Genomic DNA, 72,089 nt, shown 5'->3' with positions numbered 1-72,089 from the left:
GGAAACAAAGTACACTCGTCTAGACGGCTCTATTGTTTTTATTATAGTACTTAACCGTATTTGTGGGATGTCAATCTAGAAAGTGTCAGTCTGGGAAACTAGGTATGACCTTAAACCTTACTAGTATTAATGGTGATAATTCACATACCTATGATGGAGGTTAATGTTTACTTTAGAGTTTTGCTTGAGGGCAAGCAAAAGATAAGTGTGGGATCTCCTCGGCTTGGCCATTCCACAAATGGGGAATGGACATCGTTGGTCCATTCCCACCGGCCAAAGGTGGGGTAAAATTTTTGCTAGTAGCCGTCGACTACTTTACCAAGTGGCCTGAAGTCAAACCACTTGCAAAGATAATGGGCAAACAAGTCATTGACTTCGTGTGGGAAAGCATCATTTGTCGATATGGGCTGCCAGGAGTATTGGTCACGGATAATGAGAAGCAATTTGCAGAGAAGCCTTTTAGCACTTGGTGCAAAAAATTTAGAATCACCCAAGTGTTCAGCTCAGTTGCATACCCACAATCCAACGGTCAAGTTGAAAGAACAAACAGAACCATCGTGGAAGGAATCAAAACAAGGCTGGTGATCAAGCCGCAATACAAGAGGCTAAGTACAAGCAGAAAATGGAGGCTTACTACAATGCAAGAGCGAAACATGAACGTTTCAAGCCTGGAGACCTTGTACTCCGAAACAATGAGGCCAGTAAGAAAGAAAATCAAGGAAATCTTGGCCCAAATTGGGAAGGACCATACGCAATCCTTGAAGCTTACAAGGGTGGATCCTACAAGCTGGCCGACGCAGAAGGCAAAAAGCTTCCAAGACATTGGAATGGCAAAACCCTTAAAAGGTTCCATGCCTAGTAAAGATCTTAAAATGTATTTCAAGAGATGTATAGATCTCCTTTTTGTAAACAACAACCTCTTGAATGAATGATGAAGTCTTTATCATCACTTGTCTTAACTATCCTATAATCAGGTTGAGAACTTAGCAAGAAACTCCATGGCAAGGGCCATGTAATGGGATGATTTCCCAGGCCACATCTCTCAATAGGTTCAAGGGTTAAATGAACCTATATAAGGGGTGAGTTCCTATATCAATCCAACTCCATGAGACTTAGAAAATTTTTCAACTAAAACTTGTCTCATAGACAGGTCTGAACAGCCTATATCAATTCGTTCCTTAAGCTTTGAAAAAGTTTACGAAACAAATATACACCAAGTAATGGTACAAAGGATAGACAACATGTGCTTTTCACCTAATGAAGCCTTGAAGCTAAAGTGACTGCAGCACTAAAACTTCTTAAGGAAAGTTAGCTAAAAACACATCAAACTAACAAGACAAGCAACCGAAACATAATACTGGAAACATTACGTTTCATAAACAAGGCTTTAAAAGGCCATAATTAACATAATCCAGGACATGCCATTCAGGCTAAACAAAGGAAATCACAAGGATTCCCATGAAAATGTTCAAAGGGCCAAAAAGGCCAAACACAACCACAACAGCAGAAACCTTAAGGGTTTCATGCTGAACCTAAATTGTTTAAGATTACATAACATTGTTCAAAGATTGCTCAGAAAGCTACGAATCAAGTGTTTAAACATCAGAAACAGGCTTTGAAGTACTAGCCTTACCACCCTTAGCTTTCTTGGACTTCTTCACTTCCGGGCCAACACCAGCAACCGCCGAACCTTCGAGGCTTGCCACATGAGATCCATCGCTACCTCTAGATAAAGTTTCCTCGCTATCACTAGAACGGGAGCGCTTTTTAGACAAGGACTCAAGCACCTCTTTGGAAACTTTTTCATCAAGGCCGGCTGGTTTCAAGCCCTGCAAAACGGAAAGAGGCTTACCAAAGCATGACGAGACTTCACCCACATAAGGGAAAGTGAGCCTTTCCAATGCCCGAACTGAATCTGAGAAGAGCTTGTAAGCTTCACGGTTGAACAGGGGCAATTGCTCCATAGGTTGACCAGCTTCGTGATGTTTGAAGCCTGCAACAAAGCCCAAATGCTTCCCATGGCCCAGCAGCTTCGTGTAAACGTCTCCCAACACCGAGTTAAATTCATTGGAATGAAGCAAGTAAGTTACAACCTGATGAAACCCGTGCTCTATTAGCCACCTGTTGTCGTTAGAGGTCTGGGTGACCGAAGCCTTCAAGCCTTCTTTCTCTATCTCAAAGGCTTTCCTCTGCACCTCAAAGGCTTCCCAGTCAGCATCCAACTTAGCCCTATCAGCTTCCATAGCTTTCTTCAACCCCGCTACCTCAATCTCATGACCACGAGACAACTCATCAATCTTCTTAACATAACCCTCCTCTTTCTTCGAAAAGTCGTCAATCTCTTTCTTCATCTCCATCATGGAAGTTTTCATTTTCTCCTTCTTCTTGGAAAAATCCTCACTCATGCATCCCCTTTCGAAAACGAGTCACACCCTCTGCCAAAAGGGCAGAAAGGTAGCAAGAACTCAGGATCAACCTCGACAACATGGAATCACCTTCCATACCAGAGATAGGCTCACGAACACCAGGAGGAGCAAAATTGGCTAACACATCAGCACAAACTTCAGGATCTTTGAAGCTATCTCCAACCTTCACATTCCACTCCGGCACATATACTGCATTCCCATCCAACCCTTGAACCATCGGCATCACAACCTTCTTGCCAGTCGATTTCTTTTTTTTGGAAACAACTAAGCTCTGCTCCTTTTCACCCTCCACACCTGGACCCTGATCTTTGACAACTTGAACATCATCGCTAACTTCAATAGCTTCGTGAGAAGATGATGGGCCAGGGGACTTCAACAAACGTCGTGTAGAACGACGAGTAGAAGCCTTAGAAGCAGTAGCCTTGGTAAACCCTTTGACGTTTGGAACTCCCACATACCCTGAACCTTCGAACCTACCCTCCTTCCCTCAAACCGTAGCATCATCACCAATAGCCGCAGCATCCGTAAACCCAACATCCGAAGTGTCATCACTTTTCAAGAAATCCAAAGCCGACATAACTACAAACACAAGGAAGATCCATTAACAAACATATCATCAAAATAAAGCAAATACGGGATAAACAAAAGCATACCATTCTCATCCCTCATAAGCACGGGATCCCGATTAGGCTTATCCCATAACTTGCTAATTCCTAATAACACAAGAAGATGTTCGGGAAAAGGACGATGACGCGATGGACACTTCCTAATCGACTTCAAAAACGCTTCATTCAATTCTGACTCAGCCGGCTCTGGTTCGTTTAAAACAGCCTCGGGCTTCCTCCAAACGGATTTAAAAAGGAGAATAGAATCGGAAACAAAGAAAAAACAGTCCTTCTAAGAACCAAGGGCCGTAACCATAGAGGAAACCAAACAAGTATCAACCTGAGTATGTTCGAAGGTGTACCAATCACCGTTTTCCGCTAAGTGAAAGAAACGGCGAAAACTCAACAATGACGGATCATACCCTAAGGCTCTACATAATACCTCAGAGTGTAAAACCCTAGAAAGCCCTAAGGGATGAATCTGACCGAATGAAATGCGATAATACTCCAATACATTCAAAACAAAAATCGAAAACGGATGCCGGAGATTCAAAAATTCAAAATGACGACAATAAAGGGCAATAAAACCCGCCGGACAACGATCGATGGACGCGTCCTCCGGCAGAGCAATCGGTTTAAACTTTAACCCTATACCTCATTCTACACAAAACGATTCGACTTCTTCCTGGGTTAATCGGGAAAAACTGACCGACAAATCTTTCTTAGCAACCATAATTTCGAAAGGAAGAGGAAAGATCGAAACTAACCTGGTGAAAGGATTGAAAACTTGAATGTGTTTAGAGGGTATTGTGGAAGCTTTAAAGAAAAAACTAAAGGAAATGAATAGTTATCACTATTAATAACTATTAATAAAAAGCAGTTACTGGGAACCGCAACCTGCAGTTACCATCAAATCAACTTTCTTGTTAAAATTTCAAAAATAACCAAAACTGAACAAAGCCTCGAAGCCTACAAGCCTTGAAGCCTTTAAGAAATAAACAGAATGTGTGCAAAAGTCAGAAGCCCTTGAGCTTACCTCTCAAACACCTCTGACTTGGGGGGCTGATGACGGGGGTAGCCCAATGAATTAATAAAATGGCTTCCACACATTAACGCTAAAAAGGTTAAAAGGTTAAAAGCTTCGTTTCCTGCCCAAACTTATGTGAACAAGTACCCACGTGCTATAGTACAATGTCAACTCACTATTCACATCATTGTCCCTTCCGAGCAAGAGACATGCTCAGATAAAGTATTATTATTTTAATCATGGACCAACGGTCCAAAGCTTCCCGCCCATAAAGGTCAACTCTCTAAGCAAACTGGAGGGGAATTAGTTTGTACACTAGACAAAAGGCTTGGTCTCTCCTTCTATAAAAAGAAGACTTAGCCATAAACAACATCATCAGATCGGGAGATAACATACCCTCCCTGATATTCTCTTCTTCCTTGAGAAATTAGCACTTTCCTTATTTCTTTCTTACTTCAATAAACATCATAGCTTCACCAAGAACTTTATCCAAAAACCGACTCCAAACATCACGGTTTCGTATCTTCGGTGAACTATAACAACTAACAACAAACTAGTGAACCTCCTTCTACGTTTTGCAAACGTAGAGGGACACCACGACCTGCGTTAGGTTAACTTGAACCCTTGAAGCTTGTTAGCCTAACCAGTCCATTCACTATCATTGGTCTTATCTTTGTTATAGCAACAAATACTAAATTTGACTTAGCAAACTAAAATTATTACTTTAAATATATGTCTAAGAGCATTCATATTCACATCCATCTAATATAACCAAAATAAGCATATACCCATAAAATTTTTGTTTAGTTTTTCAAAATCTTTTCACTTCCAATTCCATATATATATATATATATATATATATATATATATTCATAATCAATTAGATAATACACATCTCCAATCACAACTATATTAGAATATAAAATTAGAGGTGTATAATGAACACCCAAATAACTTTAATTTCCCATATAACTTGAGGTATGTGGTAATGGGGACTCAATGTGGGAGTGAAAGTGAAAAAAATTACATAATTGTCTTATAATTTAAGTATGATGGTAGGGATGGACTATGAAGACTTCATTGTCAATGCTCTAATACATGAGGAAGTAACAATATAATTGTAAAACACACCTTTTTCCATATCCCAGTTTAGATAGAAACCATGATTGAAAAAGTGGTCAAAAGCAGGGGTGAGCAAGATAAGGGTCGGACCCTTGAAACCCGATTACATGACTCGCAAAACCTTACTTAGACCTCGGCATATAATATGGGCCGGAATGCCGGATTAAGGGTTTTAATTCTTACCTTAAATGGTAGAATGGTTTCAATGTCCGCCACTTATTCGAACCCTTGACCCGTTTACTAGTTTTTAGATATATATCAAATTTGTGATTCATATGAAATTTAAGATAGATTTTTACTTCATATATGATTCATCCGAAATTTTCTAATTACCGAGAAAATTAAAAATAAAGGGTCATAATACTTTACTACTGATTGGAAACATATGCACTGGCGAAGATTGCTTTGGGCCAGGGGAGTCCCCCCCTGTTTTTTTACGCAGTAGTGTAAATTTACCCGTTTTCGTCCGGAATTTTTTATACGTAGTGTAAATTTAGCCGTTTTCGGCCCAAATTTTTTATACGTGTTGTAAAATTTAGCCGTTTTCGACCAAACTTTCTTATATGTAGTGTAAAATTTAGCCGTTTTTGGCCAAAATTTCTTATACGTAGTGTAAAATTTAGCAGTTTTCGGCCCAAAATTTTTATATGTAGTGTAAAATTTAGCCGTTTTTGACCAAAATTTTTTATACATAGTGTAAAATTTAGCCGTTTTCTGCCGAAAATTTTTATACGTAGTGTAAAATTTAGCCGTTTTTGGGCGAAAATTTTTATACATAGTGTAAACTTAGCCCTTTTTGGCCGAAAATTTGAGCCCGGCCATATTCGTTTGTAAAATTTTGTATACATTATGAACCCCCCCCCCCCGGGTGTCTTAGTCCAAGCTTCGCCACTGAACATATGTATGGGAACACTGAATTTTTCAATACATATAATTTGTGAATGTGAATACTATTTGCATCGGTTCAAATAGTTGACAAACTTTCAAAGTTCAACTTTACTATGTTATTAAATGAATGTATAGTAATATGATTCATATATTAAAGTTATGTATAAGATATACAACTAGAAGATTTTGAAAATGAAGATGTGATTACTGTCCTTAAAGGGTAAAGGGTTAGACCATTGAAACTCTTATGTTTACTCAACCCTTTTATTGTTAAAAGCGTAGGGTCTCGGTCCATGTTTCTTTCTAGAATGGTAAAGAGTCCGGACCATGTTTTAGGTAAAAGGGTCCAGTTATACCATTTGAACAATCCTAGAGAGAAGTTTAAGGTCGGCTTTCCCATGGTATACTAAAGCACGAATCGAATCATTAGCTTAAGATGTTCTTCTATAAAAGCTTGAACTTGATTACAAGAAAGATTCAATGATTGCAAATCAAATAGATTGTTAATCCATAACTAAAGTCAGATTAAACTGAAAGCTTACACTAACATAAAAAACCTTTGTGAAGGCATGTTAAATGAAACATGGTTACTAAATTTATAACACGGTGGTAAGTTATATGATTAAATAAAACTATATTTTATGTACTACTATGGTATAGGCTCGCGTGACACGCGGGTGGAATAACTTGTCACTAAATATATTGAAATATAAAAACATTTTTTGGCCATCATTTTATACCTAACAAATTTTATACTCTTCTATAACAACCTGTTTTGAAATATTTTCAAAATAGTTACAAAATATAAAAAAATTGGAATTAGTCAACTATAAAAATTATGAAATTTTGTTTGATTTTTGACCAATCTTGCAACAAACTTTTAAATGATCACTGACACTATTATTTTGTTAAAATTGGAAAACTTGAAAACATTTTACAATAAATGAATTTTCAAATAACTTTGGAAAGATTAAAAAATTTATGTTGACTTTGAAAATAATTAAAGGTGAAAAAATATGATGCAAAATCAATGAAAACAAAATATAAACATATAGGAAATAAATTATCAAATATTTTTAATATTCTTTGAAAACATTATGAAGACTTAGACTATCAAATTGTTTGGATGTTATAATTAGAAAATTTATGTTATGTTTAAAAAACTTTTTAGTTAAAATGGATAAAAATATAATACGTGTTTATTATATATTATTGAGAAATTTAGTGGCATTAATATTTTGTGAACACAAATTCAAAAAAAAAAATATTGAACATACATAACCAAATTTAAAATGGTGAATATAAAAAAAACTTATGTTTCGGGTGTGGAATCTCATAATCAATTGAATCTACTATAAATAATAACAATAAGAAATTAATATGTGATTAATTTAATTTTTGAAATAGAAAGTGACATTAATATTTTGTGAAAAATTGTCATTTTTAATAATATTCACTAAATCATATGTGCCGAATAATATTTATAAATGATGATAAAACGGTTATTTAATTTATGATATATTAAGTATTAATTATTAGAAATTATGTCAATTTAAATATTGTGTTCTAAAATAACTAGGTTATTATTTTAGTATTAGTTAATAATAATAATTAATATTCACGTAAATTAAAGTAAGATTAAATTAAAATTATGGTAAGTATTTTTAGTTTGACAATCAGTTTTTTGAATATTAAAATGATAACTTATTCTAGTTAATGCCAAATCACAAAAATTAAAATCAAATCGGTTTTAATTTTACTAATATGACTAATTAATTTAGAAATAATTACAAAAATGAAAATTGAATCGGTTAATTTGAAAACTTCAAAAAGTTATGGAAAGATTTTGAAATGAGTTTAAAATTATGGATAGTATTAAGACCTTTAAAAATTTGTTGAAAGATTGGTCAATTTTCGAATTTAAAAAGAGATTAAATATGTTAATTAAAAAGGAGTTTTTATTTTGTAGTTTTAAGTTTGAATTTGGTCTTCTATGTAAAGATAGAAACAATTTGAAATATCTTGATTCATGGGAATAATAATATTAATAAATTATGAAAAGTTTTCATGTTTAATAATATTCACTAAATCATATGTGACGAATAATATTTATAAATGATGATAAAACGGTTATTTAAATTATGATATATTAAGTATTGATTATTAGAAATTATGTCAATTTGAATATTGTGTTCTAAAATAACATGGTTATCATTTTAGTATTAATTAATAATTAATATTCACGTAAATTAAAGTAAGATTACATTACAATTATGGCAAGTATTTTTAGTTTGACAATCAGTTTTTTAAATATTAAAATGATAACTTATTCTATTTAATGCCAAATCACAAATATTAAAATCAAATATGTTCTAATTTTACTAATATGACTAATTAATTTAGAAATAACTACAAATATGAAAATCAAATCGGTTACTTTGAAAACTTAAAAAAAATTATGGAAAGATTTTGAAATGAGTTTAAAATTATGGAAAGTATTAAATAAAACCTATAAAAATTTGTTGAAAGATTGGTCAATTTCCGAATTTAAAAGAAGTTTAAATATCTTGTAATTAAAATCATGAAAACTTTATAACTTATTTATTGGGTTTTCCATATATAACGTAATTGGTTATATATAGAAAATATAATGTATCTTACAATATAATAACATAATAATGTTTTAATTCAAATATATTGAAATATAAAATTGGTAAGGTGTAAATGTTATTATTTCTGTCAAAATAAGATGTAACAACTAATTAGAAAGGGTAATAAATTAATAATAACAAAATTACTAAAATTATAATAATTATTATAAATTATAGAGATTATCATTAATAAATAGATAAATATAAGATACAAAAATAAAATTTTCTTTAATACATTGGTTCTGATTAAAATATATTAAATGGACAAAACCAACAACTATATATGATTGATTATATAAAACTCAAATAAATTACATGAATTGTAAAAAATATATAAATACATGAATAATAACAAAAATATACATCAATATTAAACAAAAAATAAGATATCTTATCAACAAATCTTCAACCCATGAAATTAGCTATATCAAGTTGGGAACATAACCTGAAATGAGAAAATTAAATATTGATATTTGTTTTACAAATAATAAATTCGTAGTAATGTTACATGCTATGAAATATTTACCCAATAATTAATAAAATTCAACTTTAATTTAAATTTGAAAATTTATAAATTTTAAATTACATCGTTTTAGAAATAATAAATTTTAGTGATGGTAATTTTAGACATTATGAATGTTTGTTTAATCAGCCATTTAAAAAGTTCAACTAAAAGTTAAATTCAACTTTAATGTTTGACCAGACAATTTAAAAATGTTTGACCAACTTAAACGTTTGACCAACAATTAAATAAAAAAATCAACTTTAATTTAAATTTGAAAATTTAAACTTTTTAAATCAAATCGTTTAACTTACCAACTTAAACGTTTGACCAGCAATTAAATAAAAAAATCAACTTTAATTTAAATTTGAAAATTTAAACTTTTTAAATCAAATCGTTTGAAAATTTAAACTTTTTAAATCAAATCATTTAGCTTACCAACTTAAACATTTGACCAGCAATTAAATAAAAAAAATCAACTTTAATTTAAATTTGGAAATTTAAACTTTTTAAATCAAATCGTTTAACTTACCAACTTAAACGTTTGATCAACAATTAAATAAAAAAATCAACTTTAATTTAAATTTGGAAATTTAAAATTTTTAGATCAATTGGAAATTTAAACTTTTTAAATCAAATCGTTTAACTTACCAACTTAAACGTTTGACCATCAATTAAATAAAAAAATCAACTTTAATTTAAATTTGGAAATTTAAACTTTTTAAATCAAATCGTTTTAGAAAATAATAAATTGTAATGATGGTAAGTTTAGACTTTATGGAATATTGACTTACCATTTACAAATTTCAAATTTAACTTAAATTTGGAATTTAAAATTCGAAATTGTAATTGTTTTAGAAATAAAAAAAATTAATCGTGGTAATGCTACATGTTATGGAATGTTAAACCAGTGATTTACAATTTATTATTGGCCTTACCGGAAAAGACTAATGATAATGTCCATGGATGAAACTTTTTATTTAAAACCTAGAAGAACAACATGTGAAAGAAAAAAAACAGGAAAAATATAAAACTTCAAATAAATATAAAACAACCATTCTTATAGGTATAACACATGAACGGAAAAACTTACCGGAAAAACGTAAAAACGTAGAAATATTAGCTTCATCGCCGTTTTTGATTTAGAACCTAAACTGATTTTAAAAAAATCAGTTAACAATGAAAACAAAGATAAAAATGTTAGATCTACAATAAACGGAAGAAAATATGATGTTGCCGGAGAAAGATATAACCTTGCCGGAAAATCATATAACATTGTTGGCCATTAGAGTATAATATGTAACCTTACCAGAAAACGATTAATCTCGATCTACATTACCGGAATATAGAAAATGGTGGATGGTGGAGTTAGTAAGCCGAGAGAGATAGGGAGAGAGAGATAGAGATTAAATACAAACAAAAACGGAAAACAAAAGTCTTACCAGAAAATCTTAAAAACTTCAAAATATCAATTCATTCTTGGATTTTGATATAAAACCTAAGAGATTATTACAAAATCATATAACAATTAAAATAAATATAAACCATATCGGAAAACCTTACCGCAAAAAGATATTACCTTGCCGAAAAATCAAATAACATTGTTGGCCATTAGAGTATAATATATAACCTTACCGGAAAATGATTAATCCCGATCTACATTATCGGAATATAGAAGATGGTGGAGTTAGTGAGCCGAGAGAGAGAGAGAGAGAGAGAGAGAGAGAGAGAGATTAAAATGATTTTGATGGAAAATATTAAGGTTTAAATAAGTATTTTGGTGTTTGGTCAACATGACACATGACACAATATTAGAGCTTCTGAAAATGATAGTTTGATGACTGGATTGCACATGTGGACAGGGGCGTAGGTTAATTGGGGCCAGGGGTGACCCCGGCCCCCTCCGTTTTTTCGCTCGGTAGTGTAAATCTATTCTTTTACAGTCGAAAATTTTTATGCATAGTGTAAATTTACCTGTTTCAGACCGAAATTTTGAGTCCGACCCCCTCCGTTTTTTCGCTCGGTAGTGTAAATTTATCCTTTTCAGCTGAAAATTTGTATACATAGTGTAAATTTACCCGTTTCCGACCGAAATTTTGAGCTCGACCCCTCTGTTTTTTTCGATCGGTAGTGTAAATTTATTATTTTTCGGCCGAAAATTTTTATATATAGTGTAACTTTATCCATTTCTGACCGAAATTTGAGCCCACAACCCTCTAGTTTATGAATTTTTTTTATAAATATTAAGTCCGGCCCCCTCGACGTGTATGGCCAAGCTTGCCACTACATGTGGACAGCCTAGTCGAAGGTCATGTGTCACATTGTATTGCTTTAATAGTATTTAAAGATATTTAAAAAAGTTATGAAGTTTGTTGTGTAGTCGATTTCTTTCGGTTCATTTATTTTGGACTTTGTGTTGGTTGGAGTTTGACACTAAAGTACACGGTTTCCGCTCACAGGTGGATCACGTCGTTATTAGAAGATTCGATCTTCGTCGAGATTGACTCTAGACTAGTAGACGTGTTCTTTTATATCCATTTCTTTATGTACTTTAGGTAAGCATGCAACCCCACGTGTCCCCTTTGATTTTTTTAGTCCCATTAAAATAAAATCGTATTTATTTGAATCCTTAGAAGTTAAGACCTTAATTATCATTCTTATGATGATGCTTATTCTCATGAATGAAATGATTGATTGTTGAGATTCATAGTGTATTGTTGTTCTAGTTATCTTATCGTGTTAATGAGATTTAGGTATTTTTGTCTACATTGTTTAGGTTTGTAAATTGTTGTTCTTGTTCTTGTTCTTCATGTAGGTTGTAGAATTATACACATTTTGGTATTACAAGATCATAAAGAAATAGAACCCCTAAAGAGGCCTAAGACAAATAGTTTTTGTTTTTTGTTTTTTTATCTATATTTAGAGAAAGAATTTGCCCTCTTAGACTTTTAACTAGACAACATGATACAATAAATACAGATTTCCTTTATGGCGACTTTAATGCCTACCAACATCATACACACATGATTGTAAGACCTTTAGAGTGTTTGAATTTATATTAAATAAATCTACTTCCTTTAGATTATATTTATTTGAAACAACCAGCTCATTCTACGGATAGAGAAATGAAGCTAGGGCTTTAGACTTTCATCTTCTTAAGCCTCTAATTTCTAAAACAAAGTTAATAATTATATATCTGTAATTTGGGATTTAGATTAATATGTGTGATGTGAGCAGCATTTAAACTTTAAACTAAATAGGGTCTAGGAAGGCATGTGGAAATGAATTACTTGTGTAATTGCAAAAAAATGATAACATATTGATTTATTTGGAATGAAACCAAAAAGAAATTTATACAAGACCTTGTTTTTAGATATCGTTTTAGGCCATTAATGAGATTGAGACGACCTTAGAAACAACTTACATGTATTACGTATAAGTAGATAATCAGTTTAGACAGACAAGCATATATACGCTTTAAACTATTTATTATAACACTAGGTTATTAACCCGTGTACGACATGGGTGGAAATATTGAAATTTTCAAACTAACACGTGTCATTTGAAAGGACAACATAAGTTGTTATATGTTATTCAGGACGACAACATACTTTAAGTTGTAAATAATATTTGTACGAAAACAAATGATTGTGAAATACAAAGATAAACCAAAATAACATTCAAATTATAGTGAAAATATAATCAAAAATTAAAAATGTAAAATACATAAGCTATTAAAAAAGACTTCCTTATAAACTTTATTGATTCTTTATTTGTAACTTTGTCTTCCTTTTTTAATATAAGAATTTGGACATCACTCTTCGCTCTTGATAAAGATACATAGAGTTGTCCATGTGTAAACACCGGGTCTCTGAGATATATGTCAACTCTTGCTAGAGATTGACCTTGACTTTTATTAATGGTCATTGCAAAACATACTACAACTGGAAAAAAAAACTACATTCTCTTCAATTTAAACGAAAGTTTCTTATCTGAAGGTGTTACACCATAATGAATTATATAAGTGCGATAACCAGCATTAGTACATGAAATAACTTTTACTTCAACAAAACGCATACCCAAATTAATTACTCGCAGTCTAGTTCCATTACACAAACCGTTCTTCTAATCCATATTCTTTAGTAACATTATTGGCACATCGACTTTTAGAACCAATCTATGAGTCAAAATAATTTTGGTTTTTCTGATTTATTTTGCATAATGTGTTTTTTAAAATTTTAGTTCAAATTAAAATATAAAAATATAATTAGTATGATCTTAATTAAAAACCAAAAAAATGATTTTTTTTATATGGAGCACAACTAAATTTGTTAATTTTGTTGCTAAGTATGGAAACAATATAAATTAAGTAAACCGGATTTAAGTAAAAAATCATGGTGAAATGTCTTTGCGCCTCTAATTAACATAAATTTATTCGTATACACATCTTAATTAAAACATATATTTTAATTGGTTTTAAGAAAATAAAATAGTATGGATAACTGGAAATTATGTTTCCTATCAATTCTAAAACAGAAAATAGAAAAAAGAAATATGTAAACATACATTAAATGTTATTAAAAATTCGTTTATTAAAAAGGTATAATGTAGTTAATAATAAAAATATCAAAAATAGTTTATAAATTTCTATTACAAGTGCCAAATTTTTAGGTAATAACATATTAATTTTTATTTACTATATTTTAGTTAATAAAGAAATTATACTTTAGTGTATTAACGCGTTTAAAATAAAATGTTACCGTTCAAAATGTTAATAAGTAGTTCTCTTGGCGTTGAAGCTGCACGTTTACAAAAAATATGCACACTTAAAAAAATTTAAAGGGTAACTAAAAAATATTAAACCGACTAACCGTTTGAAATCTTCTTATTGGAAGGCGTTGATTGACCAAAAATTACGTTTTCTTTAATTTTGAATATATCTGTAATAGAATATAGTATGGTTAGCATATGAAAAAGATGAACATAAATATAAAAACAGAATTTTATAGAGCATGATGTTTCAATTTTGTTGACTTAATGAATGACTTTAATACACAAAACAGATAAATTAGAAAACCAGGAAACCAATTATGTTATTTATATTTGATGTTCATAAATATATTAAAGACATGATAATTAGAAATATTACACAGGAAACACATTAAAACAACTTACTCTACTGGATATGAATACTATCGGCTAACTTGAATCCACATAGATGATCAGAAATTCATTTATGTAAAAGTATCTAACCCATCAATATATTTCTAGAATAGTAGCCCATGTTACAAATGGGTTGAAAGCATATCAACAACCATATATATATATACAACCATAAAATTTCATAACTAACATATTAACCAACAAAAATATTTAACATAAATTTGTAACCAAAATATTAAACATTTAGATTGTATAAATAAAAAGGTAATACTTACACAAACTTACTATACACCTAAACTAAAAATCCAAATGAAGATATCAACATGTTATAATCATATTAGCCCACCATTAACTTCTTCGACATTTCACAAACAAAAAAAAGTAATTTTATTTCACAATCTAAAAAACAAAATAAACCATAGCAGCCAGATTAATATACAACTAAAGTTTTTAAGGTATAATGAGTTTCATTTCAACATTAATAAATAAATAAAGATATATTTTATTATAAATTATTTTGTAATTAAACTTTTGTTTTATTTCGATTCAAAGACCTTTTAGTTAAATGTATTAAATTAAATCGAAGTAATAAAGATTTATTATACTAATTTCACTAATTAAGTCTAACTAAACTAATATAGAGATAATTAAAATTAAACCGATTAATTTTAATTTTATTACATAGAAGTCATTCCCTAATTAAAGTTCTATTAAATGACTGCAATCTAAAGTAAATTATGTTTCAAACTCTCTAACATCATTAAATTATTTAAAATCAATTTCATTATATAACTATTCTGTCAATTGTATACATTAATCTGGACATTTATGCGTAATTAAAAATTGTTCAAATATAAAAGATGAAAACTTTGTTGAGATTGGAGACTATTAAAAAGTACAAAAGAGTTGTTAAATTCGGTTATTAAAAACAGAAATAAATAAATGTGTAAATGATTGGAATGTATCATTAAAATTAAAGATGATGATTATTTAGCATTAATAGGCAATTATAGTGAATATCTAAGATTTTTAAAAATAAATTTGAAATAAGTAATTTACACATATTAAATTGATCAAATAGATTAATGAGTATTTAATACAAAACATATTAACTTTTTAGTATAATCAAAAGTAAATTATTTAAATTTCAGTATACATTAAATTTGTCATTTATGTTAATTAAAATTTGGTTAAATATAAAAGATGGAAAGTTTTAATACATTAAATTTGTCATTTAATAGAAAACATATTAACTTTTTTAGTTTAATGACATTGAATACTATTAAAAACTACAAAAGATTGTTGCAAAGTTGTCAATTTCGGTTTTGTAAAAACATAAAAAAATAAATGTGAATATTATTATAAATTTATTTTATTTTTCTTGGAAATTCAGTAACTAAACAATATACTGTTAATTTTTTTAATTATCACGAAATTATTGTCAACACTTTAACATCATTACCTTATTTAACAATAAATTTCATTAGATAATTATTTTTTTCAATTTTATACATTAATATTGACATTTATGCCTAATTAAAAATTGGCCAACTATAAAAGATGGAAAGTTTTATTTTGTGTTTACTTTATTAGATTATTTTTTAATTTAGCTAGAATAATTTAGACAAATTGGTAATTCTTGCCATTTATGCCTAATTAAAAATTGTTCAAATATAAAATATGGAAAATTTATTGAGATTGGAGACTAATAAAAACTACAAAAGAGTGTTCAAAATTCGGTTCTTAAAAACATAAATAAATAAATGTATAAATGATCGGAATGTATCATTAAAATTAATGATTATGAATATTTATCATAAATAAGCAATCATAGTGAATATCTAAGATTTTTTAAATGTAAATTTGAAATAGTAATAAACAGCATATTATATTTGTCAAATAAATTAATGTGTATTTAATATAAAACTTATTAACTTTCGAGTATATTCAAAAGTAAAGTATTTAAATTTGTAATATACATTAAATTTGTCATTTATACTAATAAAAAATTTGGTCAAATATAAAAGATGACAAGTTTGTTGACATTGAAAACTATTAAAAACTTCAAAAGATTGTTGCAAGAGTGGTCAATTTCGGTTTTTAAAAACAAAAATAAATAAATGTAATATTATTATAAAAAACTTTCCTTTTTAGAAATTTACTAACTAAACAATATACTATTAATTTTTTTAATTATCACGAAATTATTGTCAAGACTTTAGCATCATTAACTTATTTAACAGTAAATTCATTAGATAATTCTTTTTTCAGTTTTATACATTAGTCTTGACATTTATGCCTGATGAAAATTGGTAAAATATGAAATATGGAAATTTTTATTTTCTATTTAGTTTATTAGTTTATTTTTAAATTTGAACGAAATAATTTAGACGAATCGATAATTCTTGGCATTTATGCCTAATCAAAAATTGGTCAAATATAAAAGATTTAAAGTTTATTGAGATTGGAGAATATTAAAACTAAAAAAGAGTGGTCAAATTCGGTTCTTAAAAATATAAATAAATAAATGTATAAATGATTATAATGTATCATAAAAATTAAAGATGAAGAATACTTTAAAATAAATTAGCAATTATAGTAAATATCTAAGATTTTTTAAATATAAATTTGAAATAAGTAATACACCACCATATATTAACTTGGTCAAATAAATTAATGCGTTTTTAATACAAAACTTATTAACTTTCAAGTATACTCAAAAGTAAATTATTTAAAATTTCCCATATATATTAAATATGTCATTTATGCTAATTAAAATTTGGTAAAGTATAAAAGATGAAAAGTTTGTTGAGATTGAATAATACTAAAAACTAAAAAAAGATTGTTGTAATAATGACCAATTTTGAATTTTAAAACAAAATAAATAATTGTAAATATTATTATAAAAAAACATTCCATTCTTTGAAAGTTCAATAAATAATTGTTAAAACTTTCAATATAAGATTCAAAAATTTTAACACAAAAAAAATAAAGATTGTTATTCATATAAAAATGAATTAATTTATATGAATTATCTAAGCTACATAAAATAAAAAATGATAGAAAATTAATAACTAAAATACATTAGTAATGACCAAAACAAACACAACCAACTTACTCTACATCAAATACTTTTTCCATGCAATTAGCCAATCTACCAATTTGGGCCGTCATAAACTAAAATTATTAAAAATAAAGTAATGTTAGATATACTGAACTATTAAAAAACAAATTAGTAAGAATTATCAATGATTGTAATCGGAATAATTAGCATGATAATTTCGATAAGGAAATAAATCAACAATATTTTCATATATCTCAAAACCTTCAACATGTCTATTGAATCTTGGAAGGAGTAGGTGGAACTTTGGTGACCCAGTCCTACCATGGCTAGAGCTAGTCTCCAAATCGTCCTTAAACTGTAAATACGAATAGAGGGAGCTCTCAACATATAAAAATAAAACTGTAAATATGAATTTCAAGAAATCTTACATCAGTAAGAACACGCATTTGGTGACCTGGTCCTACCGTGACTCGAGCTATACTCTGAATGGTCCTCAAACTTCATGTTACTTGTCGTATATCTCATAAAATTTTAGATCTAATAAAAAAAGACGGTCATAAAATATTTAAATCAATTGATGGTTTATAAAAAAGTTATTACCGTTGGATATGATAGCAATGGTTGTCTAGACGATGACACTGCACGTTTTGCAAACAAAATTATTATTATTATTATTATTATTATTATTATTATTATTATTATTATAACATAGTATTTAGAGAGTAACTTTAATTTATTAAACTCACTAACCATTTGTATTATTCCTCTTATTGGAAGATGATGATTGATAATTAGTGCGTCTTTTGGAACTTGAAGACATCTAAAATATGAAATAAAAAAAATACGATTAACATGTGAAAATTTAAGAAATCTTATATCATGCAGAGAACAATAAGTTACTTAGACTGACGTATAGTTATATCGATTATACAAAGTAGCATATTTTACAAACAAATCGTGCATACCTTCAAACTATAATATCATTCAACTTAAAATGTTATCAACACTTCCAAATTATTGAATCTCCGAGTTAATAACCCACAAAGTATTAGGAGTGACAATTTAAGAGTGACATATTTTGTAAGCTCAAGTATTCAATATATAGGCTTGAAGTTTAGGTGTGAAAGTTTATGGTAAAAGTATTTTAAGTAAAGACCAAGTTTCTATGGTTAGCATAAATTATGTTCTTTTTATATAAATAATAATTCAATAAGTTATGAAAAGTTTGTTTGGATTTTATTTTGCATAAATTAAGTTTCCTCTGTTGAAATAATCATTATGATTGTTTAATTTGTTGACCAAATAAATATATTGTAGTATATAGTGTATTTTATATAATATTGAGTTGGTTGAAAAATTAATTTTCAACTATATTTATTACGAATTAAAAATGAATGACGAGATTTTTGTTAATAATGACATATGTAAAACAAAATTATTGTTCATAATAAATAAATAAAATCTAATTACCATAAACTTTGATGATAATTTGAACGAAAAACTTAAATGAAATTACATTTATTGATGAATTTGGTCCAATTTTAACTAATTAGATGTGAACATTAAAAAAAGATAACAATCTACATTTATTGATGAATTTATTCTTATTTTAAGTGATTGTTAGTTATAAATTATATGTAACTCTCAAAATAAAAAGTAGTTAAAATCTAAAATTAGAAACGGTATATTGACTTAAATGAATACATTAAGTATTATAATTATTAGGAATATAATTTATTTTTGATTTATTTAATTGGTAAGAAAAACAGAGAAGTGAAAGATAATTTTGAAAGGAAAAACAATCATTCAATAGGCAAGGGGCATGTGATAACAAACTAATTTGTTTTAATAGTATAGTAGGATTTGGAAATATATATAAAATATATTCCACCACACTTAAAAATAGATGCAAACGTTATTTTACCATTCTAATATGAAATCAAATTCGAACCATTGCATGAATTAAGTAACTAACCAGTAACCACCAAAGTTGAAATACTTTCAAATTGGGTCGATAAACCGTACGGAGGATCCGATAAACGTGGTTTGATTTTGGAGGTTTGCTGCCAATATTTTTTTATTTGTTGAAATAGTCTTACATTTCTTTATTATTTTTTTTTCGTATTAAATGTTAAAATCTATATTCGAATCAAGTCAGCTCTTATGTAACTAAATAAATAATTGAAACTCCATATGAATTATAAGTTTATTTTTTAACCCCTTTAGTTATGTTTTTAACTTCCCACTGAAATCAACTAGGGTGTTTATAAAAATCCGAATATATATTCGAAATATCCGAAAATTATTCAAAAATTCGGATATTCGAATTTTCGGATTCTTATTTGAATAGTGATTTTGAAATTTTTTTGATAGTTTGGATATCCAAACTATCCGAAATATATTTTTTAAATTATTTAATAATAAATACTATTTATAAAATTTGGAAAATTTTTGGATATTTTGGATAATTTTTCGGATATTTTGGATAATTTTTTGATACTTCAGATAACTTTTCAGCTATTTCGGATATCCAAAATATTTTTAAAATTAGTTCTTTAATTATTTTATAATTATTATTTTTTTCCCAGATTTTTCAGATATCCGAAATTTCGTATTCAGATTCAGATAGTGAAATCCACTATTTGAAAGATCTGAATATCCGACTTTGAAGACCCTTAACATGAACACATTAGTTTACTCATTAACACGCAAGTTAACGTGTAAGTTATTTTATCTTGATTCTCATCTTCTCAATTTGCTCATATATGACTGTTTATATGAATATATTATATATTTTTTTTTCTCTTTTTTGTTTTACATAAATTGTAAGTTCATCTCAACTTATACACCTTATCATTATTCATTCACAAATGTATTGTAGGGTTGTAATAAGTTGAATCAACTCTCATACAGTACATTATTACAAGTCACGTGAGACAAATCAACTATCATATGAAAATTTTAATTATATTATTTAATTTATACTTTTCTAACCTACCACCCAACTTTTTAACTTTAAGCTTTGATTTCTTTAATACATGCCAAGTGTAAAACGAATCTTACCCGAACATTTAACTCAAAATGAAAGCGCAACCATTAACAAATCTAACCAAGTCTTTGCATATTCCAAATTTAACATGTTTTATAATCTGTTTGTATATTGTTCAAACCGGTAATCGGGCAATATCAAATATCGCGGTGTAAATAAGTTTAGCCGAGCCCAAACTTACACCAAGGGGAGCTCGAGATCATTTTGTTTTGAACTCTTTTTACTGAAATTCAAAATAGGCTTGTTGGTGGTTATCTGAAATCGAGTTCAAGTCATTTATTATTTATAATTATAACCTTTAAATATAAAATAATATATATTGGTTTATATATATATATATATATATATATATATATATATATATATATATATATATATATATATATAACATTTTAAATAAATAATAAGTTCATACGGGCTCGCGTGCCAGTTGACGCTCGATGAACATTTTATTATACATTATTTAAGGCTTGACCTTGAGTTTGTTAAAAGCTCAGTTCAGTTTGAGCTTTTAATGAGCCAAAGTCGAGATGCTCACGACCCGGCTTGGCCCATACATCGAGTTAGGGTTGTTAAAAAACTCATGCTCATGGCTCACTCAATAAACAATCGAATAAAACTAGCTAAAAAACTTGATTTGAATCGACGCTCGAATAATACTAGCCAAAAAAACTTGATTTGAATCAACCAGAGCCGGCTTGGGTCATGGCTAGGCTCATTGGCTGGATCATACTCTCATATTACTTCAACCTTTTATATATAAACCTTCATTGGATACTTTCATGTGTTATCCATTACTACGTACGAGTCGGTTCTAACTTTGTCAAGCTTTCGTACATTCTATAGCACGCAATGTGAGTCCATTCGTATGTTCTCTAGTATGTTTACAAGTTTTTTCTTTTCTAAAGGCTTCGTGGATTAAAAGAACAATTCTTTCACATAAGCAAGTAAGCAACTAGTAAGAATTGGAATTCGATACGACTCGTCTTAATATCTTCTTTTGGTACACATGGTCAGTCTTTTACACTTAGGAAGATACATCTTTTAACTTTATTATATCACAATCCACCTTTAAATACGCATAGGCCCTAATCGGATGCCTACTTTCTATCTCTTGGTACTATCAAATCTTTGCATTCGAAAATAACTAAAACGCCATAGGGTTTTCATATAACTCATTATTGTATTTTATCAAATAAGTTATTAGCTAAACAATAATGATTTCTAGACAATCTACTCTCAAATGTTCATTTTTATGTTAGTAGAGGCTCTTTCCAATTTTATATGTAGATGTGAGAGTTTTTTTTAGTTTTATGCGTAATGGTTAGAGCATCGTATAATGATATTAAAAATTCATTAATTAATAAAATAGATAAATAATTAATTAATTAATAAAGTAAAGAAAAGGATGACTTTGGTCTTTGGTGTTTATTATTGGTTGGTGAAGCAATAGGTGTAGTGGTGTTTAGACATTTTGGGTGAAAAAACGCGAAGATGAAGCTCCATGAGTCCATGATGCATCTCCTTCCCATCATATACTTTTTTTAATCATTTGTGATTTATGAATTATTAAATAAATATGTCAACACTAGTTCCTTTTTAAATTTTATAAATATTAACATCAAATATTTTTTTTAAATAGTCTCCTGTTGCTATAAATACATATATTCAATAATGCATAAACATCATATTTTCATGCTCTTCAATAAAATACATTCACTAATAAATAAACTATCACTTTATAGTATTAAAAGTTATTTAATATATAACCTCAGGGGTTAAATAAAAATCACGATATTTTAAAACACCTAATAAGTTAAGTTTTTTCTACTAAACCCTTTTATGGAATAAACTAATAGTATATAAAACGGTATTGGTATCAAATTTTAAAAAAAGGGGTGACTAGCACCGTACTGAATTTATAAATACAGACATACAGTACATACTTGTTACTAAATGTTCATCTTTATTTGGCATCGGTACTGAATTACAAGGAAAAATGGTAACAAATATTTTACCGAATTTATCGATATAGTATGGGGACCGGTACTCGGTACCAATGCTCATACCAACTTTAACCCATACTAATCCAACTAAGGTTCCAAACCCAACATCATCTAACAATAATTTATATTTAGTCTAAACAAGCTAGTTTTCCCTTATAATAGAGGTGGACAATAATCAAATCGTTAACCGAAACCTAACTGAAAACATATGGAACCGAACCGAAGTAACCGAAATAACCAAAAATAATCTAACCGCACCGAACTCTTCATTTTTATCATATTTTCCATCCTTTTTTCCTCTATGTCATGTATTATACATAATAATAGTTTATTACTATCATTTTCATAGATTTATATCTCCATTCCATGTACTAATATCTTAATTTCATATATTTATATCTTTATTTCATGTAGTTATACCCTCACTTCATGTATTTAAACAATCATTTCATGTATTTTAAGCAAAATTTTAGCCCATATTTGATATTGGTTACCAACCGAACCGAATCAATAACCGATCGGTTTGGTTCGGTTAATGCTAATAACCGAACTGAACCTCGCACACCCCTATCTTTGTAACAACTAATTAGTAAACTAGACATTATGAATACATGTACATGGTTTTCTTTTTCAAAATTCACAACTATTAATTTAAAAATCAGTGAGTCATAGTCAGTCCTATAAGCCTAGACTAGTCGCACTTTATAGACGTGTATAAATATCGGACGAAGAGCACCGAAGCATGGAAGCCCACAGTTCCAAGTGCAAGAAATATTCCATACCCGAAGCAAGCCACGTAACCGAAAAAACAGAAAGCTTGCACAAGAGTATCCATATCCGAGACATAAAAATAGTAATAGATACCGTAACCATACACATGCAATCCAGTAGACCCGCCATTGAAAAACGACCTGTACAAAACAAAATACATCTTAATAAAATAAAACTTGACCACAAAATAAATCCATATGATAGTTAATTACACATAAGGTCCCTATAGTATTTACATATTACAGTTTTGGTCCCAACTTTTCAAAAACGGCTCGTATGGCCCTCATTTTGCTCACGGGTAACACGTTTGGTCCTTCTAATGAATGCCTGTTCGGCTTTTGAGTTAAATATTATCAAATGACCGATATACCCGTGTACAAAAAAAATCAAGAATGGTAAAAGAAAAAAAAAACTTTCTAAATCAAAAGAATAACATCCAAGTAACTACGGATGGTCCTTGTAATATTTACACATTACAGGTTTGGTCTCAACTTTTCGGTTATTACGGGTTCAGTCCTCCTCATTCCTCAATGTTTGCTTACAGGTAAAACATCTGTTCATTGGGGTAATTGTCTGTTACTCTTTTTGTATTTTGAGTTAAATTTTATAAAAATGACCGATATACCCTTCTACTAAAAAAACAAAAACATAAAAATTTATATAAAATGACCGTTTGACTTCACTTTCGAAAAGTTGGGACCAAAACCGTAATATGAACATACCACATAGACCGTGTAACTAACTCTTCAAATAGTAAAACGTTAAGAGAAAAGATATAGAAGATTATTATATCAGTATCACCTCCACAACCATTCATGATCTTCAACAGCAAGATGGAAGCTTGTCAGCATTACAGAAACTAAAGAGGTCATGATCAAAACAAGAACAAACATTATGGCCATAGAGTTATAAAACGTGTAGATTCCGCGTCCCATAACAGTGAAAAGATTGTCATATATCTGAATTTTGATGACACTAAATGGCAAAAGTCCAGCCACAATCATTTGAGGAAGAACACCTCTATACCAAAACAGTTGAGAAACATTTTTAGGACAATTCGCGGTTGTTCTACAAGGAACTCGGAAATAAGATGCATTGTTTTTTCCCATAGTCCCTCCTAAAACAAGCAATGGGAATACTAGAAACGTCCACACGAGAGATAATGTGATTATCGTATTTAATGGAAACGTCGTGGTTTCTCCGTTATAAATATCGAGAATGATACTGAGACTAAATGTAAGGAAGAAAGGACCAAAATATAGTCCTCCAGTTAGCAATATGTTTTTTATCTGCCAAAAAAATACCGATATAATATAAGAATCAAAGTTTGATAAATCAAGTGTCGAATAATATCCGGCTATCCGCACATACCCATGATGTCCCATTAAGTTGATGATAGAAAGAAGCGGACGTGTATCCAGAGATAAGCGACGTAACTGCATACGCAATGACAAGTGCTTTGAAGGATACTACTTGATAATTTGATTTAAAAACACCCATGACACCCATAATAAGAATGATCACCATGCTGCAAGTGAATAAAATGAATGTTACATAAATATTATAGGATGTGTGTTTTTAAAATATAATATAAAAATTTGGTTTTCTGGTTCCAGAGGCTGTGAAATTTTTGAGTAGGGTTCAGCGCGTCGTACACGGAACCTCTTCAGCTTCTAGGTCTCAAAGCTTCGTTTTTAGCAGGATTGGCTTTGCTGTTCAAAAGGGGGTTGCGGCGCAGCTTGTTGCCCGTTTGCCTGCCACTTTATTGTAATCGTTTTATAGTAAATTATATAAAACTTCGATTGTTTGCAAAAAAAAAAAAAAACTTAAATAAAAAAAATATATATATATATATAAAAATCATTTTTCGGAAAATACTAACAGTACTAGTAACTGTGTGCCACAACCAAGTGCTGCAGAACACAAAGACTTATGCTTTGGAAATCTAAACACGTCACCACGGATGTTCTTGCATTCCTTTTGTTCTTGATTATTATGAACTTCAGCCTCTTCAACATCACATGCGTATCTTTAACGTTCATGGATTAAAGAGAGGTTTGATATTAGATGAATGTAATTTAAGTTCAATGAAGTTTATGTTAGTAGAATGCATACCTGGATGTGTCCTGTACGGAGAAATCGAATGTAAAAGATGACTAGGGAAAGGATCACTATGAATATTGTGAAACATGAATTTGCAATCGAGAGAATATGCGCATGCGTGTTGAAGAAACGTGGATCGACTCACTGGTGGACGATCTACTTTCCTCGGGTGTGATTATGCTATTTCACCGATGGTTCTCTGGGATCTGGGTTCTTCCACCTACAAGATGAACAGCACCGTAAACTTACCCCTCAGAAAGGGACAGAGGGGTCCTCTTTGGGGTAACCCTCCGGTGTGAGAATAAGAATTTGTAGGAGAAGATAATAATATGAGAGTAAGGAAATTGGGGTGTATTGCTTAATATAGCTGAATACTGTGTAATTGGATGTGTCTCTCCTTGTGGAGTTGATGTGGTATTTATAGTGCTAGGGTTTCCAATGATTGGGCTCAGACCTAATTAGGGCCTTTTTGGCCTCCTCCAATTGCTTTGCGCCACGTGTCCTTGAGACACCTGGTGCTTTTTCATTGGTTATAATCACGTGGTAGCACATAGGTTTTGCTGAGTTGTCCACCTTTCATTGGCAGCTGTCAACATCAGCATATTCTTATTCCTTAAAAAGATACCTTCTGGAAGGTTGTATGACGTGCACAATCAAGGTTGCCCTAATCCTGATTTGGATAAGGACGAGGTTGATTATGTGCATGTGTGATATGCGCCAATCCTGAGGATGCGCGAGGTCTTCTCTTTATTCTCACGCGCAGATGTTTCATGCGCAGATGTGATATGCACGAGCATGTGATATGCGCCACGCGCGGATGCGCCACGCGCATATGTGATATGCGTGAGCATATGTGATGCGTGAGCATCTGTGATGCCTGAGCATATGTGATGCCTGAGCATGTGTGATGCCTGAGCATCTGTGATGCCTGAGCATGTGATGCATGAGCATATGTGATATGCGCCATGCGCATAGGTTTTGGCTTTGTGCCTTCATAATGTCTTGATTTCAAGCCTCTTGTCTATATCTTGTGGGTTGACCCGCCTCGCTCGGTGTTGAGGCGGGTACATACCTCTTCAAGCCCCCCCAGTCTAATGTGTGTCTTGTCTCGCGCGAGCGAGGCAAGATAGATATTAGACTTGAACAGTTTGCTCTTTTAGTAGGGGTTTGTCTTTTTCTTCTTATTACTCATCGTTGCGCGAAATTCTATCCTTTTTGTTGCAAACGAATCGTCCCTGTACGTGGTTGGTTGTTGCTGACATGCGTCAGTGATGGAGACGTGTCAGACCTTTCGTGTGCTCGAGGTGCTACAGTTGCCTTTCATGTCCCCTCACATAGTGTCAGGAACACGTGTCGCGCTCGCGTTGGCCCGTACCTGCGAGTGGTGGCGCGTGAACTCTGGCAGCACCTGTATAGTTTCTTTTCGTGTCCCCTCACACAGTGTCAGGGACACGTGTCGCGCTCGCGTTGGCTTACGCCTGCGAGTGGGGGCGCGTGAAGTCCGATCAGCACCAATTTCTCTCTCCTGGGCCTATAAAAGCCAGCCCTTAGAGTTTTAATCCTTCATCTTCCTTGTTTATTCAGAGCTCTTTTCTTTCTTTCATTCTATTCCCATTACCTGTCTTCTGCTTCCAGATCTCTGTTCTTTAGAAGCATCCGTTGTTCGATTTTATAGTTGCATGTCTGATAGCTCAGACAACACAATCTCCCCTATCCATCGCCGTGTGAAATCGTTAGTAATGTCTACGTTGAAGAAGACCGGCAAGGGGAAGAGGGCTGCTGAGGCCTCATCGGAGGAGGTAGGGAGGACCAAGGCAGTGAAGAAGTGGGATGAGATCCCCTGCAAACTGAGGCAGGCCGATTTTGACAGCCTTATTGCCTCTCAGTGTTTTCTCCCTGAGTATGGCTGCATGCTGCCGGCGGCCGGGCAAACGGCGGCGGACCCGCCCACCGGCTATATATCCCTTTATTGCTATTTTTTCACCCACTGCAACCTTCGTCTCCCGATGACAAGGTTTGTGGGTGCGCTGCTTAAGTTTTATGGGATTCATATATCCCAAGTCCATCCGTTTGGACTCGTGCGCATGACTCATTTCGAGTTCATGTGCAAATCTCAGCGCGAGGAGCCCACCCCTCGGCGCTTTCAGTTTTTTTATAAGCCCAAGATCCAAGATTCTTGGTTCTCATTTATTCCTCGCAGTCAGAAGGTCAAGTGCTGCACTGTTTCATTCAAGAGCCTTCATGACTGGTCTGAGAGGTTTTTCTACATCAGGGCTGGTGTGATCCCCATCCGCATGACCATGCGCGCGATCTCTTCTGCGCCTGCGGATGTGGGTGTCTTCAAGAACCCAACTGGCGCCTGGGTAAAAAAGTTGACTGCCGAACCATCCCCCGCCAAGAACATTTGTGAGGAGGCGCTGGTGGGGGTTGGTATGAGCAGGAGGTGGGCCGACAGCGCGACTGAGCCCGTTATCCAAGTTGACGGCTTGTGTAAGTTAACTCATTGCATTACTTCTGCGCGAATATAATTCGTTTTGCTGATATCATTTGACTTGTTTTGTGCAGTCAGCAAGGAGTATGTCCACGCCGCCTATGATGAACATATGGAGGGTGGCTCCGTCGCGCTGGGCGCTGGGGAGGTTGGCTTCCCCGATCGCTTCGATGACATGTTCATCCCTGTTGATCTGGGATTTCTCTTTGACAGCGATGCGCCTGGTAAGCCTTTGTACTTATGCATTTGCCTTTATAATACCAAATTTGGCTAACACTTCTGTTGCATGTACTGTAGACGCGCTTGAGAACTACGAGCTGGAGCTCGCGGAAGAGGAGGAGGAGGAGGAGGAGGAGGCGCCCCAACTAAAGCGTAAGGCTAAAGGGAAAACTGGCGCAGGGGCCAGTAAGAAACAGAAGAAAGATGATGCCCCTGTTGTTCAGGATCCTCCTACTCAGGCGAATGGACTTGAGAAAACCCAGGGGTTTTCCTTGTCTTCCCTGCCTCAAAAAGTGGGCCGACCTCCTGTCCACACGAGGTATGGTGCCACTACCTCCTCCCTTCGCGCTTTGGAAAAGGGAAGCGGCGTTGCGCCTTCGACAGGTATACTTTGCTTATCCTTTGGTTATCTTTTATAGTTCTATGAGCGCGATTCTGATAGAATTACTAATGCGTCTTTGCTCACTCAAATGTTTGTAGAGCCGGCGACGTTGGTGGATCAACCTCAGGCGCAACAAGGTGCCGAGCCTGCGCCGGAGGTCGCTTCGAAGTCCCCTGTTTTACCCTCAAAAAGGGGAAGAATGGACTTCATGGCGATGTTTGACTCGCGAACGGAGTTGCGCCAAGGTACGTATTGCGCTTTTATTTTCTGACTTTCTTTTAGATCAAGTCATGAACCATTTCTTTTTGTTGATTTTTTCACAGGAGTCATTGCTGGCGTGCAAGCTGCTAGCGGCACTCCTGGCGCCGGTGCCAGCGCCGTTGGTTCTGCTCCTGCTCCTGCAAGCGCTGAATCTCCCCTCATCGGGATTACTAAGGAGCAGGAGGCCGTTTTACGCGCCGACCTGGCGGCGTCGAGACCTCCCTCACCTCCTCCTGCGCACAGCCCTCCTCGCGAGACTGATTTTGGTTCTAGGTCGCAGGAGAAAAGGCCTGTTTCAGAGGAGGATGAGGAGTTTGAAGTTGAAGACTCCGACGGCGGCCGCGCCAGCCCTGCAGCGCCACGAGATTTTCCGGCGCAGCCTTCTCGTGGGGCTGGCGCTGACTTTTCTGCTTCATCCCCGCAGGTATAGGTTCGTTTTTGCTCCGCTGCGAGGACTTCCATATTAGTGTTTTGATGACTTAGATCATTACTTTGTGTTTGCAGGAAGCCGATCACATTTACCGCCCGAGATGGAACATTACTGAGGACAGCTCATTTCAGTCCATGGTGTGTGTGAGGACTTCTGGGCTCATTCTGTGCCTCCAGCTGAAAGGAGGTTTCAGGAGGGCCACGCTCGCGATGACTTGCTCAACGTTCATCTGTTTGCTGGGTCGGCTTTCTTTGCTGCCTCCCAAGAGCTTCGCTATGATTACGTAAAGGTACGTGATGCTCTTGCGGAAGCCAAGCAAGAGGCTAAAGTGTCTGCTTGGCATCTTTCTGATGCTCGAGAGAGAGCTGAGAAGCTCCAAGCAGAGCTCAGTGAGAACAGGGCAAGTGCCAACACCGCCTTCGTGAAGCGCGGGCATGAGCTACAGGCGGCCGAGGCGGACGCGGCCAAGTACGCGCGTAGAGTGCGCGACCTGGAGCTGGACGCGGAGGCGCGTGACCAAGCTCGTGTCCAGTCTATAACTGACAAATCATCGCTGGAGAGTGAGGTTGCGCGCCTGAAGAAGGAGCTGGCGGCCGCGCAGGCCCGAGAAAGATGAAGCCTTGGCGACGGCAGCGTCTAGCCAGGAAGCACTCGAGCTTGCGCGAGCGGAAAAGGAAGAAGCCTTGGCGGCAGCAGCGTCCGACAAAGAAGAGCTGAAACAGACTAAGGAAACTGCTGAGTTGTTAAACTCTCAGATTCCTGCTCTTGAGACGTCTGTTGCTTCCCTCGCGCAGGATCGCCAATGGCTAATCTCACAGGGTATGACTCGTTGCGCTTACGCGATGAAATACTCAGACGAGTTTCAGGCCCTTGTGATGGATTGCAACGCTGCCGCGCGCTTGGTGGGTCGAGCTGAAGGGTTTAAGGATGGCTATGAATATGGCATGTTGAAGAAGAACCCATCCGACTACCCTTATCAGAGCGACGTTGCCTGCGCGGACATGGCCGCGATGGGGGAGAAGTATTTGAATACTCCCATTCCCATCCTTGCGCAGGTATTTTAACCTTAATGAGATTACCTTGACTTATTTTCCAAGTCTTTTTGTACTCATATTTTTCCTTATGATTTGCAGATATCCGCGCTTGCTGACCAGCCCGATCTCGGCGCGCTAAAGAAATTACTTGACGAGTGCGAAGGGGCTGTTGGCAGCGATGATGGCGCGGGGAATGCTGCCCCTGCTAGCGGCTCTGGCTTGGCCAAAGGATCCGCTCCTGACACTGTTGTGATAGAAGACTCCATTCAGGACGAACAACTTGACTATGGTCAGTTTGGAGATGACGAGGAGCGGGCTGCGCCAGATGCTGAGGGCGGTGATGAGGACTATGAAGAGGCTGACGTCGACGTGGAGACTTGAGAAGCCCTTCATGTTTTTTATTTTTATTTGTAGTTTGTACCTCATCATCTTGTAAACTTGTAAATTTCAATGCTTTGGAATGAATTTTTGTTTTTCCCTTCTTCGCATCTTGCGCATTCCCCATTCATCTCTTTATATTGCATGTTTGCTTGTTGAATATAAGATATGCTTGCACGTTGAAATAAGAACAAGGTTGTAAGGAAATTATTATACTTAATCCTTGTCATATTGTAAGTGATTTTGCCATATCTTGATTATGTTGACACGTGCCTTGGCGTTTTCATTATTCCTCTTTTGCGCGACGTTATCGCACATTTATTATATGGAATTATGAGTTTTTTAGCCTTTACGTGTCAATATGTGTTACTCAGATATCCATTACAATTTCATGCGCGACCTCAACCTGAGACCTTAACAACTATGTTTTGGCATTTGCTTTGCCTTAGTTGTGCTTAGGTATTTTTATGGTCAGGCTGCGCAGCATGTAGGATGGATGTTGTGAGTGATTTGAGCTAAGGCTCACATTATTGGGCTAAGGCCCTGAGCTAAGGCTCCTATTATTGGGCTAAGGCCCTGACGTTTTAGAGTTAAGACTCGTTAACGCGTTTGAGCTTGAAGCTCGCGCATGTATGTTTTACTTCGTTTTATTTCGTTTTGATGTCAATACAATGTTGTCATATTGCTCAAAATTAATAAAGGGAAGTGTGAAACATGTATGCAAAAGGTAATAGAATCCACATTAAGAGAAGATAGCGCGTATCATTATTCATAATGGCTTAAAAAGCCTTGTTTACAAACTTGACAATTTTTACATGAAACATTTTCGAAGCTGTGCCGCGTTCCATGCGCGCGGGATCTTCTTTCCATTCAAATCTTTTAAAGCATATGCGCCTTTTCCCAATTCTTCCGAGACTTGATAAGTTCCCTCCCAATTGGGGGACATTTTTCCCGGGGGTATCACGCGGCTAGCTTCATTGTTTCGAAGGACAAAATCATTTTTCCTGAAGTGGCATTCTTTCACGCGCTGGTTATAATATTTTTCCAGTTTTTTCTTGTATTTGGCTTCACTGATGATAGCTGCCTCTCTGCGCCCTTCAAGTAAGTTGAGATCCAACCTTCTTTCGCGCTCGTTATCAATCTTGTTCATCATGAGCACTCTATGGGATGGGCATCCAATTTCTGCTGGAATCATTGCCTCCGTTCCATAGGTTAGGCTGAACGGGGATTCGCCATTGCTGGTTTTGCTTAATGTCCTGTGCGCCCATAGGACATTAGGTAGCTCTTCGACCCAAGAATGGGACTCTCCTTCCAACCTTTTCTTCAGCCCATTTAGCAAGCTTAGGTTCGCGCGCTCCACTTGGCCATTCCCCTGAGGGTGGTATACTGAAGTGAAGATTTGGTTGATGCGCAATTCCTTGAGCCAGCTGGATATCTTTTTGTCAGTGAATTGTTTGCCATTATCGCTCACAATTTCCATGGGCAAGCCAAAACGGCATATGATGTGGCTCAAAATAAACTGCTTCATCGCCTCGGCTGTGATTTTTGCTAGTGGCTTGGCTTCGACCCATTTTGTGAAATAGTCTACTGCCACTACCAAAAATTTTAGTCGCCCTTGCGCTTGCGGTAGGGGACCCACAATATCGATTGCCCATTTGTGGAAAGGCCATGCAGAGGTCACCGGAATCAAGTTGTTCTTTGGCCGCATCGTGTTTGGCGCATAGCTCTGACATGCTTTGCATTTTTGGATCTCTTTTAATGCGTCCAAGTACATGCCTGGCCAATAGTAACCTGCGCTCATTGCCTTGGCAACCACCATGCGCGGGCCAGCATGTATTCCACAGATTCCTTCGTGTATCTCTCTGATCACATAGCTTGCTTCCTCAGCATCTAGGCATTTCATGAGCGGTCCAAGATAAGAGCGTCGATATAATGTACCATCAAGCAGTTCATAGTTCTGTGACTTGTGTCTTACCTTCCTCGCCTGTGCGCGATCGTCCGGTACCTTTCCCTCCATCAAGAATTCCATTATTGGAGTTATCCATGATGAAGGGGTTGTATGAGTTACAAGGACAGACTTCGCTCCCACCGACGGGTTGCTCATTACTTCTACCCTGACATCTTTGCCAAAGTGATCGAAGCTGGTTGATGCCATCTTGCTCAGCACGTCGGCAGATTTGTTTTCACTGCGCGGAATATGAATGATTCTGAAGCAGTCAAATTGCTCGATGAGCTTTTTCGCCTGCTCTAGATACAGAGGCATGGTGTTCTCCTTGGCATCATAAAGGCCATTGACCTGTGCTGCTACCAAGTATGAATCAACATGGGCCTCTAGCTTTTTAACTCCGAATTTGTGCGCGATGCGCAGGCCAGCCAGCAGGGCTTCATACTCAGCTTCATTGTTGGTGCTCTTGAAGTCCAACCTGATGGCGTAAGTATATTCCTGATTCTCTGGATCCACTAGTTTTAGGCCTGCGCCGGACCCTTCGTTGTTTGAAGCTCCGTCAGTGAACAATCTCCAAACATTTTCTTCATCATTGGCTCGCGGAGGGTCTGCCTCGCGCTGAGCCTCTTCAATTTTTTCTTCTGGGATTTCTGCGATGAAATCAGCCAAGACTTGTCCCTTTATTGCTGGACGGGGCTTATAGGCGATCGTGTGTTCTCCTAATTCAAGCGCCCATTTTGTCAGCCTTCCTGAGAGCGCGGGACGCCGCAAGACTTGCTGGATGTTGTAACCAGTCAGAACTTCAATAGGATGACCATTGAAGTATCTATGAAGCTTGCGCGACGCGTGTGTTAGTGACAAAACTAACTTTTCTATGATGGAGTAGCGCGTCTCAGGATCTGTCAGCACCCGACTCACATAGTATATTGGCGTTTGGATTCCCTTGCGATCCACCAACAATACTGCACCGATGGCGCGCTCTCCTGCTGATAGGTACAATGTCAAAGTTTCACCAGGAAGTGGAGCTGTGAGCGCGGGCAGATTTATCAAACATTCTTTTATCTCACTGAAAGCTCGCTCAGTCTCAGGAGTCCATTTGAATTGGCTTTTCTTTAAGCAATTCCTCAATGTGTTGACAAATGGGGTAGATTTGCTTGCATGGTTCGCTAGGAACCTGTTGATTGAAACCAATCTACCATTCAGCTTCTGGACCTCTTTCATGGTGGATGGCGAGGGCATGTCAAGGATGGCCTCCACCTTTTCTGGGTTCACCTTGAAACCATCCTTGGTGACCATTACACCTAGAAATTTTCCCTCTTGTACGCCGAAAGTGCATTTGCTCGGATTGAGCTTCATGTTAACTTCCTTTAGGCGCGCAAGGGTTTCTTCGATGTCTTTGAGCATTTGTTTTTCCTCCCTGCTTTTGATCACCAAATCATCCACGTAGACTTCTAGGTTTCTTCCAATTTGCTCGCTGAAAACGGCATCCATAAGTCTTTGGTAGGAGGCTCCCGCATTCTTCAAACCAAAGGGCATTTTTGTGTAACAAAAAACACCCTTGTCGGTTCTGAAGGCGGTCTTGTCCTCGTCTTGTGGTGCCATTTGAATCTGGTGATAGCCCTTGTAGGCATCCAGGAAACATTTGAGCTTGAATGGCGCCACGGAGTCCACCTTTGCGTCGATGTTTGGGAGGGGGTAACAATCTTTTGGGCATGCTTTGTTGAGGTCCTTGAAGTCAATACACATCCTCCATGACCCGTTACTTTTCTTTACCATCACAGGATTGGCTACCCATGTCTGGTATTGTATCGGGCGGATGATGTTTGCGCGCAATAGATCCTCAACCTGCTCATTCATGGCCCTCGCCTTCTCATCCCCCATGACTCTCTTCTTTTGAGCAATTGGCTCTACAGACTTGAACGTGTTGAGAGAATGTTGAGCCAGGTCTAGCGGGACCCCAGTCATATCAGAGTGTTGCCACGCGAAGACCGACATATATGCTGTGAGCAATCTTTTCATTCTCAACCTCGTGTCGTTTGATATCGTAGCGCCAATTGTGATTGTTTGCTCCGGGAATTTTGGGTTGAGAATCCATTCCTCTGGCACGTTGTCTGCCATTGGAAGTTTCATTCTCCCTTCCCGCGGAGTACTTGTCACTGCACACAAATGATCTCGGTATACAAAAGTTACACCTGTTGGTGTTGGGAACCCCAATGCGCCGTGCGCTGGCGACGGTATGGCGTTGAATTGGGCAATCGTTCCCCTACCCAAGATCATATTGTGGCAAGAAGTGGTGGGCAAGACCAAGAAGTTGACAACTTCGGCTCGCTTGTGTTTTTCATCCCCCATGGTTAGTTCAAATTGTATTTGACCTAGGGGATGAATGATTTCATTTGAAACACTAGAGATTGGTGCATTCACAATTTCAAGCCTTGCTTGGTCTGCCGGATCCAGTTTCCTGAAACATTGCTCATACATGATGTCTGATTCGCTGCCAGTGTCCACCAGGACTTTTGACACTTCATAATGAGCAATGTGTGTAGTGATGACAAGAGGACTGCTGATAGAAGGGCCTCCCCTGATTCTTGGGAAGATTACTTGTTGCTCGCGCCAATCTCCTTGGATTTGCGCGCTTCTCTTTCTTGAATTTTGCCCTTGCCTTCCTCCCTCGGCTACACAGATTCTTTTGAACCTTTTGCTGGCAGAGGCACCTTCTGGTTGTTCATTTTCTGGTCTTGAGTTTTTTACCAGGTGAGCCAGCTTGCCTGATTTCACATCTTTTTCAATTGCATCCTTCAAGTGGTGGCATGCATCAGTGTTGTGTCCTGTGGACTTGTGAAACTCACAGTACTTGCCACTGTCTGATGGTCCCTTGTAGTGTAGTGGCTTGGGGCTTTTGAACTGGACATTCTCAGTGCTTAACACTTGTGAAGGCGTTTTAGTGAGGGGAGTCCATATTCTTGGCAGAGGTCTGTTAGTATCTCTGCCGCCTTCCCTCTTGTCACCCTCCCCGCGATTACGAACGTCTTTTTGGGGCTGGGGTGAGCTTGGTTGCGCCTGCTTTTCTGCGGAAGAAAAACTGGTTGTTTGCAACCTGGACCATACAGAGTTCTGTTTGCCCCTTCTTTCGTTGCTGCGCGGTGTCTCAGCTTGATGCCCTCTTTCTCTCGCTCTATCTTGGGCAATTTGTTTTTCATTTCTCGCGAAGACTCGCGATGCTTCCATTAGCTTGGCCCAAGTGGTTGGCATGCCATCTCTGCTTACGAGAGCTCGGCGGAGTTGATCACTGCGCGCGCCTTGTATAAAGGCCACGCGCAAGAGTTGCTCAGTGATACCTCCGATTGCCAGAGACTCCTGATTGAAACGAGTTATGTAGTCTTCAATCGTTTCATCATTCCTGCGCACGCAGTGCATGATGTCGTCAGGGTCGCGCGTGTGTCTGCGTTGCTGTACGAAGTGGGCTTGGAACTTTTCCAATAGTTCCTCGAACCCATCGATTTGCCCAGTCGGCAAGCTCTCGAACCAGACACGCGCCGCGCCCGTGAGGCAGCGAGCAAACATGTGACACCATGTTGGCATCGTCCAGCTTTCTAGGTTTCCAGTGTTGTAAAAACCTTGTAAGAAATCGTCTGGATCTGTTGTGCCATCATATTTGCCCAAACCACTTGACATCTTGGTTTTGTGCTGAATGGGGGCCTTCGCGATGCGCTCAGTGAATTTTGAATGTTTCACCAAGATGGCTGGCCTGTACGGTGTGGTTACGTCCACTTGCCCTCTAACTGGTGGACTGTACGGTATGTGCAGATCCAGATCGGCTTTGGCTCCAGGCGCCATGTTCACGTGCGCGCGGAGCTGTGAGCCTCCTGCATGAGTATCTCGCGTCTTCCTCATGCTGTGCACTTCTTCATCACTAAACTCAGCGTTTGCAGTGTGAACAGAATGACCATCTTCCGGCGCGCACGCCCTTTTTGTTCCATGAGCGTTTTGCTTGTCAAACGCTAGCCTTTGTGTTAAGTCGGCTACCTTTTTTTGTTTGACCATCTCATTGTACTTGTCCATTAGACGTCGTTGCTCGTTTATGAGCCATTCTTTAGGGTCATTGGTTTCATCTTCTGGACCCATTGGTCCTTTTTGTTTCGCGCCGGTAAGATTTTGGAACGTGAGATCGTCTGGAGGAGTTTCAGTCTGGCCATGAGGAGTTGTGATGAAGGGATGGTTACTGGTGGTGCGCGTAGAATCACGCGGCACCCTCAGAAACTGCTGTCCCTCATTAACATCCTCACGTTCAATATCCTCCAGAACTTGATCGCTGTTACGAACACCAGAAACCATGGTGAGATTTTTTTTTTTTTTTAGAGATCTGATGAGATTTTGTTGCCGTTGTAAGAGGTGATGGCGCCAATGAAGAAACGTGGATCGACTCACTGGTTGACGATCTACTTTCCTCGGGTGTGATTATGCTATTTCACCGATGGTTCTCTGGGATCTGGGTTCTTCCACCTACAAGATGAACAGCACCGTAAACTTACCCCTCAGAAAGGGACAGAGGGGTCCTCTTTGGGGTAACCCTCCGGTGTGAGAATAAGAATTTGTAGGAGAAGATAATAATATGAGAGTAAGGAAATTGGGGTGTATTGCTTAATATAGCTGAATACTGTGTAATTGGATGTGTCTCTCCTTGTGGAGTTGATGTGGTATTTATAGTGCTAGGGTTTCCAATGATTGGGCTCAGACCTAATTAGGGCCTTTTTGGCCTCCTCCAATTGCTTTGCGCCACGTGTCCTTGAGACACCTGGTGCTTTTTCATTGGTTATAATCACGTGGTAGCACATAGGTTTTGCTGAGTTGTCCACCTTTCATTGGCAGCTGTCAACATCAGCATATTCTTATTCCTTAAAAAGATACCTTCTGGAAGGTTGTCTGACGTGCACAATCAAGGTTGCCCTAATCCTGATTTGGATAAGGACGAGGTTGATTATGTGCATGTGTGATATGCGCCAATCCTGAGGATGCGCGAGGTCTTCTCTTTATTCTCACGCGCAGATGTTTCATGCGCAGATGTGATATGCACGAGCATGTGATATGCGCCACGCGCGGATTCGCCACGCGCATATGTGATATGCGTGAGCATATGTGATGCGTGAGCATCTGTGATGCCTGAGCATGTGTGATGCCTGAGCATCTGTGATGCCTGAGCATGTGATGCATGAGCATATGTGATATGCGCCATGCGCATAGGTTTTGGCTTTGTGCCTTCATAATGTCTTGATTTCAAGCCTCTTGTCTATATCTTGTGGGTTGACCCGCCTCGCTCGGTGTTGAGGCGGGTACATACCTCTTCACGTGTGATATGGTAAAATGAAAGAAGTTATATAACTATTCAATCTCTCATCAAATGTATGTTCTGTCTCCCACCATTTAATTGAGTATGTGAAATCAACATCAAGTTCCATGTCATTTGTTACATCTACTACCTCTGAATCTGAATCATATCTAAGAACAACCCGAATAACACGGTCTTTGTTATATGAAATTTCGAACTTAGAATGCTTGTAAAGGAAATACTTGTTCTTGTTTTCATCTGTGAAATATCTTGCGACCCTTCCAACGAGACCCTGAATTGGTAAGTCGTCATAATCCAGTTTCATTTGGTAATTGTTCTTGATCATATTTCTAAATAGAGACACATCTGATTTGTTAAGTCTTTTCCTGCATAATAACTCAAGCTCTTTATCCACACGAAACCCGACCACGAATGGAGTTGTAACAAGGCTCTCCCCGGTCAACATCTTGCCAAGATTATCATTCTCCTTTACAGAATCTGTCACTACAAAATAAGATTAGAACGAAAATGCTACAAGTTACAACGAGCGCATTACACATATGAAGAAAATAATACCTGGAGAACAAAAGGGAAAATCATAATAATTATATCTTTCCCTGGAGAAAGTTACATAAATCCTTTTATTAAAAAACTGTAGACAGATTGCAACTATATTAACTAAATGAATTAACGAGAGAACGTTGCTAACCAATGTGGAGAGTACGGGCCAATTTTGTTGGCGTAAACGGGGACAATCTCTCCAATACCGTAGCGATGATCATATGCATCTGAATTTACATTGCTTCCAAGAAAGATTAACATAAGAGTGACAAAATGGATTTTTGATAATCCTACCATCCCTGTTAGTTGAGGCAACAAACAATGAAAACATCTGAGCATTTGACAAAATAAAAAGACATTGATTAATAATACTTTATAGAATGAGTACTTGACAGTTGACACACTCCATATAATGCACAACTAGACATAAGTTGGAGATTCAAATGACAGTGATAGCAATGTTGGTGGATGGTTCAAACTTTTTAACACTAATTAAGTTAATTTTATTACCAAAAAAACAAAAAACTTTTTTCTAACCGCATTTTTTCTGAGTCTACGGGATTTCAACCGACCCCACTTATTTGAACCACCCCCTCCGGGGGATGCAGGCACCGAGGCCGAAACCGGCGACCTCTCCTAGGAGAAGCAACCAGACTACTACCACTAAGCCGGAAAGCCTGTGAAAAAAAATGATAATAATAAAACTAACCACAAACAATGCAAGAGCTTGGATTAATTGTGCTTTAAAGTTTAACCACCTAACTATCATCAAAATTAATCCAAGTAACAATAATATTCAAAGAAATGGGGTTATTATTTCAGTTTCAAGATATGAGATGCCCTTTGAATTTGTGTCTACTTTCACCACCAAACTCGAAAACTCATACATGGGACTACTTAAATGCTGTTCTAATATGCTTAAACATTAAAGAAGCCACTAAACTATGATTGTAAAGGAAATGCAAAAAAGATTAGTGAATAGACCTTGATGGAGAACAAGCTGCAGATCAATCTGAGGAAGAAAGCTAGGCATGTGCAGTTTAGAAAAGCAAGGCATTGTTGCACCAAAAGTTGAATAAAATAATATAGTTGACTCTCATTTATTAAACCAAACCACTAGAATATATTCTCTTGTCATTTTTATAATCCTTATTATTTATGATTACAATTATTCGTTTTGTGTTTGCATATTGGGCTTGATCTCTTGTTGTATTCATGATCTCTCGCAATCGTTTTTGGAGCTGTTTGATCTTATGATCTCATGGGTCAGGATAGACACCATCAATTCCTCGGTCAGCGCATTTGCAAACAGGACGTTGATCTTCTCCACGAGCACATGGGAAGGGAATAACTTTGACTTTGCCTTTATCAATGGTGTCTACGGCCACGAGGGTCATCTCTTTCACGCATGAGCCATTTGAAAAATCAAAAGCTCTTATACCAAATGATGTGGGAACGAAAGCAATCAGATGGCTACAGACAATTTATGAAAATCAAAACAATTGAACCGAGGGCCCCAAGAACAATGTGGGTGGCACTTAAATGGATGCTCCTCTCCGTCATCACATTCGTCTCGACGATGGTGCTCGACTCGATTTTCCGTCTTGCGCATCTCCTGTGGCACTTAAAAGCTTGAAGAACCGAATGGTTTAAAGAAACCTAAAATGATGTTCTTTACAATACTTAAAACTCAAAAACTAAAAATTAAATAACATTTAACCATACTTTATACCAAACAAATACTAAACAAATATTTTGGTAAACAAGAAAAAAAAATAAAGAAACTTGAATTTGAACAAGTAATAAATCATATTAAAATCTGATTTCACATAAGGAAATAATATCATATAACCCAACAAACGTAGTCAAAATTTTCTTAATAATTCAATAAGCCTGACCAAGTTTATACATTTATTTAAGAGAAATTCAAATTCAAGTTTTAGATTTGTTATCAACTTGTCAAATTGACCATGTCAAGTTTCATAGTTTAATTAATTAAACACTAGTACAATTAATCTTTTAATTTTAATAATACTAGTTGTCTTTAGTGTTGATTTATTGACTAAAAAAAAGTTAACATGTTTAGGCAAGCCATTTTGTCACATCTGCATATGTTTCTCTATATATAGTGCATATTGCTACTTAGTTTTCTTGTAAAACTTCTTTTGCATTACTCAGAAGAAAAGTGAAAGACTAAAACAAAAGATGGTATCCATTCCAGAGACGATGATCAGCTCTTCGGATGGCCGACGACCCATACCGTTGCTAGGCTTGGGTACAGCCACCCGGACAGAAAATAGTGATGAGGTGAAGGCTGCGGTTATCGAAGCCATCAAGCTTGGTTATCGCCACTTTGACACAGCCATGCTCTATGGAACAGAGAAACCTCTTGGGGAAGCCATCAAGGAAGCGTTGAGTCTCGGTCTCATTAAGTCACGGGACGAGCTTTTCATTACTACCAAACTGTGGTGTGATTCCACCGAAGGCCACCTTGTGTTACCAGCCATCAACAAGAGTCTCCAGTAAGACTACATAATATCCCTCTACAAGATATGTTATTAAATTTGTTTAGTATTATTGTGGCATACAAATTGTTGGGAACTTGATCGGTATCATAGATTAAAAAAAATTGCGTACTTTTACGTTTAAAAATAAATAGTATAGGAGCGTGCATGAGTAGGTTTAGATCAGTTTAAGGCTCAAACCAAATTTAAATTGAAGTTTGGTATTTCGGTTTTTTGTATGGGTATGGTTTGGTTATAGGTCCATGTTAGTTACGAACATTCACAAAACCATTTGATTAGGCAAATTTACGATAAACAAAATATATAAACATACCATCGATTATAAACGGGTTTATTCTCAATTAGTTTTATATAATACACTTTTATGATATGTCTTTAATTTTCGCAAGACTTCAAGTTAAACAAGATATTGACATTTGAAAATGTGTGATGTGACAGGGAATTACGACTAGAGTATGTAGATCTATATCTAATACACTGGCCACTAAAGCTAAACCAAGATGATCCCAAAAGCCTACTTACAAAAGAGTGCATAGCCGCTATCAATATCAAAGAAGTTTGGGAAGCAATGGAGAAGTGTCAAAATCTTGGACTCACCAAATCTATCGGTGTTAGCAACTTCTATCTGAAACTAATCGAAGAAATCATTTCCTTTGCTAAAATTCCCCCGGTAGTCAACCAGGTAACTATCATACCTATTTTCGAGTCATAACCAAGTCTAATATTATCTTGTCACTGATTTTCAAGTGGTTGTTGAAGGTCGAGATGAACCCGCTTTGGCAACAGAAGAAAATTAACGAATTCTGCAAAAAGAACGATATCCTTCTTACGGCTTATTCCCCTTTAGGCGCATTTGGTACTCAATGGGGACACAACCGTGTCATGGAATGTGATGTTCTTCAAGACATTGCCAAGTCTAGAGGGAAGACTGTTGCTCAGGTTCTCTTCTTTATAATTTAAGCCTGACAAAATATGCGGGTTAGGTCGGGTAACATGTCAAATGGGTCTTTCTAAAAAGTTGTCAATATGGTCCGTGTCAAAACAATTTTGAACAACATAGACTTGAGTTGAAACGATCATTTTAGAAGTCAAAGATCTTATTCTTTTACCGTATATAAGTTTATGTAGTGATCTTATATTGTGGACATGCAGATTTGTCTAAGATGGATGTATGAACAAGGTGTCAGCTTTGTAGTAAAGAGTTTCAATCCCGAGAGAATGAAACAAAACTTAGACATCTTCGACTGGTCATTGAGCGAGGAAGAGGTGATCAAAATAAGTCAAATTCCTCAGCAGAAACATGTTTATACTGGTCTGATGCTTAACGAGCCTCACGACGTGCTCATTGAGATTGACGCTGGTTTGGCATTTCAATAGGTTGTTTACGTGTATTGTCTACTTAGAACACAATAAGAGATCATCGGTTTGGATGTATTGTTGCATATTCTTTTTTTGTATAACACATTTATTTTAAGAAGCTTTAAAAATCGTTTTCGATTCATGTTTCTTTCTTGAAATACAATGTTTTCTATAAATAGCTTAATTTGCACATTAATATCAATAGTCAACCACATTTGTTGATATAACAAACCAAAATATAAGCTAAGGGAAAGTGAAGAAATAAGAACTTGGGTTTATCCCACATTGATGAAAGAAGAACAGTGAAGTTATCCCACATGGATAAAAAAAAAGAACTTGCTTCACAACGCTTAAAAGAAAATTTTGTAGACATACTTAGTGGTCTTAGAGAGGGTGCGAAGCACCCGATGTGCACGCGCATGAGCTTGGGCGCAATGTGGTTTTTTGATGACATACTTTGCACTTCGATCGCATCGTAGCGAGTCGCTTGAGAGCTAATGGAAATTCCGCTAGTATTGGAGTATTCTGACGTCTTTGCAGAAGATTTGCCTGGACAATTGCCTGATCGTGAAGTAGAATTTAGAATTCCCTTGATACTCAGAACAACACCAATTTCTAAAGCACCATATCGTTTAGCGCTAACAGAAATGTTAGAGTTAAAGAAACAATTAGATGAATTACTAGAAAAGGGTTTCATACGAACAAGCTCCTCATTGTGGGGAGCACTTGTGCTATTTGTCAAAAAGAAAGATGGGTCGATTCGTATGTGTATCGATATAGAGAAGGGAATAAGGTCACAATAAAGAATCGGTATCCACTACCGAGAATCGATGATCTATTCAATCAAGTTCAAAGAGCTCGATATTTTTTTCTAAAATATATTTACGCTCGTGATACCATCAACTGAAAGTACAAGAAGTCTTTTGCTAAGAATGCTTTCAAAACGAGATATGGTCACCATGAGTTTACATTTATGCCATTTGGTCTAACCAATGCACCAGCTGCATTTATGGATATGATGAATCGGATATGTAAACTGAATCTAGATAAATTTGTAATCATTTTTATAGATGATATACTTATTTATTCCAAAAGTAGTGATGACCATGTCAAACATGTTCATATACTCTTAACACTATTGAGAATAAGGAGGCTTTACGCTAAATTCTCAAAGTGTGAGTTTTGGTTACAATAAGTACAATTTCTAGGCCACTTGATTAATAATGTAGGTATTCATGTGGATCCTGCTAAAATAGAAGCTATCACTAAATGAGAATTCTTAAAATTCCTACATAAATTCGAAGTTTTTTAGGATTAGCAGGATATTATAGACGCTTCATTCAAGATTTTTCCCAAATAACAGTTCTGTTAACAAACTTAACATGTAAAAATGTCAGGTTTGAATAAGGACCTAAGCAAGAAGATTTTATAACTTTGCAGCTAAAAATTAACAAATGCCCAGATACTTGCATTGCAAGAACGAACTAAAGATTTCACAATTTGTGTAACATTCATCAAATTTAAAATCCGAAACCCAACCAGTTTATTTTCTTTTGCCTCATTTATTATTCGAACGGTCGTTACTAAATAAATTCCCGCCCTCGTTTAAGGATATATATTTCGTTTAATTATTTATTAATAATAACTATGAACAATATGCTATAATACCCCCCCTAACTAACTTATTACCATTTTTGAATCCACACCTATAGATCAGGGACTATATTGCAAAATTTCCCAAAAACTTTTCCATCTCTCCCTCTCTTCCCGTCAGCGTCCAAGACCCACCCCCCCTTGTGATTTTTGATCCATAAAATCTGCCGGGAATCACATAATTGACCATCCTTATGCGTCAAGGAGCCAATTACGCGTTCAATCATCACATAAACATGGTAAATAACAACGAATTGACAGCTAATTTGAATAATAACGAACCGCGGCTTTCATCGAACAAACTCACCTATAAGTAGTTGATTATGATTCAATTGTTCTATCTCGCACACTCCTTGGCACTAAACGAGTCATTCCCCTCAATCAATTAACATCCAGAAACAGTTTTGTTTGACTTCGGTCTCGTGTTCTTGGACGAAACCCTAGCACCCGATTCACCTTCAATTCGTAACTAAATCAGGTATGTCTTTTGGGGTTCTTGGTTGAATTTCCATCACCATCAAAACCCCTCTGTCAATTAAAATGGATAGAGGGTGTAAGGCCCTCAATTGAATCTTAGGGTTCTTGAGGTTGGATCGATTTGTGTCAACGTATATGTAGTTTTTTTTCAACCATCAAGCATGTTAAACACCTGCCCCAGTGGCAGGTGCGTATTTACTAAAACTCGGAACACCCAAAGACCCGGGTTTGAGCCCCTGGGTGGCCGGTTTTTATTTTATTTTTATTTATTCTTTTATTTTGTCTTTAATTAATTCATATTATTTAAATTACAACTATAATAAAAACTAAATTTTATTTTCACCTGTTCAATGAACCGAACCCTATTAAACTCTTAAACAAGTTCTCGTTTAACGATTATCGTATATGAATATGTGTGTGTGTGTGTATGTGTATATGTATAATATATATAGTTACTTATTTATAAATTGATATATTTTTCATAGTTAACATAATATAATTTTAAAGTTAATTAAGCTAAATAATTATACATGTTTAACGAACCGGTAACCGCTAAACTACCAATATATATATATATATAGGATTAGGTTCATTTCAGAAGTATTTTTAGCGTGAGAAGTGCGAGAAGTCGTTACAACCAATCACAATTTTTCCTTTTATTTTATCTTTAAATTATGTATAATGGTATATTGGTAATCTCAACATATATTTTATTTTGGTAACTATTGATTACTGGAAGTTTCAAATAATATTTTTCCTTTTAATGTGCTTATACTTAATTTTAAATCCTCAACTTCAAGTATTACAAATATTTCAAGCAACTCCATTGCAGATATTATTTTATTACGATTTGTGTATTGAATTAGAATATGGCTTATTCGATTATAATATTCATCAATGTTGTGCTAGACTATTAGATTCCTAAATCGATTTCGATATTGGCTAATTCGGTGTTATGCATTTTTCACAACATTATGATTTAGATAATCAAAATCACCAAATTGATTATTATTAGGTGGTAATTTTTTAAATTTTTTTTGCTTAGTTGACTATTACAAGTTGGATATTACTTGCATTACATTTAAGTTAACTATTATACTCTATTATCAATTGTTAGCCATGTAATGTCAGTTGTAAAAATTTTAACATTGATGCTGAAATCCTATATTTTATTAGTTATCTGAATATGTGATTGAATTTTTTTAATATTAAAAGATCGAATTCATTAACTTTTAGATGTATGTATGTATGTGTGTATGTGCGTACGTACGTATGTACATACGTATATGTGTATGTATGTATGTATGTACGTACGTATGTTCGTATGTGTATGTATGCATATACGTATGTAGGCACACATGTGCGCAGGTGTGTAAGTATATTGGTACGTATGTATGTACTATGTAGGTGCGTAGGTAGGTAGCTAGTTGCATGTGAATAAAAAAAAGTTAGCCCCCAAGAGATAACTAACCTCCAAATACCATACTTTCATTAAAAAATCTATTTCAAATTATAACAATTTAAAAATGCTAACCACCTCAAGCGCACCAGTTTCCAATGTAAACAACTTTTCTCGCGCTAAACTCTCCCTTTGATCAGCCACACAAGTTCCTATGTTGAAGTATTTACAACTCATAGTTTAATTTCCAAACATTTAGTGTGATTCAAATGAGGAACTTTATTGCTACATTGAAGTATTTGCCATACACAAATAACCATACTCACAAACATATACTAGACTTCCATTCACTTCATACCTGACATTATTTTTGCTTTGTTGTTTAATCGACACAAGGACCAAATAACAACTATATATTGTGACCAAATGTCAAGATTTAACGACTAGGCATCAAACATGACTTGATATCAGTCTTATATCACTTCCCTTTTTAAACACACACCTAAGTTTCTTGTGAATGTTCTGCATTCTTTATGGTTCCAAGTATAGGCATGTAATCCGAAACTGCAACAAAACAGGAGAAAAAAATTTGCACTTCACATGTGTATGTCGTTTAATAACAACTTTGAGCGGCATCTACATACATGTGAAATGTGAAATGTAATGTATAACTTACCTGATTGGTTAACTCTAGCAGCTGAGTTTACCTCCACCATCCTCTCACCTGTTACACAATATAAAAACATATTCAACATATGCATTTTTTACACAAAAATCATATTCATTAATAAAACAAACGCATGTATTAATCAAACCATTTAATAACAACATTCACTGTCATCCGCGTACATGTAAACTTGTGAACAAGTGAAATTGAATGTACAAACTTATCAGTTTAGTTAACTCTAGAAGATGAGTTTTGCTTCATATCCTCTTAATTGTTACACAACATAAACTCAGGTTCAACATATGCATTTTTTAAGTTATTTTTACACGCACTATTAGTATTGATGATGTCCTCTTCTTCATCCACATCAATCGGGTTACATGGATCATTTCAAAACCTTGAAAAGGATTTTATCAAACAGTCATATAAAAGGAAAATATGAAAGAATGCATTTTTAAGTATTAGTTGCAAATGTAAATCACAATTAATAATTATATACTCCTTAGTAATTATATACTTCCTGTAAGCTTCATTAACTAGTCAGTGTAATGACATGTTAGCACTAACACAGCCTACATTTTATACACAAATGATAAATTCATAATTTGTATATGGTTTCCACACTACTCCAACGTGATCATCAAATATCAATAACTACACATGAAAAGCAGATGTATACACTTTCTCTACTCATTAATTATTACTAATTACACATTAGAAACAGATGCATACGGTAAAAAAAAATTGAACATGCAATTAGTCGGAGTCGAATACAGGGGAATCAACTATCGAGTATCGACCTTCCTTACACAACATGCATGTTCTTGATAACAACACAACCCGATTTGGTGTACAATACAACACCTTATTGAATAAAAAAAATTTGGAAATTACGAACATTCAAAATGAAACACAGTTTTCAAAATTCAAATTATGGTCTTATTGAAACAAACAACACAAAATATTTTGCATATCGTTCGTACACCGACAAACAAACAAAAACCCCAATTATACTTCACAAGAATAGGAACCCATAGCACTGCCGTTTGATACTTTTACGCTCGCGAACACAGTTGGTGTAGTTAAAATCATCAATTTTTTGTATCAATTTTATTATCCCGTGATGGATTTCGCACGGTGACTGTCTTCAACAGTTTGGGAGTGAAACAAGGATATGGATAAGGCCTAAGGGGGTTACAGAGGTTACAATTTGTTTTCCTACACTGGTAGACGGTTTTGCCCTTTTAAGCATAAAACAACAAATGACAATTTCAATATAATTACATAAGTACCATCCTCTATTTTAAACCATTGATTTATGTAATCAATGGATGAGATTAACTTCTCGCACTTCTCGCTGTAATTTCACTTCTCGCATGAACCATCCCCTATATATATATATAAGTTTTTTTTATTTTTTTATTAGTATATAAAGTTTTGAAATGACATTTTTTTATTTAAAAACCTTAACTTGTAATAAGCTGATAATATCTATCGTTTACGTATTTAACTTAAATTTATAAAGTTAATATAAAATATATTAAGCCTCATCGACCCCGAATCCTTATAAACCCATTCTATCATGTGTTGTTCTAACTATTGTTAAAATATTTATTTTAGTTATGCCTTTAAAAATCAGGACATATCGTTGGGACTTCTCGCGGGACTGACTTATCTTCGCCATAACCTTTACCATCTTCCCGCTACCGCCGTTACGTCACCATATACCTTATTCCTTAATGTGAGTTTACATATCCCCCTTTTTCATCTTTTAAATTTTGGGGGTGGCATGTATACCCTATTTAAATTACTCTTTTTTATTTATTCATCTATTCATAACACAATTCAATATATGTTTATGTGTGATCATGGCGTGCTCTACGATAATGCTCTATGTGCTTAATTATTTATTTTATGTTTGGTGGTTGGTATCTCATCCTCATCTATCCTCATCTAGTATGATCATACACTTACCCAAGTACTTTGATTTCGTATCAATATGAGCGGGTCCACATCTATTTAGTTGTTTACATTTTTCATGGGAATTGTGATGCTAAACATTAACATATGAATTGTGGTTTTTATCTATATATGTATCTCAACTAAAACTTATGTATTCTCACCAACATTCGTGTTAACAAACTCTGTTTTTATACATGTACAAGTACAAGTAACTTACATTGATCAAGATTGAAAAGTTCTTCTCTTACGAGATTTCGAGTTGGATGAACAGATCGAGCAAGTTCGAATTGACGAGTTCACTCACAGCCGGGGCTGCTTCATTCTCCTAAGCCTCAGAATAGACACCTTGCTGAAGCCCTAGGAGGGGAAGGAGTTAGTCTTCTAGTTTATCCCAGACTTCTTGGAAATGGATTAGGCGGTCTGTGGACTTTTGTTGCTCTCCACGGCGCTTTCGGACTAATAGGTTTCATGTTACGTCAATTCGAATTAGTTTTTACCTTAGAATATTTATCCAAACAATAAATATGATGTAATTGTTTTGATTATTATAATTGTGTACTTGTTTTGATATTAATGAACTGAATAATTATTGTCACTTTAATTAGTGTCTTTTTAGTTATTGTCCAATCAATACGTTACGCCACGACATGTTCCGCCTTTGGTCGGGGTGTGACAATTTGTTGTGATGTTTCCAAATCAGGATTGAGATGTGTACTGATGCAATGTAATAAAGTAATTGCTTACGCATCTAGACAACTGAAGAAGCATGAAGAGAATTATACAACACATGACTTAGAATTGGGAGCAATAACTTTGCCTTAAATATCTGGAGACACTATTAGTATGGCAGTAACTTTACTGTATTTACATATCGTAAAACCTTAAAATATATATTTTGCGCAAAAGAGCTGAATATGAGGCAACGACGCTGATGGAAATTCTTAGCGACTATGATTGTGAAATTCAGTATCGTGAAGGTAAGGCTAATGTAGTAGCTCATGCATTATGCATAAAAGAGCATGAGAAACCTAAAAGAGTACAAGCTCTAAGGTTAGAACTACAAATCAATTTAACTAATCAAGTAAAAAATGCTCAGAAACAAGTAATGGAAGAAAATAACATTGCTGATGAGAAAAGAAATGGTACCATCGATCAACTAGTCAAAGGAAATGAAGACATTCTCCGAATGGGGAACAGAATCTGGATACCAGTCATATGAAATATATAAAAAAGGATTTTCGAAGAAGCTCATAGTTCTAAATACAAGATACATCCCGTTAATGATAAAATGTATCAAGATTTGAAGAAAATTTATTGGTGAATAGGATTGTAAAAGGACATAGCTAGCTACATTTCGAGGTGTTTAACTTGTTCGCAACAAAAAACTAAACATCAAAAGACATCAGGATTACTTCAACAATTAGAAATGCCATAATGGAAATGGGAGTTAATAGAAATGGATTTTGTTATCAAATTACCTACAACAAAATTAGCTAAATTGTATGTAGACAAAGTTGTCTCATTGCAATATTGCATGATATTCCATTATCTATCTTGTCTGATCGAGATAGTCGATTCACTTCTCATTTTTGAAAGAGTTTCCAAGTAGCCATGGGAACAAGATTAAATTTGAGCACATCATATCATCCATAAAATGATGGTGAAAATACAAACATTAGATCACATGCTAAGAGCATATGTAATAGATTTTGGTGGAAATTGGGGTAATCATTTGCCACTAATATAAGTATCCTATAATAACCTTTATTATACAAGCATTATTATTGCCCCATTTGAAGCACTTTATAGACGTAAGTGTAGAATCCCAGTGTGTTGGGCAGAACAAGTGGAAAGCAATTATCAGGTCCTGAAAATAATACAATAAACTACTAACAAGATAAATCAAGTCAAGGAAAGAATGAAGATTGTAGGAGATCGTAAGAAGATTGTAAGGCCCCGAACCCGATAGCCCTACTTTCGCGTCGGATTTACTCATAAACACAATTCTTACAAATCAGAGTTCATTAAAACTTTCGCGGAATATAAAAACTTTCTTAAAACATTTCGTATCAAAACACGTCTTGTCTTAAAACATCATTTTGCCTTTCAAAATAAACGAAACATTAAACTTAAACATCTTGAGTCTTCCGATGCCAGCCTCTTATTCAGTGCCACGTGTCTCCTCAAGCGAGATGCCTCCTCCTACTCACCTGCGTGCATACTAAAAGTCAGCTACGCTGAGTGAGTTCTAGTTAATCAAGCAACTTATCATACAACCACTACATGCATCATATACGTATCCGAAGACACGTAGTCCACTATCTAACCTGCTTACCTTACCACTTAGCCTCTTATTTACACCTACCACCTTACCACTTTGCCACTTTAATAACGTATAACGTTATGCCACTTTGCCACTTTAATAACGTTTAACGTTATGCCACTTTGCCACTTTGCCACTTTAATGACGTAGTCACGTATAGGCTTACCCTACCACATACTATCGTCATGCCACTATCACTCTTACTACACCCTTGCCACTTCTAACACGCTCTACCTCTACTTATCTACAACATGCTTCATATCATTTACATAATAAGCAAGTCACATCATAGCATACATACACACCAATAACCACTTGGCAATCACTGCCCTTGGCGATGCGTGCAATATCCGAATATCGTTCACGCACCAACAAGTATTATATAATAGCTACCTCGTATAACATCTATAGCATACACTTACCACTTAAGGTAAGTGTATTCACACTTCACATCGAGTATGCACACAGCCCCGAAAACATAACAAGGAAATGGGGCTAGAAACTCACCTGAACTCTGCCTCTTCCTCCGATAGTTGTAAATCCCTTCCTTAACTGAGCTCGGCTGACTGTATAAGTTACACGTATTAATACTCGCCTGATCTAATCTGGCGGCCTAGTATTAGCTTACTTTTACTTATCGTTTATAATTTATTTTCTAATCGAACTCGACCTTAGGCAAAGTTAAACCTTAGGCGAATTTAGCTTTAGGCGAAGTTAAAACTTAGGCGAACCTAGCTTTAGGCGAAGTTAACCCTTAGGCGAACTTAGCTTTTAGGCGAAGTTGTCATCAGTCGAACTTAGCTTTTAGGCGAAGTTGTCATCAGGCGAACTTAGCTTGCAGGCGAAGTTGTCGGCTGCAGCTACTGTTCGTCCTTAATCATCTTCGTTTCTTAACCAAATAACTCGATTTAGGTATCCAGGTAGTCGTCTGACCAGCGCCTACAAACCCCAACCATCAAATCGGCCTAACATCGATGTTTAAGGGGTGCGATTTAGGCATATAGGTTACGGGTTCTTTTAGGTTAACAATTAACCTATCAAATGCTAATCAATTCCAGTAATATTTGTTGTTTTAGGTTCATTTATATCAAACTAACACAGATCTATGATTTCCCAAATCAAACCGAACCTATACGAACGATTTCTAACTATAAACGTACCTTGAACGAGTCGAACTACGAACCCGGTTAAGCCATGATGTTGTTTTGGTCCGTCACGACGTTCCAGCACCAACAAGCTCGGGTTTTCGCCTTCGGATCTTGGTTCGGGTTATAAGATGGTGTTGTGTGTGTTTTGGTGGTGTATGGAATATGTGAGAATGAGGATTAAATGGTGATTAATGGTATTTATATTTAGGGATCATGGGCTTAAGCCCATGGACTCTCCTTCCTTCTTTCATAACCCAAGTCCATAACCCATATCCATTACCCAACACTAGCCCGACCCATACCAACTCCTACTCTATTTATTTATTTCCCGATAACCCGAGTAAACTTTCCCTCTATTATTAAGTAATTCAATTAGTATTATTTTGGAAATTTCGGGATGTTACAAGTCTTCCCTCCTTAAAGAGGTTTCGTCCCCGAAACCTAACTTATTCCCTATGAAAGGAAAACTTCTTATATTTACACACTTTATTGAATCGCTTTTGCTTTCTGGGTTATCCCTCTTACTCCTGACTTTGCAGCCATCGAATGGTGGTCATGTGTTTTAGCTATTTAAGGTAGCTTGTCCATGAGGCTCTCGATGTCTCAAGTCTCGTCTCGTCTTTCCAAGGGCTTCCTTTGATGCTTTTGTGACAATTTGGCAACTCTCTTAGCATATCTGACTACAAGCTCCAAGTGTGACTTCTTCATTACTTTTTGCAGTTGGAGTCATGTTGTTTTCGTATATCGCTCTGCCTCAGATTCTTCTCGTGTCCGCCTCTTTTGTAACAGTCATCTATCTTATCTCTAAGGAAACACAAATGTTATCACTCTAGGAATTATTTAGCACGTGATTCGTAAGGTAAGTAGTTAATGACGTTGATCAAGTGTAATTAACTATTTGCGTTACTCCTCAGGTTCTACATACTTCCCTTCATGATTTCACTTGTTCTTGTTTATACTCTTAAACAGTTAATCAGTTAAGATCAATTAATCCTATCCCTAACCTGCACTCATTCTTCATTTAGCAAATAAGCCAACATTAACATAAACCATTTACCATACACTTTACCTTTACTGAGCTTGCTTGAGTGACACATGGCTATCTTGAACTGGCATCTTCTTTCTTTCTCATTTTAAATCTCATTCTCTGTTCGAGTCTAAGCATGTAGGATGTTTAAATCTCTCGAACTTATGCTCTGATACCAACTTGTAAGGCCCCGAACCCGGTAGCCCTACTTTCGCGTCGGATTTACTCATAAACACAGTTCTTACAAATCAGAGTTCATTAAAACTTTCGCGGAATATAAAAACTTTCTTAAAACATTTCGTATCAAAACACGTCTTGTCTTAAAACATCATTTTGCCTTTCAAAATAAACGAAACATTAAACTTAAACATCTTGAGTCTTCCGATGCCAGCCTCTTATTCAGTGCCACGTGTCTCCTCAAGCGAGATGCCTCCTCCTACTCACCTGCGTGCATACTAAAAATCAGCTACGCTGAGTGAGTTCTAGTTAATCAAGCAACTTATCATACAACCACTACATGCATCATATACGTATCCGAAGACACGTAGTCCACTATCTAACCTGCTTACCTTACCACTTAGCCTCTTATTTACACCTACCACCTTACCACTTTGCCACTTTAATAACGTATAACGTTATGCCACTTTGCCACTTTAATAACGTTTAACGTTATGCCACTTTGCCACTTTGCCACTTTAATGACGTAGTCACGTATAGGCTTACCCTACCACATACTATCGTCATGCCACTATCACTCTTACTACACCCTTGCCACTTCTAACACGCTCTACCTCTACTTATCTACAACATGCTTCATATCATTTACATAATAAGCAAGTCACATCATAGCATACATACACACCAATAACCACTTGGCAATCACTGCCCTTGGCGATGCGTGCAATATCCGAAGATCGTTCACGCACCAACAAGTATTATATAATAGCTACCTCGTATAACATCTATAGCATACACTTACCACTTAAGGTAAGTGTATTCACACTTCACATCGAGTATGCACACAGGCCCTAAAACATAACAAGGAAATGGGGCTAGAAACTCACCTGAACTCTGCCTCTTCCTCCGATAGTTGTAAATCCCTTCCTTAACTAAGCTCGGCTGACTGTATAAGTTACACGTATCAATACTCGCCTGATCTAATCTGGCGGCCTAGTATTAGCTTACTTTTACTTATCCTTTATAATTTATTTTCTAATCGAACTCGACTTTAGGCAAAGTTAAACCTTAGGCGAACTTAGCTTTAGGAGAAGTTAAACCTTAGGCGAATTTAGCTTTAGGCGAAGTTAACCCTTAGGCGAACTTAGCTTTTAGGCGAAGTTGTCATCAGGCGAACTTAGCTTTTAGGCGAAGTTGTCATCAGGCGAACTTAGCTTTTAGGCGAAGTTGCCATCAGGCGAACTTAGCTTTTAGGCGAAGTTGTCATCAGGCGAACTTAGCTTTTAGGCGAAGTTCATCAGGCGAACTTAGCTTGCAGGCGAAGTTGTCGGCTGCAGCTACTGTTCGTCCTTAATCATCTTCGTTTCTTAACCAAATAACTCGATTTAGGTATCCAGGTAGTCGTCTGACCAGCGCCTACAAACCCCAACCATCAAATCGGCCTAACATCGATGTTTAAGGGGTGCGATTTAGGCATATAGGTTACGGGTTCTTTTAGGTTAACAATTAACCTATCAAATGCTAATCAATTCCAGTAATATTTGTTGTTTTAGGTTCATTTATAACAAACTAACACAGATCTATGATTTCCCAAATCAAACCGAACCTATACGAACGATTTCTAACTATAAACGTACCTTGAACGAGTCGAACTACGAACCCGGTTAAGCCTTGATGTTGTTTTGGTCCGTCACGACGTTCCAGCACCAACAAGCTCGGGTTTTCGCCTTCGGATCTTGGTTCGGGTTATAAGATGGTGTTGTGTGTGTTTTGGTGGTATATGGAATATGTGAGAATGAGGATTAAATGGTGATTAATGGTATTTATATTTAGGGATCATGGGCTTAAGCCCATGGACTCTCCTTCCTTCTTTCATAACCCAAGTCCATAACCCATATCCATTACCCAACACTAGCCCGACCCATACCAACTCCTACTCTATTTATTTATTTCCCGATAACCCGAGTAAACTTTCTCTCTATTATTAAGTAATTCAATTAATATTATTTTGGAAATTTCGGGATGTTACAAAGATTTATGGGGACCATCGACGCAAACCATTGGAACTTCAAGTTCGAGATAAAGTGCTATTTAAAGTATCTCCATGGAAAGGAGTAATTCGATTCGGCAAGAAACAAAAGTTGAGTGCAAGGTTTGTTGGGCCATTCCAAATTATTAAGCTAATTGGACCAGTCGCCTATCAACTATAATTAACAGAAGAGATAGCATGTATACATGATGTATTTCATGTAAGCAACTTAAGGAATTGCTTAGCCAATCAGTCATTAAAAATATCCTATTAAGATATAAAAGTAAACGAAAAGTTGAAGTTCGTTGAGACACATTTACAAATTGAAGATAGAAAAATCAAGAACCTCAAGCATAATAGACTTGTTCTAGTCAAAGAAACAAGCCCAAAGAAATAGACCAGAATATACTTGGGAATTTGAATCAGAAATTAAACGAAAATATCCACACTTATTCTAATAAATCTAGAGGATGAGATTTGAAATAAGGACGGAGAACACAAGTAACCAAAATATAAGAAAAGGGAAAGTGAATAAATAAGAAGTTGGGTCTATCCCACATTGATGAAAGAAGAAAAGTGAAGTTATCCCACATGGATATAAATAAGAAAACAAATTTGTCCCACATCTTTATAAAGAAAAAAATGTAAGCTCAGCATAAGAAAAGGAGCTCATATGATAATATTATTGTATGACAAGACACACTTAGTAGTCTTCACGGGCACGGGCTTGGGCGCAATGACGCTTTGATGACGCATTTTGCACTTCGCACGCTTGAGAGTCGCCTTAGTTTTTTTATGAAAAATAAAAAATTTTAACTATCTTCCTATTGCGCTACGCGACGCATAAATAAAAGCCTCGTCATACGCAAAGGCTTATAATTTTAACTATTGTATAAGCAAACGTATCATAATTTGTTTAGTTATAGATGTTACAATTTAACACAAAATAAGATTTGTTATAATATACTCCCTCCGTCCCAATTTAAATGTCCTATTTTGACTTTTCAAGTCTTTCTTTTGCAACTTTGACCGTAAATATTTTTGTTCGTGTCATATAATACTTGATGAAAATTATATCAATGTAAAATACATTTAAAACTCAATCCATTCATATAATTTCATCAAGAATTATATGACACGGACAAAAATATTTACGGTCAAAGTTGTAAAAGAAACACTTGAAAAGTCAAACCAGGACATTTAAATTGGGACGGAGGGAGTAATAATTAATTTTAAATATAATTTACAATTTGTTATGTAAAATATCATATGTGTAGTTGTCAATATTTCTTTGACAACCTTTATAATAACTTTTATTAATTTAATTTAACAGGTCGTCTAATTAAATATAATATTAAAGAAGGAGCAAACGCGTCTTGTGTTATTGATAACATTCCGGAGTCATCTACAACCTTTCGTAGAAGGTCAAGAAAAAGAACCCCCATAGTACGTATACCTATGGCTGATTTAAATGAATATGCTACAAGTTGGTGCTCAAAATGTTGTAAATGTTTATAAAGGAATATCATCAGGTATAATATATATTTCATAATTTATTTTCAATCAATTATTATGTATTTATGTATAAAAAGTAACTCCAGATCATGATAATTAAATTTTTGTAGAATATGTTGATCATGGAAATCAATCTGTTATATGTCCAAGTTGCAATGCATTGTTGTGGAAAGCCGAAGTTAACAAACCAAGTAGTAGTAATGAAGAATGAGCCTTTTCCATTTGTTGTTATAATGGCAAAGTCGAACTTCCGGATGTTAGACAACCCGATGAGAGTTATCTTGAATTATTTCGTGGTGAAAGCGTCATGAGCAAGTATTTCTTGAAAACCATTAGACGTTTCAATTCAATGTTTTTGTTTACGTCTATGGGTGGAAAGATTGACCATTCCATAAATAGAGGGAATGCGCCTTATACGTGACTTAGCGGTGGAAACTATCATTGTTTGGGAAGTGTTTTACCATTAGATGGTCGTAAACCACAGTTTTCTCAACTATACATTTACGACACGGAAAACGAGATTTCAAACCGTCAAGCTGTTTTTGGGTAAATACTTAGTATTCGTCAAGTTTGGTTATGATATTATTTTTTAGTATAATTTTTATTTTATTTAATCAAAGAAAATATATTTTTTTGTGGGCAGTGACAATAAAGCAATGGTCGATGAGCAAGAAAAGCATATTATTAATTATTTGAAGACGATGTTAGATTCAAATAATCATTTGGTCCAAGCTTATCGAATGGTACGAGATTGTTTTGAAGAAAACCCACAAATCGATTTGAAGTTGCGTATTATTGGAACAAGACAGCATGATGCAAGACAATATAACTTACCATTCAGTTCTGAAGTTGCTGCTTTAATCGTTGTTGATATTGGTGACGCTGTTGATAACCGAGATATAATTGTTACCAAGAAATCTTGTTCGTTAAAGCGTATCAGTGAACTTCATCCATCTTATACACCTCTACAATACCCGTTGTTTCATCCTTTTGGTGAGGATGGTTATCAGGTTAACATACTTCATAAGAATGTTTCGTCTTCATAAACAGGACCACACAAGAAGGTTACAATGCGTGAGTTTTTTGCTTATCGTATTCAAGATAGGCTAAATACGTTTTCAATCATGTTAAATGGTAGGCGTTTGTTTCAGAAAATTTTAGTTGACAAATATACGATGATTGAGGCTGAAAGATTACATTTTATACGCGATAAACAACATGAACTTAGGTGTCATACTTACCAAAGTTTATGAGGTATGCAATCTGTTGGAAATACTGATGTTTCAACGGCTGGTCAACGTGTTATTCTACCATCCTCATTTACTAGCGGAGAAATGTATATGATGCAAAATTATCTAGACGCTATTTGTCTTTGTAGATGGTTTGGTTATCCAGATTTTTTCATAACCATAACATGTAATCCCAATTGGCCAGAAGTTAAAAGTTTTCTTAAGGATACAACGTTAAAGTTGGAGGATAGACCTGATATATTATTTCGGCTTTTTAAGCTCAAGCTTGATGCAATGATTAAGTTGGTGAAGGATAAGTCTTTGTTTGGAAGGGTTCAAGCAGGTAATTTTATTTAATGTTATGAGTATACAATTATAATAAATGAGCTACTTGCATATATTATTGATGTTAATAATATTTATAGGATGTTGAATATTTACTTTTATTAACTTTCTTGCAGTTGTTTACACGATAGAGTTTTAAAAAAGGGGTCTACCACACGCCCATATTTGCATATTTATGCATCCAGGTAGCAACATTAATAATCCAAAAGATGTTGATAACTTTATTTCTGCTGAGATTCCAAACAAAGACAGTAATCCAGACCTATACAAGCTTGTATCTGATCATATGATTCACGGTCCATGTGGTTATGCTAACCCGAAGTGCACCTGCATGGTAAACAAAAGATGCCACAAAAAGTTTCCTAAAATATTTAATGATGAGACAGTTGTTGATTCTTAAGGTTTTCCGGTATACAAAAGAAGAGATAACGGGCAATATGTTGTTAAGTAAGATATAATGATGGATAATAGAAGTATTGTTCCATACAACAAGACTCTATTAAAAAATTTTCAAGCACATATTAACGTTGAGTGGTGCAATCAAGATGGATCAATAAAGTATTTGTTTAAATACATTAATAAGGGTCCAGACAGAGCAACAATTTCGCTTGTACAAAATAACAATGTTGATAACCCAGATCCTAATTTAAATGAAATCAAAGCGTTTTATGATTGCAGATATGTCTCTGGATGCGAGGCAACATGGAGGATATTTGCATTTGACGTGCATTGTAGGCTTCCGTCTATTATGAGGCTTGCTTTTCATTTACCCGGTGAACAGCAGGTAGTATATGGTGCTAATGAAGATATTGAAGATATATTAAACAAAACAACTAATGCTTCTTCGATGTTTATCGGTTGGTTTGAGTGTAATAAGAACTATGAGTCTGCAAAGAGTCTCATATACTCTGAGTTTCCAACAAAGTTTGTTTGGAAAAAACAAGGCCGTAAATGAGAACCTCGGCTAAAGGGTTTTGCAATCGGTAGAGTTCATGATGTTCCACCCGCATTCGATGAGGCTTACTATCTAAGAATATTATTAAATAAAGTTAAAGGTCCTGAATGTTTTGAATACATCCGAACAGTTGATGGAGTTGTGTGTGAAACTTTTCGAGATGCATGTTACAAAAGAGGTCTTTTAGATTATGATAAGGAATACATAGAAGCCATTGAAGACGCAAGTCATACTTCTACCAGATATTATTTTAGGAATTTATTTGCTACAATGTTGATTACTTATAGTTTATCTAGACAAACAACAAAAAGATCAAAACAACCCAGGTACGATTTATGTTTTTAAAATGTTTTAAATTATGCCATATATCTAATGTCAATAAATATTTATTATATATTAATTTAAGTAGCTTCTTATTTTATTTTCAAGATTGATTTTTAATGAAGAACAGCTAACAACTTGTTTTGATCTTTTTGATACTTTAGCAAACAACTTGTTTTCCTTCATTATGGAAAACGTGTTTTATTCATGTTAATATTATATATGATGATTCATAATGAAATATATTATCATCTTTTGTTAAAATTCGTTATTCCAATTAGAATATAATTACAACTTATAAAATCAGTAGGTGAATTTTTTTCGAGATTATAAAGAAATTACGTAAGAATACACCACGTATTCATATGAATATTCCATTAGGAAATATAATTTGAACTTATAAAATCATTTAATATGATAAATATAAGTTTTTTTAAATTTATTCATTAAATTTAGATAAATTAGTTGTATTCTTTTTAAACAATCTTGTGTATCACACGAGTTATAAAACTACTTTACAATATTTTTATTACTTATAATCCATTTCGTCACTTCTTCAAATGTTTCTCTATAAATAGCGCATCTCTATCTAGTTTTCTTATAAACTTATTTTGCATTAATCAAAGAAAAGTGAAAGACTAAAACTAAAGATGGTATCCATTCCAGAGACAATGATCAACTCTTTGGATGGCCGACGACCTATTTCATTACTAGGAATGGGTATGGCAACCTGCACCGAAAGCAGTGATGAGGTGAAGGTTGCGGTTATCGAAGCCATCAAGCTTGGTTATCATCACTTTGACACAGCCACGCTCTATGGAACCGGAATAAAGTCTCCGATTAAGCTCCTCGTCCAATCTTCATCTAAAAACCTTTTCTCTCTCTCCTAATCCAACCAGAATAAATAAGGAGCTTAGATAGTTATGGGGATAAGAAAAGGGAGACGTGGGAGAAGAAAACGGATGCTAGAAACTGCCTCTAACTTCTGCTTCTAGAAGGTTTTTATAGACTTTAAAGGGTTCAGATTTGTTTTCAACTTGATATAATGGTGTGTATTAAACTAAATAGCAGTTTTGTGCATCGGGAACTATATATCATATAATGATAATTACTTTAAGATTATATAGTTTAAGAAGCTTGAAAGGAAAAAATACTTTTAGTTTTTAATCACAAAAATCCCTTCACTTATTTTTGCATATTAAAGTCCTTCAACTTGACAGTTTTAAACATAATTGTGAAATATTTTATAACGTTGACTTGGAAACCGGTTGTACCGGTGACATCTTGCTTTTGAGTTTTTACTTGTGGTTTATTAAATAAATAAAAAAGAAAAATGTTACATCATATATATTAAACCACATTAAGTAACAAAAAGACAAAGCAATCAAAAGATGAACAAGTTGGAACAATCAGAAATTGGACTCTCAGATCTCAACGTTGCCGTTTGTAGGTTCCAAGCCACTACGCCACAATGAATCTGTGATCTCAGTGTTGTTATATACGAATCATCGGTCGCTCCCACCATGGTTGCTTGTTTCTCAATCATCTTCTTCTTCCAACCGGCGTCGTTCTGTTTCCAGTTTTGACAGTGAGGGACGAAACCTTAACTAAGAAGACGGAGAAGACGAACCCCTAGAGCAGAGAGAGATTGAGTGAGAAAAAGAAAGAGAATCGGGTGGTTTGTAGGAGACAAGACTATGAATTAAAAGAAATAAATGTATTTTAATTTATTAATTGTTTCATTTATTATATATTATCGTGCACTAGATTATAATACATATTAAGGGTGTCTTTGGGATTCCTTATTTAAGTCCAAAAGAACTTTATGTGAAAAAGAATTATAAACTTACGACTTTTTGAGAAGAAGTTTGTATAAAAGTGTTTGGATTAACTTATGTTAATAAGTTGTTTTTAAGGAGTGTTTGAGAATATTATACTCTTTAAGTTAATAAGTTAGAGAGTTATAACTTTTCAAAATCCTCTTATTTTGCTTAGGCCATAAGTTAAAAACAATAAGTTCTTATGGTTTGTCAAACACCTTTTACACATTATTAACTTTTCAAAAAGTTTATAAGTTATAAGTTGGTGTAAATAAGGAATCCCAAACACCTCCTAAATAGGCTATTTTAGGTCATTTCATAACTATGTTTAAAACTATCAAGTTAAGGGACTTTAATATGCAAAATAAAGTAGAGGGATTTTTATGATGAAAAACCAAAAGTATATTGGTTTTTTATAAAATTTTCCCATTTTTTTATGTAGAATTGAACATACAATTTAGAATTTAGATTAGATGGTTTAAATAGGGGCACGTATATCCCCCTACTAACTTGTTCAATTACATAACTTTAAACTTCTAATTACATATATTTCCTTCTTAAATTAAAAAAAATATGAAATATACCCATTTCAATTTATTTTATTGGAAATGAATTATAGATTGACTATTTTACCCCTTTTCAAAAAATAAACATAAAAGGTATAAAAACAAATTCATTTCATTCTTCTTGTTCGACCTACTTTCTTCAAAAATCATGATTTCAGTAATCATAACCATTTGATATCAAAATTACATCTTCAAACAAAATGAAACCCAAAGTTGTTAAACACGAGAAAACTTGTTTAGATAATCAACATGTCTTTCTACCATTTGCCTTTGATACATTTGGTTTTCTGGCTCCAGAGGCTGTGAAATTTTTTAGTAGGGTTCAGCGCGTCGTACACGGAACCTCTTCAGCTTCTAGGTCTCAAAGCTTCGTTTTTAGCAGGATTGGCTTTGCTGTTCAAAAGGGGGTTGCGGCGCAGCTTGTTGTCCGTTTGCCTGCCACTTTATTGTAATCGTTTTATAGTAAATTATATAAAACTTCGATTATATAATAAGTTCTACCCGTTACATTAAAAAAAACCCAAATTTCCCCAAAATATAGAATAGATTGATTTAAAACTGAAACCCTAAATTGTGCAAGGTTAGGTTTCGAGAGAGAAGGACACGGAGAATGCCGCCGGTGAACTTGAGATGGTCGTCGAATCTTGCCGCCGTGACTGCACAGAAACTTCACCGGTTTGCCAAAAATTCCGGCACCAATCCCAGTCAGATGTCAAGGGTTGTAAAACCCGAAAGAAAAAAAATTGAAATTGAGTAATACATGATCTTAGGTTATGAAATTTGGATTGTAGCATGCATTTGTTGCAAAATTTGAACCCCCTTCATAAGTCCTATGTTAGGTTTCTGGGAACACATGTGTAAATGAACGGAGATGGAGATAGAATTTAAAAGGGCATTTTTGTCAATTTTGTAATTTTATTAAAAAAGGGATATATGTAATTTAAGGTTTTGAGTTGGGGATATATGTAATTAGGTAACTTAATAAGGGGATATATGTAATTCTCCCTAGACAGCATTATAAATTTTGTTCTTTAAACATAACCAATTTACGGATCAGATTCTTTAAAAAGTTTACTTGCAGGCGGTGTCCTTTACACAACATGTTTATTTGATTTTCGTCATTTACACTAACGTCCATCCAAAAACTTCATTAAAACAGATCAGGTGTTGGTAATGTGAGGGTAGATAGGTAATTTCCACCCATTTCTTTATTAAAACATAAATTTAAAATAAAAAGTATATAAAATCTAATTAAATATATTCTCTTTCTCTTCTCTTTGTATTTCCAGAAACACCACCAAACCCATCTTTGTTCAGTTTTCACTCATCATCCTTCAAAAGCCCCATCTTCAGAGCCACGAAATGTCTCACCTGAAAAGGAAAAAAAAAACCCAAATGTGGTGTTTTATGGAGAAGATGATGAATACAACAGATTTGGTGGCCTCTCTTTCTACAATAAACGCCTTCTTCTCTTAAAAAACCGATTGCGATTGTGGTGGTGGTTGCTGATTACTACGAGGGAGGGAGCTAAGATGTCTGGGACAAAGACGAACGCGTATGGAGGGCCAGTGGTGAGGAGCATGTGTGGAACGAAGAAGATCTTTGATTCGTATTTGCTTCATGTGGTGGTGGTTTTGTGGTTGTGATGGTTGATGGAATGGTGAGTTAGGGGGTGTTTAGCCTAGCTTTTTTATCAAAGCTTATAGCTTTTTTAATGTTTTTTTTATAAAATAAGCTTCATTTGGCGTTTGGTTTAGCTTTTTTAGCTTAGGCTTATAAGCTTATATAAGCTAATTTGTAGAAGCTTATTGGAATATGGTTATTTAGCTTATTTGAAGAAGCTTATTTGTTTAAGGGGGTAAATTACTCATTTGTCTTTAAATGGTGATGGATTAATAATATTGAAGTAACTTATTACTATAACAAATTAAAAATGATGGATTTAACAACTTATTAAGATGTATAATCAACTTGTAGAATATAAGCTAATCCAAACATTTAAAAAAGGCTTATCAAATAATATAAAATAAGCTATAAGCTTTAAAAAGGTATAAGCATAGGCACAAAGATATAAGCTAGGCCAAATACCCCCTTAGAGAGATGATGGGTTGAAGATGATTAGTGATGAGATGATTGTGGAACCCACGACCTTTGTCTTTTAATTTATTATTAGATTTCATTAAAAAGGTTGAAATCACCTTTATGCCCTTGCATGGGAAGTTTTAACGGAGTTTTTGGATGGACGTTAGTGTAAAGGACGAAAATCAAATAATTTTGTTATGTAAAGGACACCGTCGACTGCAAGTAAACTTTTTAAATGACATGCTTCGTAAATTGGTTATGTTTAAAAGACAACATTTGTAATTCTGACTTCTCCCTAAATATAACTTTGAAATTTTATTTTTATTCAAAATGTTATATGGATTTCTTATTTATTTTACAAGGTTTTTTTTTAATTAACGCAAAAAAAACCTTCATGAACAATGTCTTTTTTATGTTCTTGTTTATTTTGTGCTACATATTTTTGGATTAATGTTTTTTTTTCTTTTTAGAGTTCTGGATGATGCTGGATATATATTTGGGATGCTCACAAGATTTTTGGGAATACCTTTACGTAGGGCGCTCAAATGTAGACTATTCATTCCTTTTTATAATTTACATTCCTTTTTATATTTACATTACCAAAAGTACACTGCATTCTCGTGTTTAAAATACAAGGAAAAGAAATGATAAGATTGGATAGAGGAAGAAAGGAAAATAAATTATATACATAAAAGGCATTATCGAGTTAAGATAAAAGAAAAGAATAGAAAGTGTTAATTACATTCTTGAGTTAGATTGGAATGAAATGATAGGAAAAAAAATTGTAACTTTATAATTATGTCCTCATATCAACATGAAAAATATAATTAAGATAAGATAAATTAGTAATATGGTAATGAGGTATAAACTATCCTTCACAATTAGGCCATATTTGGCAGGAAAGTTTTGAAGGAAAAAAGCCTTAATTTTTCTTTTCATTCTCTTTATTTTCTTTTAAAAACAAAACTCAAAAATGAAAAAATAAAAAATTTCTTATATTTTCTTTCCAAACCCTTAAATAAAAAACTCAAGAATGCAGTGTAAAATTAATTGCATTCTGAAGTAAAATACTACATATGTAGAATTGTTTCAGTCTCACTGTTAGTGTTCTTGTTTATTTTTATTGATAGTTTATTTTTAATACCAAAAAATGTTTAAAACTTTATATGAGGTATTTGTGAGTTCTAAACTTTGGAATCGAATATAAGAAATGTTCATCCCCATGTAAACTATATATTTTTTTAGTTAACATATAACTTAGGTAACATAAATAACCTCAACCTTATAATTTGTAGAGTAACAAATACTGTAAAGTAATAAACTGAAACTTCATTAGACAAAGGCAACACACCTTGGTTTTCAAGTTAACATAAACAAACTAACAAAGTAATAAAGTCTAGACAAACCATACTTAAGGCTAAACAAAAGAAAAGAAAAAAAAAACAAAACTTAGGAGATCTAAGAGGTAACACAAGTAACTTGGTTGCATTTTTGGACAGAGACACGGGGTATATTGAGGTTAGACTATAGATTTCAATCCAAGTCTGTTGTATCTGCCACCTCATCATCATTGTCATCGACATCAATAATGTCACTCCAACACCATTTTGAAAGGTTTTTCGTTCTTTTGATTTTTTTCTCAAACTCTCGATCCTGCAACTTCAGCAACTTTTGTAATTAGCAAATAGAGACAGAAATAATTAACATATTTAGATACCTCAAGGCTAAATTCTCGTTGCAAATGAGACTTGTAGGGGCTGAATTATAGCCAAAGAAATGATTTCATCGCGATCTGAGTTAGCCAGCACAAAAATTGGTTATACCAATGTTATATTCAATAACAAAGGCCTTATAAAACTAAAAGTTTTATGCTTACAGCAGGTGAAGCGGGCCTGTTTTGATTTCCTTCTGTAATTTGCTTCGTGTAGTTTTGTTTTTCATACTTTGTAGAAGTGTTAACTGGCTTCCCCTAATATACAACATAAACAAAATACATTAATTAACCACATGTGCAATAAGTAAAATTAAGTAAGCAAAACTTAAGTTGGATAGAGTATTATTGTAGGATCTGCGTGTGTGTTTTTTAGGATAATCTTCATTGTTGTAGATTCTGACATCTCACGTATTTGTTTATGACGGGTGATATTGTTTATTAAATAGTGATGTTTAACGAATAAAGTATTGATATCTGGCAGCCCACTAACCCACATCTATCTTTAAATTTAAATCATATTTAGGAGTGAATGGTTTATTTGCGCAATTTTAGTATGAAGGCAAATGAAAATTTTTAAAATTGTTAAATAAAATAACTCTTTAAATAATTGGTTTTATAAATAATTAAGTCTTTAATTTTTGGCAATTGATTTTCTGGAAAATTAAAAACATGGCCTACATTGCTTTGAATTTTCAGTGTTTCTTTAAATATATTCTTTAAATGATACATTAAAGATTTTGATTAAAATGTTATTTGTATGGTGGCTTCCATTGTAGATGAAGTCTTTTATTGATATGATAATTAACTCCATAATTCAATTGTTATAGGTAATTTATTTTTTGTTACATGGTGTTATATTATTTATCAATGTTTTTGTAAAATAATTGGTATAATAAACAAAGTTGATAAATATGCTTGTGCGTGGCTTAAAATGCCGGTGAATAGGTTGCTGAATATGTGGAGCTGGAAGTTTTTTTTTTGCTGAATTTGTGGAGCTGAAGAGAAAGACAATGGAACTTCCCTGAACTGCCCCTTCTAGAAGCTTTTTAGGGGTTTGAATGGCTAGATTTAATTTTCTGAACTTTGAATAGAGGGGGCAATAGAAGCTTTTTAGTTTTGAAAAGAGGGGACAATATATTATATAATTATTTGTTTAATTAAATGTAAATCATACTTTATTAGACTAATATATGTTTTTGACACAAGTGTTGTCTTTAATGTTGATTTATTGACTAAAAAGGTAAACATGCTTAGGCATGCCATTTCGTCACTTCTTCAAATGTTTCTCCGCATCTCTATCTAGTTTTCTTATAAAACTTCTTTTGCATAATCAAAGAAAACTGAAAGATTAAAAACTAAGGATGGTATCCATTCCAGAGACAACGATCAACTCTTCGGATGGCCGACGACCCATTCCATTACTAGGAATGGGTATGGCCACCCGCACCGAAAGCAGTGATGAGGTGAAGGTTGCGTTTATCGAAGCCATCAAGCTTGGTTATCGTCACTTTGACACAGCCTCACTCTATGGAACCGAGAAACCTCTTGTGGAAGCCATCAAGGAAGCTTTGAGACTCGGTCTCATTAAGTCACGGGACGAGCTTCTCATTACTACCAAACTGTGGTGTGACTCCACCGAAGACCACCTTGTGTTACCAGCCATCAACAAGAGTCTCGAGTAAGACTACATATTATTCCTCTACACAAGATATGTTATTAAATTTATTTAATAGTACTGTGGCAGACAACTTGTTGGGAACTTGATCAGTATCATAGATACAATACATGGTTAATAATAATAATAATAATAATAATAATAATAATAATAATAGCGTACTTTATGTTTAAATAAGTAGTCTAGGGGCGTGCAGGTTGCATGGGTCGGTTTAGATCAGTTTAATGCTCAAACAACTTTAAATCGAAGTTTTATATTTCGGTTTTTTGTATGTGTTTGGTTTAGTTTGGTTCGGTTCGGTTATAGCCTTATAGGTACATGTTAGGTTTTATTTTTGAACTTAAAATGTTTAGCTTTGAAAAAGATTGGGCCAAACTAACACTTTTGGGCTAAAATATTTATTGACTGTCTACTAATAAATTTAGGCATGAGACAGCAATAAACTCAATAACAAAGATTTCAACAAGTTTAAAAATACTATTTAACTTTTAAGTTTAATTACGTTTTTAAACCAACTAGATTTGCTAGACATGTTTGTTAGTTACAAGCCTTCATAAACCAATTGATTGGCAAATTTACGGTCAGTCCGGACATAGCTTTTAGAGAAAGTGGGGGGGGGGGGGGGGGGGCACCAATTCACTATCATTTTTCTTACTCAGTGGGGACACAACCGTGTCATGGAATATGATTTCTTCAAGACATTGCCAAGTCCAAAGGGAAGACTGTTGCTCAGGTTCTCTTCTTTATAATTTAAGCTTGACAAAACGTTCGGGTTAGGTTGGGTAACAGGTCAAATGGGTCTTTCTAAAAAGTTGTCAATGTGGTTCGTGTCAAAACAATTTTGACCAAAACAGACTTGAGTTGAAACGATCATTTTAGAAGTCAAAGATCTTATTCTTTTACCGTATATAAGTTTATGTACTGATCTTATACCGTTAACATGCAGATTTGTCTAAGATGGATGTATGAACAAGGTGTCAGCTTTGTAGTAAAGAGTTTCAACACCGAGAGGATGAAACAAAACTTAGACATCTTTGACTGGTTGTTGACTGATGAAGAGTTGATCAAAATAAGCCAAATTCCTCAACGGAAACATGGGTATTTATCTGGTACGATGCTTAATGAGCCTAACGATGTGCTCGCTGAGATTGATGCTGGTTTGGCATTTCAATAGGTTGTTTCTGATGAAAATACTCCAAAGCCTCCCCATGCAACGTGGCTAATTGATCAAGAGTAGAAAAAGTCAGAGCATGCACAACTGGGCCAAAAGTTCTGCAATTTAGTTTTGTTTTTTGAATAAGTCATTTGACCGTTTGCATGTTTCCTTTATTTCAGTTTTGTTTGTTAGCTCTTTTCTTATTTAAAGTAGGTCCATGTGCTCTGTATCTTCATAAGAAATAATTAAATCATTCTCTTTGATCTCTGCCTTATTTCCTTCATACTCTATTGTTCTCTACTACTATTTGTATCACTAATCTACAGTGGTATCCGAGCACAGTATCTCTGATCCTTTGAAATCCTAAAACAACCTTCATGGCTAAACCAGCTGCTGCTATTCAAACTCAACCCACACCGATCCGTATTTTCAAAGGGGACGGGTATGACTATTGGAGTACACGGATGAAGACTATCCTGAAATCTCGAGACCTGTGGGATCATGTGGAATCCGGCTACAACCCTGCTGACACCAATATGAATGAATTGATTATCCTCAAGTGAGGATACACATGATATAAATAGAATGATAAGTTACACTTGAGTACAAGACAATTATATAAAATACAATCCTAACCCATTAAGTAATTCTATATTAATTATGATTTAATATCCCCCTGCAAGCGAGATAGTGGTGACCCAAGGCAAAGCATGTCTCGAAAGAGTTCGAACTGAGGTCTTGGGAAACTCTTCGTAAAAATATCAGCCACCTGGAGCTTGGTAGGAACAAACTTTGTGTGTAACTTACCTGAGGAGACAAGTTCTCGAATGAAGTGGTAATCGATGTCTATATGTTTAGCACGTTTATGAGCAATGGGATTTTGACTTAAAAATATGGCACTTTGATTGTCACACAGTAGGGTGGGGCGATCTTGTGGAAGCGCGTGCAATTCCCTGAGTCGATGAGTTACCCAAACAATTTCAGCAGCGGTATTGGCCATAGCGCGATACTCGGATTCACAACTTGAGAGAGCTACACTCGGTTGTTTCCGCATGGCCAGAACCCATTCCCGTTGAGTAGACGCAATTTTGAAACTCGTCGGGTCTGTTTTTGCAAAGAGGGCAGCATAGAGACTGTGATGTTGAGTGTGAACAAAATCTGGTTTATGAACAGGTTTGAAAATTCCGGCTTTGGAACGAGTCGTCATGTGATGACCAGTTGTTGATGGAGGCGGCGGTGGAGGCGGAGTTGGCGCCGTGGGTGCTGACGGCTCGGTCTGGTGATCTGAAGTGGTAGTCGTTGGAGAATTGTTCGATGGCGGCGTATTGTTTGGCTCAGAACTGGTGGACTGCTCTTGAGTATTGTTTGATGGTGGAGGCCCATTCGAATCATCGCAACAGAGGCCACATGGAGCAGAATATTGGACTTTGACAACATGCTTGTTGTTTGGAGGTGGTGAATTTGTAGCTGAGCCTATCCATGAATTTTCAACAAAAGTTGTTAGTTCAAGATTAATATTATTTGTTGAGCATAGCTCTCCTGAGAATGGAAAAAATGATTCATCAAAAGTGGCGTGTCTCGTGATGTACACACGTTGTGAGATGGGTTCTAAACACCGAAATCCTTTATATTGGGTAGCATATCCAATAAAGATGCACGGTAATGGACGCGGTGCCAACTTATGTTCCGAATAGTCTCGAAGATACGGAAAGACTCGACACCCAAAGGTGCAAAAATTATTGTAGTTTGGAACGTGGCCGAACATATGCTCAAATGGAGATTTGTCGTCAAGAATTTTAGATGGAAGACGATTAATAATGTATACCGCTGAGCTAAAAGCTTCAACCCAATATGAACAGGGTATTTTAGCATTGAACATCATGGCATGCCCGGTGTCAACAATGTGACGATGTTTACGTTCCACACGTCCATTTTGTTGAGGAGTGTATGGACACGAGAGCCTATGAAATGTTCCGTTGTCTTGAAATATCTTTTTAACTTGATTATTAACAAATTCCGTGCCACCATCACTTTGGAAAACCTTGATTTTTCTCGAGAACTGAGTTTGAACAAAAGTGATAAAAGTAGTTAAAATAGTCGCGAACATTGCGTTGTTGTGTAGCGGATATAGCCATGTGAACCTGGAAAAATCATCAACAAAGGCAACATAATATCGATAACCTTCATGAGAGGTGATAGGTGACGGTCCCCACAAATCACAATGGATTAAGTCGAGAAGAGAGAGTGCTCGTTTCGGATTAAGATCAAACGGCAATTTATGTGCTTTAGACATTTGACAAGAAGAGAAAACAATATGTTTAGGCAAAATGGACGTGACTTGCACTGATCCCGTTTTATTTAATAGTTTAATAACATCATTCGACACGTGTCCTAAACGGTTATGCCACAGTTCATATGATGCTTTATTTGTAGAGACAGCACTTAGGGCAAGATGATCTTGATTCAACACATAAAGCCCGTTGTCACAGCGACCTTGAGCCAAGACCTGCCTCGTTCCCCGATCCTGGATATAGAAATTTGGTTGAGAAAAAACCACATCAACATTGTTGTCCATAGTTAACTTAGAGACAGAAAGAAGATTTTTGGTGATTCGAGGGACCACAAGGACATTTTTAAGATGAATATTTTTGTCAATAGTTTTGTGTCCTCTGTGAGAAATAGGCAGAGACTTGCCATCCCCAAAAGTTGCCTTTTCTTTGCCATTACATGAAATAATGTCATGAATATTACCAGTAGATTGAGTCATATGATCGGTAGCCCCGAAGTCCGCATACCAACTTGCATTGTTTGGATTAACTTGACATTGAGCTTGAAAAGCATTTGCAAGATGAGCTTCACTGGCGGGGTACGACACATGAGAAGGACACGAACTAGAGACATGACCATGGAGATCACAGAGTTGGCACGGGTTAGAAGTACCAGAGGAGTTCCTGTTGTTGTTACGAGGACCATGATTTCCACGACCACCACGGTTAGTTCTGCCTCCTCTATAGTTGCGGTAACCACGATTGTTATTCCCGTTCCACCGCCACCACGACGAGGAGGACGGGAAGATTGAGCCACAAACGCTGCAGTAGGGCTGTTTTGTCCCTGAAGCTCACGAAGAAGAACCTCATGGCTTTCGGCCTGAGCAACCAAGTCTTGGAATGAAGGGGCTGGACGAGACCAGCGGTGAACCTGATGTAATCAACACCGAGACCAGCGGTGAACCAATATAACTTATCGGTATCCGAAACGGCATGACCAATAGCTGATAGTTGATCACATAACCCTTTAAACTTACGACCAAATTCTGCCACAGAACTAGATCCTTTGACAAGTGAGCGTAGTTTATCACGAAGATTGTAAACCCACTCGACGGATGCATTACAATACTCGGCTTCAAGCGCCTGCCAGATGGCCCTCGCGGTGGTGAGGCCAACAGCGACAGACACCGCTTCTTCAGACAGAGAGGAATTTATAAGAATGACTGCACGACGATCGGCAGCCTTCCATGTGGTGTACTGCGGATTGGCAACGGTTTTGCCATCGGCGGTTAAATTT

At 35.3% G+C, this 72,089-nt stretch overlaps 1 protein-coding gene and 1 pseudogene across 2 annotated transcripts; one reads left to right on the top strand and one right to left on the bottom strand.

Moving 5' to 3' along the window:
• Window positions 1–23,194: 23,194 nt before the first annotated feature.
• LOC143601814 (transmembrane 9 superfamily member 3-like) lies at window positions 23,195–39,798 on the bottom strand (annotated as a pseudogene).
• Window positions 39,799–40,484: 686 nt separating this feature from the next.
• LOC143601815 (D-galacturonate reductase-like) lies at window positions 40,485–68,556 on the top strand. Of its 2 annotated transcripts, none has more exons than XM_077079120.1 (4): window positions 40,485–40,923; window positions 41,365–41,608; window positions 41,686–41,865; window positions 68,316–68,556. In XM_077079120.1, the coding sequence occupies exons 1-4, from the start codon at window positions 40,607–40,609 to the stop codon at window positions 68,541–68,543; spliced, it is 969 nt and encodes a 322-aa protein (XP_076935235.1). In that variant the 5' UTR covers window positions 40,485–40,606; the 3' UTR covers window positions 68,544–68,556. The 2 variants fall into 2 exon arrangements, with proteins under 2 accessions (XP_076935235.1, XP_076935236.1); XM_077079121.1 differs by lacking the exon at window positions 68,316–68,556 and adding an exon at window positions 42,079–42,303.
• The last annotated feature ends 3,533 nt before the right edge of the window (window positions 68,557–72,089 follow it).

Source organism: Bidens hawaiensis, unplaced genomic scaffold (genome assembly GCF_021521415.1).
Source record: "Bidens hawaiensis isolate Kalapana, Puna unplaced genomic scaffold, B.hawaiensis_p1.1 tig00057148_1, whole genome shotgun sequence".
NCBI lineage: Eukaryota > Viridiplantae > Streptophyta > Magnoliopsida > Asterales > Asteraceae > Bidens > Bidens hawaiensis.
The sequence above is the reverse complement of the archived record's forward strand: the minus strand, read 5'-3'. Positions and strand labels throughout refer to the sequence as shown.

What these genes read in the sequence shown, in the direction of transcription:
- LOC143601815 (XM_077079120.1), top strand. Translation starts at nt 40,607, where the DNA reads ATGGTATCCATTCCAGAGACGATGATCAGCTCTTCGGATGGCCGACGA. An exon ending in GCCATCAACAAGAGTCTCCA is followed by an intron (nt 40,924 to 41,364) that starts GTAAGACTACAT and finishes GTGATGTGACAG; the next exon opens with GGAATTACGACTAGAGTATG. An exon ending in GAGGGAAGACTGTTGCTCAG is followed by an intron (nt 41,866 to 68,315) that starts GTTCTCTTCTTT and finishes GTTAACATGCAG; the next exon opens with ATTTGTCTAAGATGGATGTA.